Genomic DNA, 69,033 nt, shown 5'->3' on the forward strand with positions numbered 1-69,033 from the left:
TATGCATGTCACCATTAATCAATTAGTTTGCCCAAGATAAGGGAAACATGCCCCAAGATAACATGGAAAGAAAAAAGCACCAAGACCACAGGGCCATGTCAGGATGGGCAAACAAAGAGGGTGCCGGCCTGGGCAGAGGTAAGGGTGTCTGCCCTGCTCCCTGGCTTGACCTAGGTCCAGTGGTGGGATAAAATAGGCCACAGGCAGACACCATCAGAACTACACTGTTCTTAAATGCGTCTTCTTTGGGGCGCCTGGGTGGCTCAGTCAGTTAAACATCTGTCTTTGGCTCAGGTCATGATCCCAGGGTCCTGGGATCGAGCCCTGGCATTGGGCTCCCTGCTCCACAAGGAGCTTCCTTGGGCCTCCTTCTCCCTTTGCCTCTGCTGCTCCTTCTGCTTGTGTGCTCTCTTTCAAATAAATAAAATCTTTTTTTAAAAATGCCTCTTCTAGGGGCGCCTGTGTGGCTCAGTGGGTTAAAGCCTCTGCCTTCAGTTCGGGTCGTGATCCCCAGGGTCCTGGGATCGAGCCCCGCATCAGGCTCTCTGCTCAGCAGGGAGCCTGCTTCCCTCCTCTCTTCTCTGCCTGCCTCTGCCTGCTTGTGATCTCTGTCTGTCAAATAAATAAATAAAATCTTTAAAAATAAAAAATAAAAATGCTCTTCTTGGGTGCCAGGGTAGCTCAGTGGGCTAGCCTCTGCCTTCAGTTCAGGTCATGGTCTCAGGGTCTTGGGATAGAGCCCTGCATTGGGCTCTCTGCTCAGCGGGAGCCTGCTTCCCCTCTCTCTCTCTGCCTGCCTCTCTACCTGCTTGTGATCTCTCTTTCTCCGTGTCAATAAATAAATAAAATCTTTTTTAAAAAATGCCTCTTCTTTTTCCTTCTCTTATTAAAAATGTTTATTTATAGGGGAGCCTGGATGGCTTAGTCAGCAGAGCATGTAACTCTTGATTTCGGGATCATGAGTTCAAGCTCAATGTTGGATGTAGAGATTACTTTAAATTATTTTTTTAATTTTTTATTATAAAAGAAAAACATGTTCATTTAGAAATATTTCTAAGTTTTCTAAAACATTAAAAATTCCCCACAATCCCACCACATAAAAACCACCACTGCTAACTGACATTCTGGCAAATTTCCTTCAGTCTTTTTTCTATGCATATATAACATAGTTGAGAAAACACTAATACATAATATATAGTTATTACGGAAACTTTAAAAACCATTATTATTATTATTCAAGAAATAGTTTAAAGAAGATATGTTTGTTGTAGAAAATTTTAAAATATAGATTTAAAAAGAAAAATATAAATGGTATGTTTGGTGTATTTATTTTCCATTTTTCATAGAGCTTTGCTTGTTTTGAATTTTAATGAGGTTAGATTATTTTGTAACATATGCATGCTGTTTGACAATTTATCTTTTGCATACCTTTTGTACCACTAAGTAGTTTTGTACATAGCTTTTTTCTTCTCAAGATTTATTTATTTGAGAGAGAAAGAGTGCACATGTGTGCGTGCGAGCTGGGGGTGGGGTAGGCAAAGGGAGAGGGAGAGAATCTCAAGCAGACTCCCCACTGAGCATGGAGCCTGATGTGGGACTCAATCCTACCACATGAGATCACGACCTGAGCCAAAATCAAGAGTCCTATGCTTAAGGGAGTCAGCCGCCCAGGTGCCCCTATACGTATCTTTTTTTGACACTACAGAGCTTAAAAGTTTGGACCATGACTCAGAATAAGGAATTCATTTACTATCACAATGTACACATATACAAACATGAAACGGAAATTTCTTATGAAGCAAAACTTACCTTTCCTCTGATATTTTATTTTTGTTGTTTGTTTTGTTTTTCGTTTTTTTCCCTCTGATATTTTCAAATCAACTTCATTTTATTTTTTCAAATGCTGACAGCAAGTCAGTTTGTTTTTAGGATTCACTAATGGATTTCAACCTGTTCTATTAGCAGCAATTCCATGATATAGTTACTCAATCCCCTGTTATTAGATATATGGACTGCTACCAATTTTTTGCCATTATAAATAATAGTGTTCTTTTTTTTTTTTAAAGACTTTATTTATTTATTTGTCAGAGAGAGAGAGAGAGAGAGGGAGCGCGCACAGGCAGACAGAGTGGCAGAGGGAGAAGCAGGCTCCCTCTGGGAGCTGGGGGTGGGGTAGGCAAAGGGAGAGGGAGAGAATCTCAAGCAGACTCCCCACTGAGCAAGGAGCCCTATGTGGGACTCGATCCCAGGACGCCGGGATCATGACCTGAGCCAAAGGCAGCCGCCCAACCAACTGAGCCACCCAGGCGTCCCAAATAATACTGTTCTAAACATCCTTGTAACTATTCCTTTGTTAGAATTCCATGATTTTTCTTTTTCCTTAAGAGAAACTTCTAGAGGTAGAACGACAAGGACAAAGGATGTGTAAAATTTTAGGGGAGTTTAATATTTATGGTCATATTAGCTCCTTGGAAAGTTGTACCAAATAAACTGTTTATAGTTTGATATCCTAATTTTTTTAGTTAATGAATGTTAGTTATATATTGCTGCGTAACAAATTACCCCCAAATTTTGCAGCTTACAACAGTAAGTATTTACTCTATCACCGTTGTAACAGGTGGCTTAGCTGGCTTGCCTGGGTCAGGGATTCTCAGAAGGCTGCAAGTCAGCTGCTGGTCAGGGCTGTTGGTCGGAGACATTAGTTCCTTGCCATAAGAACCTCTCTAGAGAACTACTCGCCACATGACAACTAGCTTCCACTAGAGCCAGGGCACTGAGAGGAAAATGGCGGCAAGCAAGACAGAAGTCACAGTCTTTCTGCAGTCTAAACCAGGAAGTGACATCCCGAGACTTTTGCTGTATTCTACTCACCAGAAGCCAGTCACTAGCCCAGCCACACTCAAGGGGAGGGGGTTACATAAAGGCATGAATACTGTAGGTCTGGATGACTGCTGGCCATTTAGAGGCCCCCTATCACACTGGAATATTGTGGGAGCATTTCTGACACTAGTAGAATTCTTTAAAAATGCCCCTTTTAGGCATCATCTGAGAGAACCTGTCTCCTTTAAATAAAGACTGAACCAATGACAGTGGCCTCACCTTGAAAAGAATTACATTACTGGGGCTCCTGGGTTGCTCAGTGAGTTAAAGCCTCTGCCTTCAGCTTGGGTCATGATCTCAGGGTCCTAGGATCGAGCCCCACATTGGGCTCTTTGCTCAGCGGGGAGCCTGCTTCTTCCTCTCTCTCCCTCTCTCTGCCTGCCTCTCTGCCTATCTGTGATCTCTGTCTGTCAAATAAATAAATAAAATAAAAATCTTTTTTTTTTAAAGAATTACATTACTTTCCCCAAAATTCCTGATGAAAATCTGTTGGTTCTGCATTATCAAGAGAAGTCATAGGCTTTGACTTAGATCATTAAAACTGGAATTTTATTTAGGGGCACCTGAGTGGCTCAGGTGGTTAAGCATCTGACTCTTGGTTTCAGCTCAGGTTATGATCTCAGGGTCCTGGGATCCCGCCACACATCAGGCTCTGAGCTCCGTGGGGAGTCAGTCAGCTTAAAGAGTCTCTCTCTCCCTCAGCACCTCCCCCCTGCCCCACTCACAAAACGTCCTCTCTGTCTCTCTCAAATAAGTAAGTAAGTAAGTCTACAAACTGAAATTTACAAAATGTATTGCTTATGGGTCATTAATTAGAATGAAAATTTAGTCTACAAATGTATTACCCCTCTATTTCAATTATTATTGTCACATAAAGAACCACCCCAAAATGTAAAGGTGTAAAACAAACACAGCCTTTTAATTTACTTACCATTCTGCATCTTGGGCGGGGCTTGGCAGGTGCAGTCGGTCTCTGCCAGCCAGCTCAACTGGAGATGAGAGTGGAAGATGGCTTCACACAGCTACTCAGCAGGGACGGGGAGCTGGGAGATGGTTGCACTCCTAGTAGTGGAAAAGTGTAGTTTTTGATGTCAGAGAGACTTGGAATAAAATTCTGGCTCTCTTACTTTTTGCAGGTAATATTTACTGGGCATTCATGGTAGCAAATGTTTAATCTGTGTTAACTCATTTAAGTCTCATAATAACCTATGAAGCCCCACATTGTATGCAAGGAAACCAAAGCACAGAGAGGCTAACTAACTTACCAAAGGCCACACAGAGAATAAATGGCAGATGATAACTAAACCCAGGGGCCTGAGTCTAAAGCCCACCAACTCAACCCCTATCCAGCCTTGCCTCCCACTCTTTACTCTGTGACCTCAGTGGAGCTAGTGAACTTCTCTGCAAAGTGGAAACTGTTCTCCGAGTTCCTGTGAGCATTAGTAATCATCTCTGTCAAGTGTGCTGGTTAGTGTCTTACCTCAAGGTGATTTGCTCACCACTTGAAAATGAGTTTTTTGCTTCAGGCAAGTTAAATTCTGTGGTGAGGGCAGAAGGACCAGCTGAAGTCAAAGCTGCAAGTGCTATAAAGCCCAGGGTTTAGGCACTAAAGCAATGGAATTGGCTTACCTAGATGTCAATCCTCACTCTGCCACCTGCCACATTACCTGTCATAACCTGCCTGTTCATCTGTAGATTGGGGATAAAAATAATACCTGCTTTCTTGGTCTGAGTATATGGGGCAATGTTGGGAAGTGCTTAGGAACCTAAGGGTTTGGGCACTGTCAGTGCTTGATGAATATAGTTTTCTTAATGGTGTGGATGGATGTAATGATCAGTCTATGGTTATGTAATGTTACCATAGGTAATAGTCTCCTGTGTTAGGATTCTTGTGTGTATAGGGTACTGGGGAAGGTAAAAATCAACTCACAACAAAATCCTTTCTTCCCAGTAACTGCACAATCACTTGCTTCACTCCCAGCATAACATCCTTGCCCTATGTCCACTGTGCTGGGGGCAGTGGGAGAAAAGCAGAAAATCCAAAGAAGGGGGACAGACCCCAGATTTCCACCCCAACACCCAGAAGATAGGCAGCTGGGGGATGTTGCAGTTCAGCCAGAAAAATGATCAACAGGTTGGCTACAGGACAGTAGGTAAAGCTGCTCTACATGAGAAATTAGGAAGAATGTTCCACTGGGTGGGGTTTGTTAAGTCATTGTGAAAAGGTGTGGAATCTCTTTTTTGGGAGAGCATTAATAGGACCCGTCTTGCTCTGCAGGAATAGTCTTTAAGAGGAGTTCTTCACTCTCGGCTTCAAGGAGCTCAGGGTTCTGTGAAGGTCATTATCTCAACTACTCTGGTGAGCTGGATGAAATCTCTAGCTTTCAAGGATGGCATTCTGCTGGAAGAGAATGGCCAGCTCTTGACCAGGAACAGCTTCTTCCTGGGAGAGAAGAGGGAACCTGTGCTCCAGGGGACGAGGTAGCAGACCAGTGAGCTAACAGGGACTCAGCTCCGACGGACACCTGAACGTAAGCCTTGATACACGGTATGGAAGGGCCTCAAACGCAATGGAGCCACGGCAGGTCCCGCAGGGAAGCGTGGAAGAGGGAATTGCCTCAGTTGCTCACTCTGGCAGAAAGGAGGGCTTCCCGGAGCTGGCTAGGGCGGTGACGCTGGAACAGGCATCCCGGATTCCAGTTATCTAACGTGCAACCCCACAGCTTCGGGGGATCTCTTCCCGCCACGAGATGGAAATGATTTCCCGAGGGCTGACGACGCCCGCCAGATCTTCTGCATCGGGCTTTCCCCGGTTTCTCCTCCCCCAGTTCCTTCACCAGCACCTCAGACCCGACTGGGAATGCTGGCCCCGACCGGAAAGGGAGGCCGGAGGCAGCCGCCCCGGAGCGCCCGACCCGAGTGGACGACCTCGCTGCAGCGTCCGGGCAGCGTCTGGGCCTCCGGGGATCCCGCTGCACTTCTGGGGCGCGGGACCCCGCCGCGAGCCTGGACTGGGCGGAGCGGACGTAGAGCAGGCCGGAGGGGCGCCGCTCAGAGCCCCCGCGGGGAGCAGCCCGCGCGGGAGAGTCGGGGGCCGCGGGGCTGCGGTTCCGCGGGGCTCGGCGGGGCTGGGCAGGCTGCACCGGGCGTGGGCGGGGCCGGCGGAGCCGGGGTTAATGTCCGCCCCGCCCCGGCCGCACTGACTCAGTTTCACCAGAAACCTGAGGAGGAGGTGGCCGATCCCCAGCGCACCCGGCACCGGGGCGGAAGCGGCGGCCGGAGCCGCGCAGGAAGCCGGGACCGGAACCTCGGCAGGCCCGGCCCCACCCCACTCACCTGCGCAGGTAACCCGGGCCCCGGAGCGCGAGGCGGGGACGGAGCGGGCTCGGAGCATGTTCGGTCCTTTGTTCGGCGCTGCTGCGTGTGTCCGGGTACGTGGGCTCCTTAGCCGTCCATCTGACCGTCCGTCGGGCGGCGGGCTCGTCCGGAGTGTGCGTGACGTGGCCCGCGTCCCCTTCCTCACTCCCCCAGCGCGGGGTGCTCCCCAGCCCTCCGCCCGACTTAACTCCCGGGCGGCTCGCCTCCCTTGAGGCGTCGGGCTGATCCCGTGTGTCTCCTTCCCCGTCTCCTACCCTCTTTCAGATCGCTAGCACCCTCGGAGCCCAGAGGCCCGCGCAGTGAAGGTGACCCCCGTGGGGAGGAGGGCGACGGCCCCGGGGAGGATGATGGCCTGCGCCCGCCTCTCCCAGGCCCGCGTCCCAGCAGTCGCCGTGTGGCTCCTGTGCGCGCTGGATCTCCTGGGCACCGAGGCCGGGCCGCCGCCCGCGCCCCCCGGGCTGCCCCCGGGAGCCCCCTGCCTGGACCGCTTTACCGCCGGGGTGCCTGCCTTCGTGCTCGATACAGAGGCCTCGGTCAGCAACGGGGCCACCTTCCTGGGCTCCCCCGCCGTGCGCCGCGGCTGGGACTGCGTGCGTGCCTGCTGCACCACCCAGAACTGCAACCTGGCGCTGGTGGAGCTGCAGCCCGACGCCGGGGAGGACGCCATTGCAGCCTGCTTCCTAATGAACTGCCTCTACGAGCAGAACTTCGTGTGCAAGTTCGCGCCCAGGGAGGGCTTCATCAACTACCTCACGCGGGAGGTTTACCACTCCTACCGCGAGCTGCGGACCCAGGGTTTTGGCGGTAAGGACGAGGGAAACGGGTGGGATGGATTTGGGGGAAACTTAGAAAGGGGTCTGGTCACGGAGTCCTGGGGAAGGCGAGCATCAGAAAGCAGTAAGGAGGACGGTCTCTTTCTGCCCCCACTCCTCCTTAGAAGTAGGCAGTACAAGCAGTAAACAAAGGGCAGGCTACGTGAGTGGGGAGGGGAAACATTCTAGAGCCCAGACTCTGGATCGGGAATTCAGGATATTGAATGGGCTGGTGCTCCTGGATGTGTGTTTGGGAGAGAGGAGGCACCTCCTTGCCAGTCCTGGTTCCTGACGGTGATATGCGCAGTCAGGGAGTGGAGTGAGTTGCCTGGAGGCCGAAGGGTGACTAGGTAAGCACCCCCTGCCAAGCACTGTTCTAGGCACCTTGAGGCCCTGTCGAGTGAGCCTGGGGGAGGAAGTCTGCTCTGCTGCCGGGCAGGGACAGGTTAGCTTCTGTCTGCACCCCCCGTCCCCATCTGTTGGCCTTTTGGTGGTCTGGAGGAAAGGACCAGACCCCAGATGCTAAAAGACAAGCCTGGTCAGGGGTTGACCTAAAAGGGGAAGGGATGGTGTTGTGGGCACAGTACCCAAAGGCTCTGAGGTGGGGGTGACAAGGGTTGCCCTGTGAGTCAGCCCACTGGTATGTGTACCTGGTAGGGGAGGGATGTCAGCTGTCCAGGCAGGTGTGTGTGGACGCGGTGAGCCAGGCAGGGCTCTCTCCCAGCTGAGGATGTGGTAGCCTTGTTTACTTCCAGGGATAAGGGCAAGGTGGGGGCTCTTCCTTCCTCCTGGGACTGAGCAGTGCACTGGGATCAGGGCCCCTCCAGAGACCTTCGTTCCCCATTTCTTCTCCCGCTGCTCTGGCCAGGTGGGGCTCCAGGGCAGGGATGGGTCACAGCTGATAACCTCTGTTAGCACTTGATAGTTGACTGATGGCTGTACCACTCAGCCTCTGACTTTGGCCTCATGACAGCCACTTCTGAAAAGGGTGCTATTAGTAGTCAGCCCACTTTTTAGATTAGGAAACTGTCTCCCGTGTTAAATAATTAGCCCAGGATAACACTGCTTATGTATGGGAGACGTGGGACTCAACCCAGGCAGGATCTTCAAAAGTCCCGTGCTGTTTTTCCTGCATAAGACCACCTTTTCTGGTAAAAACCCAGCACTCTGACCCAGAATAGCTCAGGAGATAACAGAACCAGAGGATGGACAATTTGAGGGCCAGGACTGGGCTGGTGCTCAGTCTGGGGGTGGTCTCAGTTCTGGAAAGTGGAAAAGAGACTGTCTAGCTTTTTTCTGGGCCAGTGTCTGTCTCTCAGGTTAAGGACCTGCTCTTCTCCCTGTCCTTCCAGTAGCTCTCCTGGCTCTCTGAGAAACGGTGGGATGAGAATTCCGGGTGGGGGAGGTGGAGAGTGAGCACCATCTCTGGGCCAGGCTGGGCTACCTGAATCCCACTGGCCCAGGGCCTGAGCCTGTTCCACAAGGAAGTGGAACAGAGTGTAGGTGGTGATGACACTAATTGACCTGAGCTGCTTGTGCCTTCCTGCTCTGACAGAGGGTCCATGGGAGCCCCACTCCGGAACCCGAACCTAAAACTCTGAGTTCTGGTCAGGGAGATGAGCTGGTTGGGGCTCCCTGGTCTTGAGACCAGCCTTCCTCATTTGGAAACCCCCTCCCCCCCAGACTGGCCTGTTTGCACAACACAGGGTGGGGTGGGGATTTCCTGGGTCACTAAGGAAGCTGGGTAGGGTGTGAACAGAGTGTGAGTTCCAGGCCATTTTTAAGGGCACTGCAGTGCTCTGGGGGGTGGAGGGGAGCTATTTGGTATCAAGGAGTCCATTCTCAGATGAGCCTCGCTAGAGGTTGGAGGTGGGAAAAAGCTGGACAAAGCCATCCTGGAGGCTCAGATGGATCAAGACAGGCAAGGTGGACAGAGGCTCGGGGCATCTAAACCTTTGATTCTTGCACAGGGTAGAGAAATCCTCGACAGGGTGGGTTAGCTTGTTCCCCTTTCCCTGTCTGTGGCCAGGCCAGTCCAGTCCAGATTCCTTTGGCCTCCTGAGCACCCTGGTCCTTCCTTCACTCCCCTCACTTGCCCTCCCCCTCTTTCTGTTGGAGGAGTGGTTTAGGAGGAGGAGTCTGTTTCCTGGAGACGTCCTGAGGCCTGGCAGCAGGGGGAGGGGCTGGCTTTATGGCCACTCTGGCCCTTTGCCCTCTTGAGGGGGTAGGAAGTAGGGAGTGGAAGGGTGGAACATCTGCCCCTTGCTCCTAGGGCCTGGGGCTGGGTGGATGTGGCTGGTTTGGCCCAAGGCCTGGCGCATCCTTCCACTGTCCACTGGGGCTAGCCTGTCTGTCTGCTAGAGAGACTGGCGGGTGTCTTGTCTTCAGCTTTCTGAAAAATGTAACAAGGGAGGCACCCCCGTGGCCTTGTCTCTCAGAGGTCACCCCAGACCCTGTCCCTCTTGGACCCTTTACTGATTGCCAGCCAGGCCCCCAGAGTGTGGGTTCGGTCCAGACAGGGGCTTTTCTTTACTGCTCTTCTTCTGTTGCCCCACATCCCCCGGGAAGCCAGGGCCTCCTTTTCTCATTCTTCTAGGCCTCCACACCTGCGTCTGACATGCTTTTCTGTGGAAGCTCTCTCCTCCCATCCCTTCACTGGCCTGTGTGTCCTGGTCTTCCCCCTTGGGTCCACCCTGTGTGAGTCTGTCTCATCAAAGAGGAATCTCTGCGACTCAGCCTCCCACTCGCGTTCTTATCTCTTACCTTCTCTTCTTCCTTTCAATTCACTCTCAACACTTGACATAACTCTCTGTAGAGCCTTACTAGAGGGCAGTTCAACAATATCCATCCAAACTGTAAAAGGGGGTGCCTGGCTGACTCCGTTGGAACATCGTGCGACTCTTGATCTCGGGATGGTGAGTTCAGGCCCCACGTTGGGTGTGAAGATTACTAAATGAATAAGTAAATGAAAACTTTTTAAAAACCCGGTAAATAGGGGCACCTGGGTGGCTCAGTGGGTTAAGCCTCTGCCTTTGGCTCAGGTCATGATCTTAGGGTCCTGGGGTGGAGCCCCACATCCAGCTCTCTGCTCAGCAGGGAGCCTGCTTCCCTTCCACTCTCTCTGCCTGCCTCTCTGCCTCCTTGTGATCTCTCTGTCAAATAAAAAAAAAAAAAAAAAAAAAAAATCCAACCCCAGTAAATGCACATAGCCCCCAACACAGTTCCACTTGCAGGAATTCATCCTACGGCCATACTTAACATGTGTGTAAACCAACTTACCAGCCAGTTACTCACTGTACCATTGTTTATAACAGTGAAGAATTGGAAACCATCTAAATGTCCGTCAACACAGCCTATAATTGGATATGGTAATGCTGTTTTAATAATAATAATAAACCTGAGGCAGTATGGTTTAGTTCTTAGTAGGGAAGGGAGAGGAGAAGAAAGAAAAAAAGAAAGAATCTAAATCAAGAGGAGACCGGTATACTTGTTAATTAAGTTGTAAGTTATGGTGCATTCATATACTGAGTACTGTGCAGCCAGAAATAAAAGGAAATTGTTTCCATGTTGCTATGGAATGATTTCCAAAACATACTGTGGGAAAACCATGAAAGAGATCTCACATGCTTCTGAATTCAGTACTATCTCTCTTGATACTCACAAACACACAAAATAGTATGAATGGATCTCCCACACCCCCTGCTTGTGTTCCCTCTTGGGCTATCTCTCTCTGTCAAATAAATAAAATCTTTAAAAAAAATAAGATTTTATTTATCTGAGAGAGTATGAGCAGGAGGGGAGGGGCAGAGGGATAAGCCGACTCTGCTTTGAGCAGGGAGCTGGGTGCGGGGCTCCATCCCAGGACCCTGAGATCATGACCTGAGCCAAAGGCAGATGCTTAACCCACTGAGCCACCCAGGTGCCCCGCTTTTGTACTTTTTGAATTTTTTATCCTATATATGTACTGTCTAAGTTAAAAACAACCCTGAGATTATAAAAAGTCACAATCACACTTCTAAGTAGATGGGTGACTTACAGCATGGTGTCTTAGAAAGAGCTATGGAGTCAGATAGACCAGGGTCCAGATCCCACCTCTGCTGTTCAAAAACTGAGTGATCCCGGGCAAGTCATTGAACCTCTCTGGTGTCAGTTTTCTGATCTGGAAAGGGGCAAGAATGCAGTTGTGGCATGATGGTTAAGAACGTAGGTGACTTAGATCAAGGGTCAGCAAGCTTCCTGTTAAGGTTCAAATAGGAATTATGTTACGCTTTGTGGCCCATATAATCTTTGTTCCAGCCACTCCACTCTCTTGTAACATGAAAGCAGCCGTTGACGATATGTAACCAAACAGGTGAAGCTGTATTCCAATTCATGGACGCACATTTGAAATTTAGGTGCTTTCCCGTGTCACAAAATACTAATCTTCTGATTTTTTTCAACCATCTAAAAGTATAATGGGTAGTGGGCCAGATTTGGCCTGCAGGCCAGAGTTTGTCAGCTCCTACTGTAGATGATACGGTCGCCAGCAGACGTTAAACTCTTGGAAGCTTTGTCAGTAAACCCAGCTCCATATCTCTCTCCATCTCTGGCCTCTCCGGAGCTCGCCTGCACACTTCTGCTGCCCGCTGGTCACTCCTCTCAGTGGTCTTCCCTCCCTCAAGTTCAGCTTCTCTGATTGAACCCCACAGGTTCCCTCTAGATTGGGTTTCCTTTCTGTCTGTGTCCTGACTTCTTTTCCACCTGCCAGTGCCTGTCAGATAATGGAAGCGTCTGTCCAACATTCTTATCACATCCTCCTTTCCATTCCCTCTAATTCCGAGTACTCCCTTCGCACGTGCCCTGAACTGCCTCGCTGGTCCCCTCACTGGCCTCCTCACTTCAGAGAAGTAATTCAAGATGGGGCACCTGGGTGGCTCAGTCAGTCGGGCATCTGCCTTCAGCTCAGGTCACGATCCCAGGGTCCTAGGATCGATTCCCGCATTGGGCTCCCTGCTCAGTGGGGGGCCTGCTTCTCCCTCTGCCGCTCCCCCGGGTGTGCTCCTTCTCTCTGACAAATAAATAAAATCTTTAAAGAGGAGGGAAGCACCTGCGTGGCTCAGTCATTTAAGTTGTTTAAGTGTCTGCTGCCTTCGGCTCAGGTCATGATCCCAGGGTCCTGGGATCGAGCCCCACATTGGGCTCCCAGCTTAGTGGGGATCCTGATTCTCCCTCTCCCTCTATCTCCCTGCTTGTACTCTCACTCTCATTTAAAAGATTTTTTTAAAATCTTTTTTAAAAAAAGCGGGGGCGAGTAATTCAGGACAGAGGGATCACTTGCTGTATCCTGGAGCTCAGGAGGGCCCCTCCCTTCAGACTCCTGGACCTCGATCATGCATCTAGGAAGTCCGTGTCTGGTGCAGCCCTGGCCTCCAGGACTCTGCCACTGTTCATGGCCATGGCTGTTCTCTTCCTGTAGCGCCAGTTCTTAAATGTTTGAATATCATTTCTGCTGTGTCCGCGTGCTCTGGCTCCGCATTGAGAGCCCTTGAGGTATGTCTCACCACGCTGGCCTCTTTCTTGTCCTCCAGACCTGCTTTGCAAAACCCCACCTTTTTTTGGCTCACGTTTTCTGCTGTTATCAATAGCACAGCACATTCTTCCCACAACCAAACCAAAAAAAAAAGAGACAAACATTAAAGAATTAGAAACTCATTACTCCGCTGTCCAGTGGGGCTCTGACTTCCTGTGGCCTCTCCCTGCTCGGCGTGTCCGCTTCCTTGTCTGGGACACGCAGCACGCATTGCTTCATCTTGACTGGTCTTTTCTCCCATGTTGCTTCCTGGTGCTCAGTGTCATCTGCCCAGCAGGACTGGAGTCCCCTCAAAGGCAGCGTCTCCCTTCCTGTAGCTGCTGAAACAAAGTACTACAAACCGGGTGACTTCAAACCACAGAATTTTATTGTCATACAGTTCGGGAGGCCAGCAGTCCTGAATCCAGGTGTTGGCAGGGCCCAGGTCTCCCTGAAGAGTCAGGGAGGAGCCTTCCTGGCCTCTTCCAGCTCCTGGCGGCTCCAGGTGTTCCTTGGCTGCAGCTGCATCACTCTCGTCTCTATCTCTGTCTTCACACGGCTTCCCTTCACTCTGTTTTCTCCTCTTCTGTCTTCTATAAAGCTGTGTCATTGGATCGGACTCGCCAGCTAACCCCAAATGATCTCATATGGAGATGCTTAACTTTGTTGCTTCTGCCAAGACCCTTCTTCCAGAGAAGGTCACATTGACAAGTTCTGGAGTTAGACATAGATATTTGTTTGGGTCCCAGCATTCATCCTAGTACAGGCAGGAATCCTGCTTTGGTCTTGTTTCTCCCAAGCCCCTAACTTGAGACTGGGGGAAGCCGCAGGCACAGGCATTGTCAGACTGAGGGAGGGTGTGACTCCCTGGAGACCCCTCATAAGGGGAGGCAGAGTCCGTCTGCAGTGCCAGAGGCAGGCCTCTCCTCCAATGGCTGCGAGCTCTGGGACACCAAGGCTTGCCATGTTGCTGCCCAAGGACTCTGTGCTTCAGACCTCTACCAGGCTGGCCTTCCCAGCCAGCAATCTAGACCAGCAGAATGAGGGGTAATAGTGTTAATTACATATTTACTTACTTGGCTTTTCAAAAAATATTGTTACTTTAACTTTTTTTTTTTTTAAGATTTTTATTTATTTATTTAACAGACAGAGATCACAAGCAGGCAGAGAGGCAGGCAGAGAGAGAGGAGGAAGCAGGCTCCCTGCTGAGCAGAGAGCTCGATGCCGGGCTCGATCCCAGAATCCTGGGATCATGACCTGAGCCGAAGGCAGAGGCTTTAACCCACTGAGCCACCCAGGCGCCCCTTACTTTAACTTTTTAAAACAGTTAGCACAAGTACCTGGTTGTTACAGAAAATGGGAATAAGCTCCTCTCTCGTGTATATTTTTTCCTTATTTGGGATCAGATGGCACATGCTGTTCCGTATTTTGCTTCCAGAAGCAGGTTTTACATTAAAAATGCCTTCAGGGGGTGCCTGGGTGGCTCAGTCGGTTAAGCATTTGCCTTGAGCTCAGGTCATGATCCCGGGGTCCTGGGATTGAGCCCCATGTTGGATTCCTTGCTCAGCAGGGAGCCTGCTTCTCCTCTCCCTCTGCCCCTTCTCCCCTGCTCATACTCTCTCTCTCAGTGTCTCAAATAAGTAAATAAAATCCTTAAAAAAAAAAAAAAGATGCCTTCAGTATACCAAAGACACATCTAAATAGAGGGCAGGATGCTGATTTAGTTGTGAGCCCCTGCCTGGGCCCTATGCATGCTGCTGAGCCCCTGTGTGGCCCCGTATTGTTCCCCCACTTCAGAAGAGCTCTAGTCCATTCTGTGAGAGTTGACCTGACCTTACCTTCCTCCTCAGCGTCCCGGATCCCCAAGGTCCGGGCAGGCATAGACTTGAAGGTGCAGCCCCAGGAACCCTTGGTGCTGAAGGACATGGAGAACACAGATTGGTACCTACTACAGGGTGACACGGATGTCAGAGTAGAGGTGAGACACTGGACTGGCTCCCTGACTCCCACTTCAGCTCTCCAGGGCCCCCTTTCCAGGGCCACAGGCCAATCTGAGGTTCCAGATGGGTGGGGTGGATAGAAGCCAAGGATCCCTTTAATACCAAGCCCCTGTGCCCTCCCTGTGGGGGTGGCTGTGTGGCAGGGAGGACCTGGGGCAGCCCAAGGGCATCCGGGGTCCCAGCCTCATGGCTCTTCCTGTGTGTAGAAGAATGAGCCGGACCAGGTGAAGCTGTGGGGACTCAAGGAAGGCACCTACGTGTTCCAGCTGACAGCGGCCCATTCAAACCAGCCAGAAAGCATGACCAATGTCACAGTTACTGTGCTATCCCCCAAGCAGACAGAAGGTGAGGGAGGGGGTAGGGAGGCCGTTCGTGGAGCCAGCCCTCTCTGTTGATGGGGCCCCTCACAAGCTTTCCCTTCCCCCCAGAATATTGCCTTGCGTCCAGCAAGGTGGGCCGCTGCCGCGGTTCCTTCCCCCGCTGGTACTACGACCCCAAAGAACAGATTTGCAAGAGTTTCGTTTACGGAGGTTGCTTGGGCAATAAGAACAACTATCTTCGGGAAGAGGAGTGCAAGCTAGCCTGCAGGGATGTGCAAGGTGGGCCTTTATGGGGTAGCTTTGGGGCTCAGGTGACTTTCCCCATGGGTGGTCTCTCCGACGGTCAGGGCAGTGGGCGGGGGAGTCCTCCATTTCCAGGTGCCCCTGTCAGTTCATCCCTGCCGGGACCTGGCACTGACTCCTCTCACTCATCTGTTTTCTTTCTTCTAGGCCCCTCACTGGAAAGGCACGGTCCGGGTGAGCTTTGCTCCTTTCCCTATTCCCCTCACCTCAGCCAGGTCATGGCTTTGTCGCCGCCCTAGCTCCCTTTGCTCAGCCCATTCCTGCCCTCATAGGATGTGGAAGGACCACAAGTGTCCCACCCCTTGCTGCCCAGCACCCTGTCAGGATCTGCCCAGTTTGTGTGCGGGAGGGCTTGCGGGGGCCGGGGGTGCCGGTCGGGGAGTAGGGGACATGTCATAATGCCGTGTTGGGGTAGAGGAGGCCAGGTCGATGATGGACTCTTGGTACCTGGTGACCTGTGCTTGAGCCTGACCTCACCCTTAATGCCATCCTGCCCCACCCAGTGTGCTCTGGCACCTGTCACCCCGCCGAGTTCCGCTGCCACAACGGCTGTTGCATCGACAGCTTCCTGGAGTGTGACGACACTCCCGACTGCCCCGATGCCTCCGACGAGGCCACCTGTGAGAAATGTGAGGCCTAGGAGAGGGAGGGGCGGTGGGCCAGGGTGGGGGAGGCCTGCACTGTGCACCCTGCACCCCGGGGGAGACCCCTGTGGGGCCTGGGCCTCTGACCTTTCACCTTTGCAGACACCAGTGGCTTCGAGGAGCTCCAGAACATCCACTTCCGCAGTGACAAAGGTGAGATTCTCCCCTGTGCCCAGGGTCGGGACAGAGGCGGCACTGCTGTCTTCCCTCACTGCTCCAGGGTGCCTGAGGGGCCTGCTAGGTGTGTCCCCTGCAGGTAGAAAGCTGGTGGGCAACTAGGCTCTCTTCATTTCCATGTTTCCCAAGCATGGGTCCTCCTCGTAACACCTTCAGAGATTGAACCATGCCTGCATATCACCGAGACGTGATTTACTTACCATTTTTCTTATAAATCAAGTACTTTGTTTTTTTAAGAGTTAGTTTATTTGAGAGAAAGAGAGAGAGAATGAGCAGGAAGGAGGGGCAGAGAGAGCGAGAGAGAGAAAAGCAGATTTCCTACCGAGCAAGCAGGAATCCTAGAATCCTGGGCTCAATCCCAGGACCCCGAGATCATGACCTCAGCCGAAGGCAGACGCTTAACCAACTGAGTCACCAGGTGCCCAAAGTCAAATACTTTTTAAACTTAATGTACTATAAATAAACAAACAATGTATTAAAGGAAATGTCATCTCACTCGCATACATGGAAAGCCACTTTTACATGCTGCAGATCGAGATGAACTATTAAAATAACCATAATAAAACAATGTTAATAGGGGTGCCTAGGTCACTTAGTGAGTTAAAGCCTCTGCCTTCAGCTCAGGTCATGATCCCAGGGTCCTGGGATCGAGCCTCGAATCCGGCTCTCTGCTTGGCAGGGAGCCTGCTTCCCATCCTCTCTCTCTGCCTGCCTCTCTGCCTACTTGTGATCTCTGTCTGTCAAATAAATAAAGAAAAAAGTTAATAAATTTTAGCCCTAGCCCCGCTAGGGCTCAGACCCTGAGCCTTCTTTGTTAAAAGATAGACCATCCAGTGTTGGATAGAAAAACCGAGACCTTGACACAATTGGAAAAGCTGAAAGAAAATGAAAATAAATAAATAACAATAAAAAACAGTTACACAAGTCAATGGAGGGTATTTCTGGGCCTAAAATTGTTGTCCAGAATCTGTCTTCTTTGCTTCTGGCAAAACTGCCAGAAGGGCCAGCTGTTTCTGGGGCCCCCTGAAGCCCTCCCTGCGTCTCAGCACGAGGCAGAAAGCAGTGACCCTGTGGAGCCTGGTGAATGGCAGGAAGGAGGCCTCCCATGGACCCGCTCACCCCTTGGCCTGCTCTGTACCCCCCCCCAGGGCACTGTGTGGACCTGCCAGACACAGGCCTCTGCCAGGAGAACATTCCACGCTGGTACTACAACCCCTTCAGTGAACGCTGTGCCCGCTTTACCTATGGTGGCTGTTATGGCAACAAGAACAACTTTGAGGAGGAGCAGCAGTGTCTTGCATCCTGTCGCGGTGTCTCCAGTGAGCTGGGCAGTGGGGCTCAGGAGGCAGGGTGGGAAAGGGCTCAGCTAGAGCACTGTGCTCTGTCTCCAGGCCTGGGCCAATCTTGGCTCATCATCAGAGTACCCGGAATGGGGGTGGCGGAGGGTGGCAGTGGGTGGTCTGGGGCACTGAGGAGCAGCTGAGTCTCAGAGCCTTGAGCATTGACTTGTTTCTCTCCTCATCCTTTTGTAGAGAAGGATGTTTTTGGGCTCCGGCGGGAAAGCCCCATTCCTAACATAGGTGAGCCCTGGTCTGCCCTCTCACGGACGGGTTGGGTGTCCTCCCAAGGATTAGCTCCGTGTGATCAGTGCTGACTGCCGAAACCTGTGTTGAGAAGGATCCTGAGGTTCGCTAAAGGGACAGAGTGCCCATAGCCACAATCAGAGGAAGGAAGCATGGGAAAGTGCATGTCATACGTTTGCCGTCAGAGTTCCAGGCCTTTCCTTGAGCTCCTGATGGAACCCAGCTGCTCATTCGCTGGAGGTCGTTCCACACCTGGCATCCGTCTGACTTGGTCCTTCTGCACAGAGTGGGGGTGGGCATCAGAGCTGGGCAGGCCCTGGGAGCTAGCCTCCATTATGCCCCTTCTTCCCCCAGGTTCCGTGGAGGTGGCCATTGCAGTCCTCCTGGTCACCTGCATCGTGGTGGTGATAGCCCTGTTGGGTTACTGCTTCTTCAAGAACCAGAGGAAGGGCCTCCACAGATACCGCCACCGCCACCAACACGACCACCCTCAGCCCCCTACCCCTGCCAACTCTACGGTCTCCACCACAGAGGACACAGAGCACCTGGTTTATAACCACACGACCCGGCCCCTCTGAGCCTGGGGCTCTCACAGCCTCTTTCCAGCTCTTGCCTGGCCCTGCTTCCTCCTCGCCAAGATGGAAGCCTGGGCCAGGGAAAACTGCGGGACTAGACTCCTACAGCCTGTTTCCCAGGCCCACTCTGCTTCTGAGGCAGGGCTCTAGCCCCTCTGGGAGATGTCTCAATGAAGCTTAGGCCTCCCATTCCTGACAAAGCTCCAGGGTCTAGGAGGAGCCGAAAACCTTTGAGCCGAGTCCCACACACAGATGGACCTGTTTGCCTAAGATTTCAGAAGAAGTTGGAGTTTTGTTTCTTGGTCACAGTGGACTGTCCCCACCCTGTGGCATTGGGAAGGGGCCTGTGGTAATGTCAGAAACTGGAGGCCCCCCAAGCCCTCCCCTTCCCACTCTGCACAGACCAGGGCTAGGGGCAAGGACGTCCCTGTATATTTCGTGCTGTAAAGTTGCTTTTTTGTTTATTTAATGTCATGGGGATGGGTAAGAGGAGTGGAAAGAGGCTGCCTCTTCCCTTCCTCCAAGAATGAGGCCTGGCCCAGCCAGCCAGCCCCTGCTGTGTCCTCCCCACATGCCCCAGGGCTCTCAGGCATCACACCCCCACCCGCTCCCCTGCCTTCCACAGGCCCCAGTCCACCCACAGGGTAATAAAATGGTTGGTTCTGTGAGGCTGCTGCCTCTGTTCTGTGGGGCAGGAGAGGGACAGGGCTGCTGGGGAAGGGGGAGGCGGTGGAATAGGACCGCCCTGTACAACCGGTTCCGTGGTTCCCGGGTTCCCGCTTTGGCCACCCTGCTTAGCAGGTTTTCCCACCCTTCCCGAAACTGCCCGCAGCCCCTGAGGGTGGAAAGAATAGCCGAGTTTGACCACCAGAGGGGAGGGGTGAGAGGGCCATGGAAGAAGGGGGCCCAGGGAGGCTGCTGTGCTGCCTGGTAGCATTATGTCTTCCTGCTTCGAGCCCTGTCAACAAGCCTGCTTGGTTGCTGGGGCAGATCCCGAGTGCTGTGTGTAGTGGAGAACTCAGGGGCAGGGAGGGAGCATGACGGTGAGCTCTGGGTCTTCACTCCTATTGGTGTGGGGGCCTAGGTCACCACTGTCTCCCCCTGCACCCCCCCCCCCACCAAAGAAGTTTTGGCCTCTTCACAGGAGTGTAACTGCTCCCCAGGCTCTGAGCTCCTGCCCAGGGGCCTTTAACCGAGGTACTCCACCCCACACCCTGCTGTGTTTCGGCCAGTTTTTGTTTGGTATAAAAAACAAAAAACCATCCTTTCATTCATTTCTTCAACAAATTATATATTGAACTTCTATGTGCCCTATACCTCCAATCAGATATTGTCAAAATAAGCATGCAGGAAGCGTTGCGTAAGTGCTTTATGTATTTTAAGTTCTTGCCTGGCACCCAGCCCTGTGATGAGGGAAGGTACTATTATTATCCCCCATTTTCCAGGACGCTGACTCAGCAAAGCTGAGTTCCCAGGGTCCTAGAGGTACTGAGGACTGGGTTCAAATCCTAACATGGCTCCTAGTCTTACCAAAGAGATACTTTTGGACTATAATAATTGCTGTACAGAAAAATAACACAGAGGAGCACCTGAGGGGCACAGTCAGTTGGGCTCTTGGTTTCAGCTCTAGTCATGATCTCAGGGTCATGGGATTGAGCCCAGCATCAGGCTCCAAGCTTGGAATGGAGTCTGCTTGGGTTTCTCTCTTACTCTCCCCCTGCCCCTCCTGCCCATGCTCTCTCTAAATAAATCTTAAAGCAAACAAAACATGAATATGTGAAAGGTTGGGGGCTACAAATGATTGCAGATAAGGGTACATATTTGACTCCCAGAAGTGTACAGCTCCATGAAATTTCCATAACCACATGCACCCAGGAGGCAAGCACCCGGATCAAGAAGCAGAACCTTGGGTGCCTGGCTGACTTGGTTAAGTGACTACCTTCAGCTCAGGTCATGATCCTGGAGTCCCAGGGTGGAGTCCTGCATCGAGCTTCCTGCTCAGCCTGGAGTCTGCTTCTCCCTTTGACCCTCCCCCCTCATGCTCGCTTGCTTGCTTGCTCGCTTTCTCAAATAAATAAAATCTTTTTAAAAAGCAGAACCTTTCTAGCACCCCAGGATGAGCCTCCTTTCAATCGCTAACACACTACTGTGTTCTTGTAACTGTCACGCACTCAGCCTTGACCACATCTTCCTTTCTCATCTTTTGGCCTAATTGTTCTTCCCCAAAGGCTCCCACACTCGCTCAGGTGGGAAACACGCCCTGAGCAGAGAGTGCTCCCTTCTATCTCCTTATCTGTCTTCCCTCTAGGTTGTGAACTCCTGGAGACAACAGATGGTATCTTTGTAGTCTCGGGTCTCCATCACCCCACATCCCCTCCATGACCTCAGTAAATGGTAGTAGACGGCAGGGGCAAGTCTTGTTACTCTGGTCCCCCCCATTTCAGAGGACATTGAGTTTTGGCTTCCTACTCTGCCAGCCATTCATCCATCCTTCAAGACTCAAAATGGTTTTGGTTCCTCTAGTGCCCCTAGCTCTGGGGACAACCCCCATTATCCCTTGGATCTCTGCAGCACCTCCAAGGCTGAGGTGATGAATGACTCATGAAATTCTGTAGCCCAATGCCTCCAAAAGGGATCAACGAAAAATAAATGCTTAATTAAGTGTTTGTTGGACAGAAAGGAACATCCTCCTCTTAGGGAGGGGTGGAGATGAGGTGAGACGATGCCAGACAAAGTGCCATCCCCAGTAAGATAAGGGGTGCAGGGAGGACTCTGCCCGGTCAGCTAGGACAACGGGAAGAAGGAGCGCACAGGGGCCGCTAGGGGGCATTCTCACCACTACTAGGTGCTGTGTTTTCACAGAAAGCGTTTGAGCAAGGGTACACAGTCCCAGGCAGGCAGCAGGTGTGGAACCACAAAAGCTGAGACACAGCCTCCACTCTTCTAGAACTGACACTGTGGAGCACTAGCAAAAGGAATGCAAATACTGTCAGAAACAGATAGGTTGGGGCGCCCGGGTGGGTCAGTGGGTTAAAGCCTCTGCCTTCGGCTCAGGTCAGGATCCTAGAGTCCTGGAATCGAGCCCCGCATCCGGCTCTCTGCTCTGGGGAGAGCCTGCTTCCTCCTCTCTCTCCCTGCCTGCTTCTCTGCCTACTTGTGATCTCTGTCTTTCAAATAAATAAATAAAATCTTAAAAAAGAAAGAAAGAAAGAAAGAAACAGATTGGTTCCCAAATTGCTTGTTTCGGTGACTTTCCCAGCCATCCTCTTTTCCATCTCCCACCCTTTCTCAGAACTTTCACATCTCCATTCCTTTGCACAGGCTGTTGCCCCTACCTCAAATGCCTTTCCCCCAGAAAGCCTCTACTTACCTCGTGATGAAGCTCAAAAAGTGTTTGCTGTTTCTCCAGCCAAAGCCCACTGCTGCCCTCTCCACTGTCCTCGGCTGTGTACAGCTCTGGGGCACACGTGGCCCGTGGTAGTGTAGGTCTGCCCTCATCTGGACGAGGCTCCTCCGGCAGCGCTGGGGATGGGTTTTGGTTTGTTTTTGTTTTTTTCTTAATGGTAAGTTCATTTATTTACTTGATCTCTATACGCAATATGGGGCTCGAGCTCACGACCATGAGATCAAGGGTCACGTGCTCCTCTGAACGAGCCAAGTGCCCCAGGGATGGAGTCTTATTTACCTCAGTGTCCCCCATGCCAGGCCCTGCTTGGGGATACAAAGTGTCTAACAAAAGGCTGTTGAATAAAATGGAGGCTGGTCGAGCCATGGAAATTAAGAGGGAGGTTGAGAAATGGCTTCATGGAGGAGTTATAAAAAGAGATGAGCAGGTGGGTGTGGGTGTTTCAGGCACAACAAATCATAGCGAGCAAAAGCCAGGCAGTGAAGATCATGGGTCTCGTGTTGACCAACGAGCTGCTCAATTTGACTCAAACCCTGAGAGGGAAAGCCAGGAGCTTGGTGGGTAGAGGCAATATTGGTGAATATGTTGGTGAAGACAGATTTGAGCTGGGGAAGGAATGATTCAAACTCAGCTTTAAGGAGTGGTTAGGTAAGCAGGTCATATCACTAGAGGTCACACAATGGGAGAGGGAAAGAGGGAGAAAAGCCACAAGTAAATGAGGGTAACCTGTGTAAAGTATATTAGATGTGAAGGAAAGCTAATCGAAAAGTTCCATGCTGGCAGCCAATCATGCTTTGATGCAAACAGCGGTTTAGCTTCTTTGATTAGTTACTAACATTTAAAGATTCAGAAAAATTCATTTTCTAAAAATCTGCTTTTCTAGCTTTTTGTGAAAACTTGGGAGACTGGCAATCTGGGGCCCACATTCCTACAGCAATCCAGGCACTGAGTTTGGGTCCTCCTGAGACGGACAGACACTGAGCCATCCATAGCCTCCACCCAGCCCACCACTCCTGGCATTCATTCAACTTTGGGACCCGCATCATCTTATCCCCTCTAATGCAACCTATCTTCCAATATTGCGGAGTTTTCTCTAAAATTTATTGGTCCCAACAGTTCCAATAAACACCGACAAAACTGAGTTGTTTCTCCCGAAATCATCCCTGCCCACTTAAAAAAACAACCCTGAATCAGGAGTGGTATGCCCTATTGTACAAGACCCCTCCCTTCCCTACCCAGCTGCTAGACTACAGCCTGGGAAGGCACTTTCCAGTTCCCCTTGGGAGTGGGTGCTGACAATAGCCCTATCTGATTGTCCCAACCCTAGAAGGCCAGGTTGGGGGGAAGGAGGGGAGGAGGGTAGGGTCCAGACTCTCCCACAGGGTCCCCCAGAGCATCTGCCTTTTCTAACCCCCAACTGCAGGGTCATCTGGGGGTTCCATCAGTGGATCCTGGAACAAAGATGACCAAGAAAATAAAGCAAGAAATAAATTGAGAGGCTCCCTGTGGCAGAGTTTTAAAAAGGGGGGCGGCTATATGTTTAGAACAACAAAACTAAAAAAGGGTATTTAGCCAAATGTTCCCTCTCATTGATAAAATTACAGGTGTTTTCTGTTTCCTTTTGGTCAGCCTGAATTTTCTACAAGAAATGTCTATTGCTTTTGTAATAAAAAGTTACTGGTTTGGGAAAGTATTCACGTATATTCCAGTAAGAAACAAACCTTCAGACCATGCCGCTCTGTGATGGGATGGAGACAGTGGGGAAGGAAAAGAGGAGAGAGCTTCTGAGATCTAGGGAAGGGAGAGGCTGCAAGACTTGGAGGCTGGAGTATGAAAAGGGAGAAACTGAGTCAGTAGAGTCTGCAGGTTTTCTGTCCTGGGAGCCTGGGTGGGTGACAGTGCTGCCCACAGAAACGGGGCTGTGTGGGCAGGGCAGTCTCGAGAGAACCATAGAGAAGATGAGGGGCCCCCAGGTACCACAAAGAGAATGGTTTTATTGATTTTACTGTTAGTTACTTAGTTTTTGTTTGCTTATGCCTTGCCTTCCTGAGGAAGGATTTAAAAGCATTTAATTAATTAAATTAATTAATTTAAATTATAAATTAATTTATAAATTAATTATTAATTTTTATTAATTTATTAATTTATTTTAATAATTAATTAAAATTAAAATTTTAAATTTTAAAATTTAAATTTTAAAATTTAAAAATTAAAAATTTAAAAAATTAAAATAATTAATTAAAATTAAATAAATAATTAATTAAAGGTTAAATTAAATAGAATTAATTTAATAATTAATTAATAAAATTTATTAATTAGTTATTGATTAATAATTAATTAATTTATAAATTAATAAATTAAATTTATAAATTAAAAAAATAAATTAATTAAAAAGGATTTAAAGTATGAAATAACATGAGTACAAAGTAGGAGGAAGACAAAAAAGAGCAAGAAGGTACATTTAAAAAGACCAGGAATAGGGGGCCTGGGTGGCCCAGTCGGTTACACGTGTGCCTTCGGCTTAGGTCATGATCTCAGGGTCCTGGGATCCAGCACCGCATCAGGCTCCCTGTTCAGTGGGGAGCCTGCTTCTACCCTTCCCTCTGTCTACCCCTCTGCCTACTTGTGCTCTTTCTCCGTCAAATGAATAAAAAGGCCAGGAACAAGGCAAAAACATACAAGTTTTGTAGTCTCTGGGCCACAGGGTCAGCTCTGCAAGTTCCAAGCTGTAGGTGTGTCCGGGCAAGGGCCAAGCACTCCAGTTGGGAGGGTTGGTCTCGGAGCAGAAGGCTGAGCTCCTGGATTTGGGAGTAGGCTGGGGAGAGGGACATGGAAGGGTGGGAGACTTCTGGGGGAGAAAAACATTATGAACCCCGAGACAGAGCCTTTGCTTAGAGGGAGAGGACCCAGAGGAGTAGTGGTTAGAGGGGTGGCTGGAGTTGGGGGGCGGGAGACCCAGAAGAGAGCGGTTCAAAGGTGAGGAGTTTCAAAGCCCACCAGGGTTGGGAAGGAGTTAAAAGAGGAGAGGAGCCAGGTGGAAACCTGAGGAAGGCAGGGAGTGGAGGCGAGGGCAGGGGCGGGGGCAGTTGCAGGTGTAGTGAGGACTGGGGGCAAGAGCCACTTTCCACAGGCAGCTGTGGGAGGAAGAGAGGGCTGTGCCAGGTTTTAAACATGGAGGGAGAGGCCAAAGGTACAGGGCGAATCAAATACTGCAGGCATGCAACAGATTCTACTGCTGACTCACTAACTCACTTGGGGTTGTCTTCCTAGCGGATTTTCTCTGACCCCCTTCCCTTCTCCCATATAATCCCTTTTGCAACCAGTGTAGGACTTGAATTCATCAAACTGACCAGGATCAGTCTGTGACCCTCAAAGAGAAGTCCATCATAGTCTACGGAAAGTAAAGGACAAGACGACAAGGTCCTTTCTATCCCCCAAACCATGATGCCGGCCTCTGATGATAGACTTGGGATCCCTGAGTGCAGAGTGGAGGGAGGCTGTCAGAGCCAAGTTATTGAGGCCCAGAGAGGGGCAGTGACTGGCGCAAGGTCACGCAGCCAGTGGTGGAGGACAGAGCGAAGCCAGTATTTCTGAGCCCCAAACTTTTTGCTCTGACATCATCTTCTCCAGATGATGAGACTCCCGGCTTCAGTTTTTGTCCTTTTTCTGGAAGTGGGACAAAGGAGCCAGGAGCCAGGCCAAGAAGCTGTCAGGGCTGGTCCTAGGCCCCAGGATGCTGGGAACCCAAGGTCCACACCCATGTAAACACGGGCCAGCACTGATACCTCTTGCTTGGTTCTCAATAGCTTCCTCCAAATCAGCTCCCCACTATTATCTTGATTATCCCCACAGGTCCCCTGGGAGCCAGGGAGGGGCAGAAAGTATTAGCCCCACTTCACAACAAAGAGAAACTCAGACAAGGAGGAAGGCAGTAATTTGCCCAAAGTCGCCCAGCAAGTCAGGGATGGGGCTGAGACAGGAGTGCGCATGGGAGATGGGGTCGTCAGCAGAGCATATGGCCCATTGGGCAGGGATGGGGTGATGCCCCAGGAACCGAGGGCCCCCTGTCTCACCGGCACAGTGGTCTCTCTGCTTGCTCCCCAACTGCCTCAGAGTACTGGAGAGGGGAAGCAGATGGGCAGAAGCCGCAGAGCATGGCCACAGTTCGGAGGGAGGAAGCCATCGTGGGTCAGGCGTCCTTGGGTGGGGTCTGTGCTGGCTGATTTTCCACCAGCTTCAAGGGGACCAGGGAACTTCTATGCCCCCACTGGGCCCAAGGGCCCCCCTGACATCCCTCATTGCCAAGGGGCCAGGGAGTCATCTGCACACCTGGGGAGAGAGGCAGACTGGTGCAGGTGAGGGTCGAGGAGGCCCTCTTTGCTGATGACAATCACTGGCTCTGCCTTCCAAAAGGATCACAAGTCGGGTGACCATAAGGACAGGTGACTAATAGAGCTCCCTTCAATCTCAAAAATATCCTGAACCTGACAATGAATTTCATGGTCATTCCAGTTATGGAACAAATCCTCTGTTCAATGGAGAAAGCCTTGAAAATATTATACAAGGAGAGCAGGCCTGGTTCAGTGCTGACATCTTTCCCCCACATCCCACCTCCAGCCCTGTCTCCCTCTGCCCCACTCCGCAGCCCAGGACAACCGAGTCTGTCCCAGAAACCACAACTCCCAGCTCTGCCCTCTAAGAGAATCATTTCTAGAGCTAACGGGGCAGAAACCTAGAGCCCTAGGTGGCTCCCTAGAAAGAGGCCTGGACCCAGGGTTAGGAAACCCAGGTCCAAGGCCCAACTTGGGCTTCACCTTAATCAGGGGGCTCTGTGCTTCGGTCTTTTTATCTGAAAATTGGAGCTAAGGAGTAGTTCAATTGTAAGAACGGCAGGTGATGCCGGAGGAGATAAGGCCACCTGGGCATTGCAGCAATGTGAGGCAGAAAGCCGTGATTCCCGGGGACAGTCAGCGCTGCCCAGGAAGTCACTCCCTGCTGTTGCCACAGGGTGACTCATGGGGCCCCTTGGCAGGGTGAGTCGTGCTCACTATGGTGGATCTGGCCCAGGCCCAAGGAGGGCGCTGACAGTGCGGCCCTGCTGGGAGCCCGGTCTCCTGGCAGCCACATACGGTGGGCAGGTCTGACCTGGGAGAGCCGCGGTTACCAACTGCCTGGGGCCTGGGCTGGTTGCAAAAGGGGCTGGTGTTCCTGACGCAGTCTGCTTTCGGTCTCACTCACTCTCCCAAGCCGGTTCCCAGGAGAACAGGGGAGCTCGGGGAGGGTGCGTCACCCCCGCCCTGGGCACCTCTCAGCTCCCAGGGGGAAAGCAAGCCAGGCACACCTCCTTTCGCGTGCACACACACTCACAGGACAGCCCAGTCCCAGTATGCTCGCCAGGCACAAGGAAGCACACGGAGAGAGACCCCCTCACAGATCCACACAGCATGCACAGACATGTAGACACACGGCCCCCCAGGAACTTGGCCTAACCTACACATGCACACCCAGATACACACGCAGATTTGTGTACAATACACACTCGTAAGGCCAGATACCATGTGGGTACATGGACATGCACATCCAGAGCTGTACACATCTTGCATAAAGAAAGACGCCCACATGGACAGACACAGACACACAGACTTGCGCATATATGGAATTATTCAGAGCTTTGCCCAAAGACAATACCCACTTTCAATATGCAAGAGCAAAAACAGGGACGAACGCAGGGAAATGCGCGTGACCACAAATACACAACATACATACACCTTGTCATCACTTAGTATTTATTGCGTACCCGCAATCTGCTGGTCATCCTCCCACAGAAAGATGTCCTCCCCCCACACACGAGTCAGACAGACACAGAAACCCAAGCCCTTTCTGAAAAGCCACTTGGAATTCTACGGGGTCCAATCTCCAAACCAAAGAGCAACTGTTTTTCTGTAGAGGGCCAACCCATGGTGGAAAAAAAAAATAATCAAATGTCAACGTAGTATCATTTATAATAGAAGGAAAAAAAAGTTAGAGGAAAACAACCTCAATGCTCCCAATTTGGGATCTGGTTGAGAAATTATGGTCAGGGTGAAATAGTAGAAATAGTAAGCAAATATACACATACAGTTACATCCCCTCTATGCCCTGCGTGGGGCCCACAATCCGGAGATCAAGGGCTGCATGCTCTACCAACTGAGGCAGCCAGGCACCCCTGTTAAAATTTTAAATGGAGGAAAAAAAAACCCAAAATACAAATTTTATATACAGCATGATAACAAAAACAATTCAAATATATGCATAGAAGAACAGGCTGGAGGGAAGTACATCAAAAATGCTACTATTGGGGCGCCCTGGTGGCTCAGTCGTTAAGTGTCTGCCTTTGGCTCAGGTCATGATCCCGGGGTCCTGGGATTGAGATCACATTGGGCTCCCTGCTCAGTGGGGAGCCTGCTTCTCCCTCTCTCATTTCCTCTGTTGCTGTGTCTTGCTGTGTCTCTCTCTCTGTCAAATAAATAAATGAAAAATCTTCTAATTTTCCTATGAGTAGCTATTATGGGAAAAAAGAAACATTTTAAAAGTCAGCTAAGGTTTGGTTACACAGACATTAAAAACAATTTACATCCGTCAGGCCATGTAAGATGTAAGAAACATACAATTTTATCTGATTAACATAATCAATATCCTTTTAAACTTAGAATCAAGAATGGAGAGGTGGCAGGGTGCCTGGGTGGCTCAGGTTATGATCTCAGGGTCCTGGGATCATGCCCCGCATGGGACTCTCTGCTCATCGGGGAGCCTGCTCCCCTCTCTCCCTCTGCCTGCTTCTCTGCCTACTTGTGATCTCTGTCAAATAAATAAATAAAATCTTTAAAAAAAGAGAGAGAGAGAGAATGGAGAGGTGGGAAAAAAGGCAAAGGCAAGAAAGAGGTAGATTATTATAGACAGAAAACAGAAGCAGAGCAAATCAGTGGGTTTGGAACCAGAAGTAAATCCCACCTGTCCTGCATGGGCTTAGGCTTGGTCTCTCCAAGGGCCTTTCCAGCAAGCCATTGCTCTCAGGCTTATCTCCAGGCTTCAGTGGCACATATCTGGAGCTGAACTTGAGCCTCAGGATCCCCTCCAGGGCTCACTGGTTGGCTTTTTATCTGAAGCCCTTAAGGGCCAACAGCAAACATTGCCGGAGCCCAAGCCCCGTTGGGAGCACAAGGGCATGAAGAGGACTTTCTACTTCACTGGGGAGATGTGATCTGAGTAAGTGACCAAATTCAGAGTGCCTCCAAGTACCAAGAGAGCAATGTAGACACTAATACAAGTAAGAGACCCTTTCTGGAAAAGGGGAGTATGGAAAGATGCTTAGAAGAGAAACAGGACATGGGTGGCACTTTGCAAACTAGAGCACTTGGCAAAGCAAAGACTTGGGAGTCAGAAGTCAAAAAATAATCGGGGATCAGGGAGTGGGATCACTGGAATCAGCTGGCCTGGTCCAGGTTGGTGTGGGATTTGAGAAGTCCTAGAATTCTAAAATGAGGGCCTGGGAGTTCACTGCTGGCCCCTGAGAGCTGGTAATAGTCCTGAGTCAGAGAGGCACCAGAGGGAAGGCAGCAGGGGCAGGGATGAGGAGGGCAAGGCTGACAAAGGCTCGGGCCAGGCTTGGTGACCTAGCAAAAGAGGAGACATAGTGGCATGGATGTGTTGAGACCATCAGAGAATCAGGGAAGAAGCCAGAGCGGGGGGAGCCTCAGAGATGGCTTTTAGACTTCCGCCCCCTATTCGCGGCACCTCTAAAACCCCCAGAAGAAGTCTGACAACCTCTCATCCAGAATCCTGAGTCCTGTTTTGCAAATGAGGAAACTGAGGCACACGGAAGGGAAATGATTTGCCTAAGGCTATGGTTGATGGCAGAGTTTGAAGGTGGGGGGGTAGTGTGATGGGCTGGGTTGGGGTAAAAGAAGCTGTGGAGCTGAGGTGTGAGACACACCCCATCCCCCACCCCTCCCACCCCCCCAATCCCCACCTGCCCTGGCGCAGCTCCAGCACCCCCCTGGGGGGCAAGGGGACAAAGGGAGACAAGATGGCTGGAGCTCTGGGGGATGGGTACTGGTGGGACAGGCGCTGGACAGTCTTGGCTAAAATCTAAATTTGGGGATTATCTCGGGTTTCACTTGGCTAGGATTTCTGTCCCTCAGCCCTGCTCTTTCTCATACCCCAGCAGCTGTTACTTCCTGCAGAGGCTGCTGGGCTGGGACAGTGCTCGCACTCACCCGGCCTGACAATTGCCTAGCAGGTGTCCCAGGTGTGCCTTAGAAATAGCTCTCTAAAAGAATAACATTTACCCATGGACATACAGAACTCTAGATTTCCCAGAGTACTCTTACAGCTGCTTGGTAGTAATATCTCACTTGAGATGTTACCTTTTTTCTCTGGGGCTCCCTTTCCTTATGGGTAAAATAAAGTGTGTTTTTTTCCTCCAAGCTGCCCTTTAAAGTTCCTTCCAGCTTCAATTCCAAGGAATGTTCTCTGGATCCCTGCTCCTGTCCAAGTTGTCACCCAACAAACCCTCACTCCACAGGATTTCTGGGACCAAATTTGTACTTAAATTATTTTTTTAAGGAAGATTTTATATATTTGACAGAGAGAGAGAGAGATCACAAGTAGGCAGAGAGGCAGGCAGAGAGAGGGGGAAGCAGGCTCCCCACTGAGCAGAGAGCCCGATGCGGGGCTCGATCCTAGGACCCTGAGATCATGACCCCAGCCGAAAGCAGAGGCTTAACCCACTGAGCCACCCAGGCACCCCTCTATTTAAATGATTGACAACTGGCACCTTGGTCCTTCTGCGGACTGAGTGCCAAGATCGGAGACTAGGTCCAATCAACTTGACCCAGAGTTGACCAGTGGTTGAGCTTTAGGCTGTAAAGAGTCCCTTCATGCTCAGGCTCTGAAGCAGGTGGTCCCCCACCCCGAGACCCTGTGGACAGTTGGAAGGATCAGAGCAGGAAGGTTGAGAGGGCCCAGCATTGCCCGAGAGCCCCAGCGCTGAGGGAGGTGCTCTAGAAAGGAGGGGCAGAGGGGCGGGGCAACACCCGCCTGGTGAGGTCATGGGAAAGCAGCTCTGGCGCTGACACCTGGGGAAACCCGTTCCTAGGCTGCTTCCCACGCTAGCTCTCCTGGGAACCAGCTAAGCCCCAAGCGGGGAGCCCCAGACGTGCCCCCCCCCCAGTCCAGTTCCCATCACACTGTCTCATCTAGTCCAGCCCCCACCTGTCAGTTTGGCCTCAGACCTTCAGTGTCCAACCTGTCTATCCTGGCTGCTGGGCCTTGAAGAGAGCTCTGAGAGGGCAATGGGCAGACAGCTCCAGGAAATGACACAGAGACAGCAGCTTCAGAAACCTAAGACTTTATTTGTAGACTCTGTACCGTCCTACCTTCTAGGCTGTGGCCTTAGAGAAAAGTGACCCCAGCCCCTTCCTCCTCTAGGCTCTAGGTCGCAGCTCCTCCCCCTCCTCCTGCCGGGCCCTGCCTCTCACTTCCTGCCCTGCTCCTGGCCCAGCCAGTTTGGGCAGTGCCTAGGGAGCCCTGAGTCCCAGTTCTTCCCAGGGACCAGCCCTGCCCTCCCGGGCCCTGGGGGCAGAGGGCAGCCCAGGTGTCAGCCTTACTCTTCAGCTGCCCCACTTTTCTGCTCTCCTTGCTCTTCCCTCTTCCAAACCTAGCCCTCTGACCTGCCTCCTCACCATACTGCCTCCTGTCCCAAGGCTCCAAGACCTCACTTTCTGCTCCCCTCTCTGTCTCTCCTTGACCTCTTACCCAGTCCATCCCGAACTTCTCTCCAAATCAGGGCTGGACACCCTCCTGCCCTCCAAAATGCCTGGCTCTTCCTCTCCCGCTGTGCCAAGGTGGGGACCACCATAGGGGGTCCTAATTCAGCCAGGCTGACCTGAGGGCTCATGATAAGAAACTGGGAATTGGATCCCAAAATGCTTGGAGGTGAGGTGGCTGGCACTGTTAGGACCAGCCCATGAAAATGAAAGTGCTGGGATTTGATTTCTCTGTGACCCTGACCACAGAAATCCAAATCAGAGCCCCTCACCTATTAGAGCGGGCAGTTGGAGGCCTGTGTCCCCACAGTGTTCAGATGGAACTGAGTCCCATAGGGTGGCCTGGCCCTGCCAGCATCCCCCTCAAAGGCCCCCGTTTCCAGAAGTCTGTGGGCTTATGCCTACTAGTCCCTAGCCACCGAGGCTCTTCAAACAAAGCAAAAGAACTTCTTCCAGCGGCAGCGGGAGAGGGTACGCACACCTTTGGCGTTCAGTTTCTTCTCCAGCCGGGCTTTATGTTCAATGGCACTGAGAATAGCCGAGTCAAACACCTCTTTCAAGTTCTTCTGCGTCAAAGCGGAGCACTCAAGGTAGCAGGAGGCACGGATTTTCTCCGCTAGACCCTGAGCCTGGGGTTGGGGCACGGGGCCCTCCCGGCCCCCCTGGTCCAACTGAATCAGTACATTGACATCGTCCCTCAGGTCGGCCTGCGTACCCACCAGCAGCACGGGTGCCTGGGGGTTGTGAGTGCGGATCTCCGGCAGCCATTTCTCTGTGATGTTCTGGAAAGAGCTGGGCTGCACCACGCTGAAGCAGGCCAAGAAGACATCGGTATCCGGGTAGCAGAGAGAGCGAAGGCGGTCAAAGTCTTCCTAGGATGGGAAGGCCTGATCGTTAGCAGGATTATTCCCTGCCACAGGTAATGGGAATCTGATTGTCACCTGGGGTTGCAGACCTGAGAGTCAGAAGGGCCCAAGACTTTCTCCATTCCTTATCCATCTAGGGTCCTCCCAGGCTCCAGCCCACCTTCTCCCAGTCCATTAGGGGTCGCCCCAGCTTCTCACCTGTCCCGCTGTGTCCCAGAGCTCAATGCGCACCGGCGCTCCATCCACCAGAACTTGCACTATAGGGTCAGGGCGGGGTGGGGGTGGGGGGGACGGCGAGTTACGAAGAGCGTCCAGGGCCGCACCAGACCTCACCAGCGCCACCTCTGGGCCTGCTCCCGCCTCCCTCCCGGGGGGCTCCCTTGCCCTCCCGCCCCCGCGCCGGCCCCGGCCGACGAGTGCACAACCCTACCCCCAACCACGCGGCCGCCGGGGCCGTTGAACGTACCGGAGAAGGTGTCCAGCGCTGTGGGCCGGTAGCGCGCGGGGTATCCATTGCAGGTGTAGCTGACGATGAGGCTGCTCTTGCCCACGGCGCCGTCGCCCACCAGCACACACTTGATGCCCAGCTCCGGGGGCGCGCTGCCCCGCCGCGGGGGAGGGGTCGAGGCCCGGAGCGGGGACGACTCGGACTCGCTCAGCTCCCGCGGGGGCATGGCCCGCTCCGGGGGCAGCCCGGGACCAGGCTCCGCTGCGCTCCGGAAAGCAGGTGCCGCAGGCCACCTCCGACTGAGTCCGCCAAGGCCCGGCGCGCTGGCCCGCCGCTAACCCCGGGTATATGTGGGGCCCCGCCCACCTCATCTGCATGTCCCGAGCGGCCTCGAACCCCGCCCACCCGCCGGGCCTCCAGCTGCGCCTCGCGCCGCAGTGCACCCCATGAGGCCAGGCAATCACAAACGCCGGGAGGAAGGGAGGCAGGACGAAAACTGGAGCTCAGGGAATCACGCAGGTGCAAGGACAAAGAATCAACAAAATGGGGCAGATCGAGGTATCTTGGCGGAGAAAGCTATCCAGGATTTATCGTTAAGAGGAAGAAGCAAGTTGTAGCACACACAATACAGCCTGTTCAAATCAAACCTTTGTTGAAAATAAACTAGATATATGTTTGCACGAGTATGAAAGTCTGGATAGGGCGCCTGGATGGCTCAGTGGGTTAAAGCCTCTGCCCTCGGTTCAGGTCATGATCCCAGGGTCCCGGGATCGAGCCTCGCTTTGGGCTCTCTGCTCGGCAGGGAGCCTGCTTCCCCCTCTCCCTCTCTGCCTACTTGTAATATCTCTCTCTGTCAAATAAATAAAAAAATAAAAAAAGATCTTTAAAAAAAAAAAGAAAGTCTGGGTAATAATTTTCTTAATTAACGAATGATTTTTAAAAAATATATACATCATGGCGGCACCTGGCTGGTTCAGTCCTTAGAGCATTCAACTTGATCTCAGGAATGTAAGTTCAAGCCCCATTCTGGGTCACTTACAGATTATTTCAAAATAAAATCTTTAAAAAAAAAATACAGATCATAAAGAGAAGATAAACTCAAGCATGAACACATCAAGCAGGAATTTACTGTAGTCCCAGGGAACAGCTCCCTCTAGGTTAGGCCTGGAGGCAGGTCTTAAACACCTTCACTATATTCTGCTAAAGGAATTCGGGGTGCTGGAGAATCTAGCTGGAGAGGATCTCCAAGGACAATTCTCCATTTGAGTATTTTCTAAATCCCCAAAGTCCCTAATACTATCTTCATCATCGTCATCACAAGCACATAGTAATTACTCTTTGTTGATGCTGTTCTGGGCCACCCACTGTCCTTGTTCCAGAAGGGGTTTACAGACTGAGACAATATATGCCAGGTAGCTCTAGGAAGGTCACCCAAGAGAGCTAATTTCATTTCTTTTTTGCAGCCGTACCAAGTGACATCAGGCCCAGAATCCTTTCTCTGAATTCCAAGATAGTCTTTCATCTCAGCCTGTACAAAGATCATTAAAAACACCTCGTTCTTGAGTTGTTGCAGGGAGAATGTTGGGAGGGGAGGAGGCAATGAACATTAAAGAAAAGAGATAATCCCCCCCCAAAAAAAGAAAAGCAAAGAGATAATCCTATTTCTTAAACTATTGGTAGTATAAAAATCCATAAATCCAAGTCTCAAAATCTCGTGGAAAAAGTGTCAGGATCCCTGATTTTTATTTTTTTCTTCCTTCCTTCCTTCCTTGTCAAGAATTGAGGACAACACCTAGAAAGTTGCTAATTTAACCATTAAAATCTTGACTATGGGAAATGGTAGGATCCTCTCCAATATCCACTTCTATATCCCAATGTCTACCTCCTACATTCCCTCCATCCAAATATCTGGGGATCCTAATAATCCCTGATTATAGGCCCAAAGACTTCTCAGACATATCCACCTATATTTATTCATCTAGCAGATGAAAGAGGCCCCAAAGTGTTGTCTTACCACTGTATCCCCCAGGAGGTCCAAAAGCTGTTCCTTTTGCTCTCCAGGAAAAGGAGGCAAGAATGCGGATTTGAAAAGACAGGTATGGAAACCTGGGTGGCTCAGTGGGTTAAGCCTCTGCCTTCGGCTCAGGTCATGATCCCAGGGTCCTGGGATTGAGCCCCGCAGACCCAGGGTCCTGGGATTGAGCCCCGCATCGCATCGGGCTCTCTGCTCAGCAGGGAGCCTGCTTCCCCCTCTTTCTCTGCCTGCCTCTCTGCGTACTTGTGATCTCTCTCTCTCTGTCAAATAAATAAATAAAATCTTTAAAAAAAAAAAAAAGAAGAAGAAAAGAAAAGACAGGTATATCAGGAGACCCATCCTAGTATTCCTAGTTCTTCCACTCATTAGCTTTTTGACTTCTGAGAAATTCCTTGATCTGGCTTAGCATTATAAAATGACAGGTGAAAAATAAAATAAAATAAAATAAAATAAATGACAGGTGAAGCCTGTTTATTTTTGAAAACCCTTCTAGTGCTAGCAATCTGTGATTCAGGGAACCAGGTGTCGGGGACAAAATTACTACACACACACACACGTGGGGGCTCTTCTTCACAGAACTCTAGTCCTTTTGCCCAAGTTTTAATAATAGTTTAATTGTAGCTATAAATTTGAGGGTAATCTTGTTTAATCCTTTCTGCAGGAATGAAGGGTATATAAAAATAATACACAAATGGGGGGAGGTGTCTGCTGGCGTGAAAGCCCTGACTGAGCCTGTGATAGGCCCCATGGGTGGGGACACTTTCTGACCTAGGTCCCTCTGTCTGAGCTGGTTTAAGGACAGTCTTGCCAGCAAGAAGGGGAGGGTGGAGACAACCCTGGGAGCTGGTGAGTCACCTGTTTCTCAGCTAAGGACTTGCCATTGTAGCTGCTACAGCTGGGAAAGTCCCCTCCTTTTTTTTTTTTTTTTAAGGATTTTATTTCTTTATTTGACAGACAGAGATCACAAGTAGGCAGAGAGGCAGGTAGAGAGGGAGAGGGGAAAGCAGGCTCCCTGCCGAACAGAGAGCCCAATGCGGGGCTCGATCCCAGGACGCCGAGATCATGACCTGAGCCAAAGGCAGAGGCTTAACCCACTGAGCCACCCAGGCGCCCCTGGAAAGTCCCCTCCTAATGGTGGGTTGAGTCTTATTCTGGCCCCCCCCCCCGCCCCCGAACAGATCGTCTATCCTAACTTCCAGGCAGACACATGTTTGCTAAGATTGAAACTTGGCCCTAACATTCTCTCTAGAGAAATGCTTGATTCAAGGGCTGGGGCAGGAAATATACAAGATGAGCCTGGAACATTCTGTGGTACAGAGAGTAAGGACACCCTAAACAAAAGAAAGGGAAGATGGTGGCACATCAAACAGACACCAAGTCAACTAACTGAAAGAGTTTCCAAAGGCCGAATCTGGAACAAGTTGAGCAACAAAATTAAGACATATTGGATTATAACCCAAAGAATAACATAAATATCCACAAGGCTATTCTGATATAAATAAATGATTGAGTACCTAAATCAATAGGCCATCATAGGCAAATCTCCCATGGAGAATTCCAAATAATATGTGTAGAACCAGGAAGAGGAACATAACCCCCAACTCCTTGAGAGTGGGGCTGTGCGTAGTGACTTCCTTCCAAGGAGGACGGTATGAAAAAAGTGGAGGGGGAACGAATAACTTCACAGTGGAGAATCCTGACGAACTCTCCCTCAACCCAGTGATCAAGATGAAGATCAACATTGATAAGTCAAGTTGATAGTTATGTACGCTTGGTATGATGTAATGAGAATGGCATTTTTCCTCTGTCTAATCATGAGAACGATGTCAGAAAAGTTCCATTTGAGGGGCACCTGGGTGGTTTAGTTGGTTAAGCGTCTACCTTCAGCTCAGGTCATGATCCCAGGGTCCTGGGATTGAGTCCCGAAACAGGTTCCATGCTCAGCAAAGAGCCTGCTTCTCCCTCTCCCTCTCCCTGCCACTCTGCCTACTTGTGCTCTCTCTCTCTCTGTCAAGTAAATTTAAAAAAAAAAAAATCTTTAAAAAAAAAATAAAAAGAAAGAAAAGTTTCATCTGATAGACATTCTATGAATTGCCTGCCCAGTACTCCTCCAAACTGTCAAGGTCATAAGAAGCAAGGAAAGTCTGAAAAACTGCCGAGAGTTGAGGGGAGCCTGAGGAGAATGGCTACTGAATATAAGTAATATGGTCTGTGGACCGATTCTGGAGCTGAAGGAGGATCTTAGGGGAAAACTGAGCAATTCCAAACAAAATTTGAATTTAGGTAACAATAATGTATCCATGCTGGTTCGTTAATCATGACAAATATAACCACATAATGTAAGATGTTCATCACAGGGGAACCTGGGTTGGATGTATATGGAAATTATCTTCTCAACTTTTCCTGTAAATGTGAACAGTTTATTTAGAAAGAAAGAAAGAAAGAAGAGAAAACACTCAAAAAACCAAAACATGGCCCTGACGTTGAATCATGGCAGTAATAACCTTTAGTTTCCAAAATGTCTGACACAGGTGTATGGGACTTAGAAATTAGTGCTTTAATTTCCCTGTCTTATGGGAAGCAAAGCGAGACGGCTGGGGGAGAGGGTGAGTATACTAGGGAGAGGAGCTAGGGGACTTGCCCAATATTAAAGAGGCTAGTAAGTGCTGGACACTTCACAGGTTCACCCTCAGGTGTGGCCAAGTTCTTGAGCATTTCTCTTGTTCCCTTATCTTATTTAAAATTACTGTTTATTGGGGCGCCTGGGTGGCTCAGTCATTAGGTGTCTGGCTTGGCTCAGGTCATGATCCCAGAGTCCTGGGATCGAGCCCTCCATTGGGCTCCCTGTTTGGCGGGGAAGCCTGCTTCTCCCTCTCCCTCTCCCCCTGTTTGTGTTCCCTCTCTCACTGTGTGACTCTGTCAAATAAACAAATAAAATCTTAAAAAATAAAATAAAATAAAATTACTGCCTACATTAGGATACCTAGGTAAAACCTCAATGAGAGTAAACCAAACCGATCTCAAACAAGCAAGCAAACAAACCGATCTATCCCTACCCCACCATCGTGCTTTTCCTACAGCTGAAACGGTGTTAACAAAAAAAAAAAAAAAAAAAAAAAAGCTGGTAGTGGGGTAGCTTGGACTTAGCAAGGTCAATGCGCAGACTCTTTGTAAGAGAAACACGCCCGGAGCAGTCTTTCTCCAGTTCCTGGGGAACACTCTGCTCCAAGCCTCCCAAGTCAGGCCTGCTGCTCAGGAGGGGCCCCAAGAAAGAACTGCACATTTAGCACTTCATTTGGCAGTCATACCTCAGTAAAACTGGGAAAAAAAAAAAACACCTCTTATTTACCATACTACTGCTACTACTGCCGTACAATAGACTGCACAGTTAATAGTTTTTGGTTTTTTTTTTTTTTTAACGATTATTTATTTATTTGACAGACAGAGATCACAAGTAGGCAGAGAGGCAGGCGGGGACGGGGTTGGAGGGTGTTGAGCAGGCTCCCTGCTGAGCAGAGAGCCCGATGCTGGGCTCGATCCCAGGACCCTGAGATCATGACCTGAGCCGAAGGCAGAGGCTTTAACCCACTGAGCCACCCAGGCACCCCTAACTGGGTTTTTCTTTTTAATTTGGTTTTTATTAATATCTAATGTATTATTTGTTTCAGGGGTACAGGTCTGGGATTGATCAGTCTTATGCAATTCACAGCGCTCACCATAGCACATACCCTCCCCAATGTCCATCACCCGGCCACCCGATCCCTCTCTACTTGGTGTGCTTGTGTCCTGGGAGGGAGTTGGTGGCAAACTCAGCTGTCTGGGCTGAGCTGGCCTCATGGTGTCCCCTCCCAACTCCCCCCACAGGATCCTGCTAGCCAACCCTTCAGCCCAACCCCATCTGAGCCGTCCATGTCCTCCGGCTCCCATGGCTCAGTCTTCCACCTTGCCCTGCATCTCCCCTCTAATTCCGCTTTAGCCTCTGCTTTTACCTCTTTCTCACCACCTCCCCTACATCTAGCTAATCCCAACTGCTACTGCCCGCCACGCCCCCAGTCCCTTTTTCCTGCCCAGACCTCACACTCAAGCCCTGGCCAATATTTTTTAAAGGCCTGTGGAAGTTGAAACCTAAAAAAATTCATCTATAAAGGACTCCTGGAACCCCTGGGTGGCTATCAGTTGAGGGTCTGCTTTTCTTTGAAATACAAGACTCTCCTCTTCCTTTTCGCATCCTTTGCCACAGTAATCACCTCCTACTGGCCTCCCATCTTTGCTTTGTACATTTCTGGTGCACCCAAGCTTTCTAAGTCAAAACACTTATTCTGTCACTCTCTCACTCAAAGCCTATAACGAATTCCTGTTTAGCCATTGGATAGTGTCTGAGTCTCTACCTGACATCCCACATCCTTCAGTTAGAGTACACCTCCAGCCCTGCAAACAATCCTTACGAGAATTTTCAATGAGGAAATGCGGAAAGATAATATTAAATGGTACAGAATTATAAAGACAGTTTGAGCCCAAGTATTTTAAAAAAGTGTACAGTTAGAATAAAAGAGAATCCTATATGAAGAGTGTATATTAAAATGTGGAATCAGTGGCGCCTGGTTGGCCCAGTTGGTTAAGCACCTGCCTTCAGCTCAGGTCATGATCCCAGAATCCTGGGACAGAGTTCCCCATTGGGCTCCCTGCTCAGCGGGAAGCTTGCTTCTCCCTATCCCTATGCTCGCCTTACTTGTGCGTGCATGCTCTTTCTCTCTATGACAAATAAATTAAATAAAATCTTAAAAAAAAAAAATACTGGTTGGCAGCCCACGATCCTTCCCTGAGGCTGCAGCACCTGCCCAAATGGCTGGGTCTCAGGTCCAGCCAAATCCTTAGTTGCTTCGTCCCAAGGACTGACTCCACTGCCCAAAGCTTCTTCTGGAACAGGAGCTGAGGCCTGATCCACTGAGGTCCATTCATGTCGCTGTGGGTAACCCTAGAGCACATATTATCCTTTGATGCTGATGAGGATAATGATGAACATCAGCAGCTTTGCAAAAAGAGAGCCCAGTAAACAAACATTCAATGAATAATACTATCGCTCCAAACTCTCTTCTAGGCATTGTTTATATAAACTAGCATTTTACACACTTGTAAATAGGGCTATCTAAATTCTTTAGCAACTGGTATAGCCTCAGAAAGAGATAGTCCCTGTGCTGTAGCAGGTTTTTAGAAGACTGGGTTATGCCCAACGTTAACCCCTTAGTGGCTGGATTCTGGGCAGGAGTGACAGGGTGGGGCACACTCAGGGAGGTGGGTACTTTAACAACTGGTGTGGTCATACTGGTGTGTGCCTGTCGAACTTATCAGTCTGTTTGGATTTGAAAGGAGTATAAACCAAGCAAAAAGGGCTTGGAAACAGGGCACCTGGGTGGCTCAGTCGGTTAAGCCTCTGCCTTTGGCACAGATCATGATATCTGGGTCCTGGGAGAGAGAGCCCCAGCGCTCCTTGCTCAGTGGGGAGTTGGCTTCTCCCTCTGCCCGTTCCCACCCCCCTCAACTTGTGTTCTCTCTCTCTCTTTTTTAAAAGATTTTATTTATTTACTTATTTGTCTGAGAGAGAGAGAGAGCGAGAGTGAGAGCACAAGCAGGCAGAGAGGCAGGCAGAGGCGAAGAGAGAAGCAGGCTCCCTGGCCAGCAAGGAGCCCGATGCAGGACTCCATCCCAGGACCCTAGGATCATGACCAGAGCCGAAGGCAGAGGCTTAACCGATTGAGCCACCCAGGCATCCCTCTCTTTCTCTTTTTTAAAAAGATTTTATTTATTTATTTGACAGAGAGAGAGAGACTGTGTGAGAGAGAACACAAGCAGAGGGCGTGGGAGAGGGAGAAGCAGGCTCCCTGCTGAGCAAAGAGCCCAATGCAGGGCTGGATTCCAGGACTCTGGGACCACGATCCAAGTGGAAGGAAGATGCTTAAGGGCTGAACCACCCAGGTTCAGTCATTTACTCTACTAAATGGAGGGAAAAAAAGGGGGGGGGGCTTGGGAACAGCCTTAAAGAAACAGCAGGAATCAAGCCCAGGGGAGAAAGAATGGGGTCCATTTGGAACTAAAGCTAGCTTAGCCTGGCTGAGGAAGAGACAGATAAGCAACAAGCTGGCAAGGGAAGCGGGAGCCCGATCAGGTCACATCAGAGCTGCTCTTGTCCTTTGGAGTTATTTCACAGGAGAACTGCTAGGCCTAGAGTGAACAGGACTAAGGGTTGTCTTGAGATGCCAAAATTTCAGTGCTAAAATTGGGAGGGCTGGGGGGCACTGGGTGGCTCAGTCAGCTAAGCATCTCAATCTCTGTTTCAGCTCAGATCATGATCTCAGGGTCATGATCTCAAGATCTTAAGATCAAGCTCCGCATCAGGCTCCACCCTGAGCATGGAGCCTGCTTGAGATTCTCTCTCTCCCTCTGCCTCTCCCCCTGCTCACATGCACTCTCTCTCTCTAAAAAAATAAAAATAAAATAAAATAAAATAGGAGGGCTGGCCACCCCAACTAGATCTCTTTTTCACTCCTGTTAGCAGTTCCCGTGTGCTCTTCAGAAAGACCACAGCAACTGAACTAGAAACAGAGCAGGATTTTCCAGACCAATGTGAAATCCGCATTTGCTATTTTGTGAAAGGTACTGGGTTTTGTTCACATTTAAATTCATATAAAACAATTATTTCCAAATCAAATTCCTTTCGCCTCTTTTATCTCAAATACAATTTCATTGACAAGAGACAAATTTGCTTGATGGTCAAGAGCATGGGCTTTCGTCCCTAGCACCTGGATTAGTAACCAGATTGTCTTATTTACTAGCTGTTGTCTTCTCAGTCTCCTTGTCTATAAAATGGGGTTAGAATAGTACCTATCTCACAGAATGTTGTGGGAATTAAATGAATTATGGAGAATGCTTAGCATAGTGCCCATAGAGAGAGCTCTGCAAGGGGGCTCTATAATAATTATCTTCTCTCTGGGTCGGGGCAATTTTTTTGGATGGTCATGGGCCTGCCTGAAAATAAACAATATAGATTTGTCAGGGAAGGTAAGGTTCAGAATTTTGTTTCCTGTGACCCAGAGAGGGAACACGAAAGGAACTGAGCTTTTTTTTTTTTAAGATTTTATTTATTCATTTGACAGACAGAGATCACAAGTAGCCAGAGGCAGGCAGAGAGAGAGAGGGAAGCAGGCTCCCCGCTGAGCAGAGAGTCCGATGTGGGGCTCGATCCCAGGACTCCGGGATCATGACCTGAGCCGAAGGCAGAGGCTTTAACCCACTGAGCCACCCAGGCACCCCAAGAACTGAGCTTTTATTGAAGTTGCCACCCTACTATCCTGGCATTGTTATTACCTTAATTTTACAGATGAGGAAACAGAGTCTTCTTAGAGGGGAAGTGACTTGCCCAAGGCCTCAAGGCTAAGAGAGAGCCAGGACTGTGGACCCCAGGTCTGCGCTCCAACACCACCCTCTTCTCAGGCCTCCCCTTAAGGATTATGGGCTACAAAGCAAGTTATCTATTGTTTTGTTATCTTTTGCCATATAAGTACTGATTACACTCTAACATTTGGGCAGAGATCTTCTTAAAATTTTGTATTGTGATCAACTTCATTTAGATATTATGGAGGAGATGTATACATTGTGGGGCACCTGGGCGGCTCAGTCAGTTGAGCATCTGCCTCCTGCTCAGGTCATGATCCCAGGGTCCTGGGATAGAGCCCCGCATCGGGCTCCCTTTCTCCCTTTCCCTCTGCCTCTCCCTGCAGTTTGTGCTCTTTCTTGGTTACTCTCTCTCAAATAAATAAAATGTTTTTTTTTAAAAGATGCACCCTTTTTAAGTAAATGGTTCCATGAGTTTTGACCAATGTGTCCTCCTCTAGCATCATCACTACCAGCACAATCAAGATATGAAATATCTCCATCTCCCCTAAAAAGTTCCTTCTTATTCCTTTCTAGTCAATCCTCCACCCACTAGAGTAAGTCCTGGGCAAACACTGATCAGCTTTTCTGTTGCTAAAGCTTAAGTTTTGCCTGTTTTAGAATTTCAAGTAAATATCCCTGCTTGGTGGTGGGAAGCCTGCTTCTCCCTCTCCCACTCCCCCTGCTTGTGTTCCCTCTCTCGCTGTGTCTCTCTCTGTCAAGAAAAGAAATAGAATTTCAAATAAATAGAAGCATACTCTGTGTACTCTTTTACGTCTGGCTTCCTTTGCTCAACCTGTTTTCGAGATTCGTTGCGTGTCAGGGTAATTTGTTCTTTTTTATTGCTGAATAGTATTCTATTGTACAGATGTACCACTATTTGTTTATTCTTTTGTCAGTAGACACTGAGCTGTGTCCAGTTTATGAATAAAGCTGCTATAAATACTTGTGTGTAAATCTTTGTCTGGCCAGATGTTTTCTTTCTCTTGGGTAAGTACCCAGGCCCAGAACTGCTGGTTCAGGTGCTGGGGCAGGTGCTGGGGCAGGCCCAGGTGCTGGGGCACCTGGCTGGCTCAGTTGTTAAGTGCCTGTCTTCAGCTCAGGTCATGATCCCAGGGTCCTGGAATCGAGCCCCATATCGGGCTCTCTGCTCAGCCAGGATCTGCTTCTCCCTCACCTCTTCCTGCTCTTTCTCTCTCTCACTTGCTCACTCTCTCTCACTCAAATAAATAAATAAAATCTTAAAAAAAAAAAAAAGCAGAAATCATTTGATGCACAAAGGATTTGTTACCTGTTTGGTTTTTTTTTTAAAGATTTTTTTTATTTATTTGACAGAGATCACAAGTAGGCAGAGAGGCAGACCGAGAGAGAGAGAGAGAGAGAGAGAGAGAGAGAAGCAGGCTCCCCGCTGAGCAGAAGAGGCCGATGCGGGACTCGATCCCAGGACCCTGAGATCATGACCTGAGCCGAAGGCAGCGGCTTAACCCACTGAGCCACCCAGTTGTTACCTGTTTTTGTAGGAATACCAACAATAATTCCAGAGGTCTCTTTGCTGGGCTCCCTGCATATTTTTATGCCCTGAAGGAACCACCATAGTGTGGAGGGGGCTTGGTTTTACCATCCCAGTAGGTGAGTGGTGTGTTTTTCCTTGAAAAGTAGGAGCAGGGGAGGTGGAAGAGATCCTGCCTCTTCCTCCCAGGTACCTTCTGCTTGTCACTTTCAGGAAACAGATGCGGGAAGCTGAGGACACTGGTTTTCTTGGTGCCCTGGGCCTCTTGGGGAAAGCTTTTCATCCCCCTAAGGACATGTGAACCCCAGTTTGAGAACCAATGACCTGAGGATGCTTTCTTTTCATTTTTAAAGATTTATTTGTTTATTTTGGGAGGAAGGGCAGAGGGAGAGTCTTTTATAAGTTTTTTTTTTTTTTTAAGATTTTACTTATTTGAGAGAGAGAACAAGCAGGGGGAGCCGCAGGCAGAGGGAGAAGCAGGCTCCCCACTGAGCAAGGAGCCTGATGTGGGACTTGATCCCAGGACCCTAGGATTATGACCTCTACCAAAGGCAGGCACAGGCTGAGCCACCCAGGCATGGTTTGAAGGATGCTTTCATTTCCCACATAGTCAAGTGAAAAAAGTGTCTCTATTCCCTCACCTGCAGTGTCTTCTCTGGGTCCACTGGAGCAATAATCCTAAAAGGTGGCAGGAAGAAAGAAAGAAGGTAGGTTGGATCCACACATGACTTGGGTGAGGTTTTGACAGGCACTCAGTGAAATAAGGGATGACAGTAACAAGTAGGGGAGAAGGCTTTCTGAAAACTGGGGCCGTTCAGATAGGTTTAGGAACATCAGGAAAATACCAAATAGGAAAATAAGAGATTTATAATCTCTTGGAAAGGGTTGAGAAGAGGTGTTCTTCATTACTTAGGGCTTTTTTTCCCATCAGTATAGTTTAACAATGTGCCAAGCCCTCTCCTAGGAGAGGGTGTGCCCGCATACCTGTCCCTGCCCTCAGGGGGCTTATACAGAGTCACCTCAGGGAGAGGGAGGGAAAGGCAGGGGAAGAGGAGGGACAGGAGGAAGGAGAGAGAGAGGGAGGGTAGGGAGTAGAAAGGGAAGGGGTAGGGGGGTGAAGGGGTAGAAAAGTAGAAAGAGGGAGAGGGGGAGAGAGAGAGAGAGAGACTGACTACCAGACAATTGTACTGCAGGCTGATCATAACATGGTGATCAGTCCAGGAGCTGGTGGAGCCCCTAGGAGGGTCCTGATCCTGGCAAGGGGAGGAATATCAGCAAAGTATTTCCAGAGGGATCAGACCCCTAAGACCAAATACTCAAATATCTGCAGAGGTGTGGTACCTTCTGGGAACAACCTTAGATCAGGATGTCTGGAGCACTGAGAGATGAGTACAGACTGGTCAGAAGGAGTTTAAGTGGAGGTGAGGAAAAGGACTGATGGGTTTCCTTAATAAGTCTTATGGCCCTGTTTTAAAATTTATACATATGTTACAATGATTAAAATAAAAATGAAATTTAAAAACAAATTCCTAGGGCGCCTGGGTGGCTCAGTCCTTGAGCGTCTGCCTTTGGCTCAGGTCATGATCCCAGGGTCCTAGGATCAAGCCCTGCATCAGGCTCCCAGCTCAGCAGGAAGCCTGCTTCTCTCTCTCTCTGCTCCCCCTGCTTGTGTTCCCTCTCTCTATGTCTCTGTCAAATAAATAAGTAAGTTCTCAAAAAAACAAAAACAAAACAACAGGAAAACCCCACAAATTCCTAAATCTCCCATGCAGAATTCCAAATGATTTAGACATCACCCTCAAAGAAGGGTAAATCCCCACTCTTAACTGTGGGCTGTGTGTAGAGACTTCCTTCCAAAAGAAGAAGTATTGAAAGGTGGGGAGGAGGGGACGCCTGGGTGGCTCAGTTACTTAAGCGGCTGCCTTCAGCTCAGGTCATGATCCCTGGAGTCTCATGATTGTGATCCAGCTCCGCTTGGGGGCATGGGGCTCCCTGCTCATTGGGGGAATCTGCTTCTCCCTCTCCCTTTGCCGCCAGCCCCCCCCCCCGCCCCCATGCTCTCTCTCATTGGTTCACTCTCTCAAATAAATAAACAAAATCTTTAAAAGGAAAAAAAGGTTGGGAGGAAGAGTAACCTTACAGTGGAGAATCTGACAAGTGCTACCAAGGTCAACATCAACAGTGATGAGTCATGTTGATGGTACATAGCCTTGATATGATGTGATGATAATGGTACTTCACCTCCCCCAAACCCATAACCCCAATCTAATTATGAAAAAGAGATACCAGACAAATTCCAATAGAGAGCATCCTGCAAAATATTTGCTCAATACTCCTCAAAATTGTTAAGGTCATCAAAAACAGAGAAAGTCTGAAAAACTGCCAGAGTCAAGAGGAGTCCAAGGAGACATGACAGCTAAATATAAGGTGATATCCTGGATTGAATCCTGGAGCAGCCAGAGGACGTAGGTAGAACCTGAGGAAATCTGAATAAAGCATGGACTTTAGTTAACAATAAGGTATCAATATTGATTTGCTAATTTTAACAAATGTGCCATATGAATGTAAGATGTTCGTAGTAAGAGAAACTGGATGTGAGGTACATGGAAACCCTCCACTATCTTCTCACTTTTTCCATAAATCTAAAACTTCTTAGAAAGAATGCATAATAAAAAAAAAAAAAAACATCTAATTTAGAGTGCCTGGCTGGCTCAGTTAGGAGAGCATGTGACACTTGATCTCAGGGTTATGAGTTCAAGCCCCATGTTGGGTGTAGAAATCACTAAATAAAGAAATAAACTTAAAAAGAAAACAACAAATTACATAAGTCAATTAAATCACTCCTTTTGGTCTGGATCTTCATCCAGTTGACAATTACTGCTAATAGTTAACTGTTTTTTTTTTTTTTTAAGATTTTATTTATTTGAGAGAGAGAGAGAGAGACAAATAGTATGAGAGCAGGGAGGAGAGGGAGAAGCAGGCTCCCTGCTGGGCAGGGAGCCCAACACGGCACTTGATCCCAGGACCCCAGGATCATGACCTGAACTGAAGGCAGAAGCTTAACCGACTGAGCCACCCAGGCGCCCCTATTTAACCTGTACTGAGCATCTTCTAGGTATAGGCATTGTGCTGAGTGATTTGCATAATATCCTCTAATATTCACAACGCTACAGGCATATTTTTCTCATTTTACAAATGCAGAAACTGAAGCATGAGAAAGGTCATTCATGCAATTGTTTAATAAACTTTTATTAGTAAGTTATGACTGCCCCATGATGCTGGATCTCTCAGAGTAAATGCCCGGCAGGAGCCTCAGGAGCCACCGCTAGAGTGTGCTCAATCATGTGACCTCTGCCCCACCCCCATCCAGCTCTTCCTTCTCCTGAACAGTGGTGACACTGCCCCATCTGCCACGTCTCCTCAGGAGTCGTCCTGAACCCTTCCTTCGTCCCCATATCTAACCTGTCAATAAGTCCAGTGGGCTCTTCCTTGGAAATGTCTCCCTAGAGTTTTCCCAGTCTACTCTCCAGGCTGGGCCCTTTACCACTTCTCTGCTTCTGCCTCAGGTCTCCTACTCTCTGATGTGGACTCCACCCAAGCCACCACCCATTTTTTCTAGAACCCACATCAGATGATCTCACCCCCAGCCAAAGTCTTCTGATGGCCCATCGAATTGATTTCATAATCTGGCCACAACTGGTCCCATTTCCTACACTGCCTTCCTCCCTGATGCTCCAGCTCCCCAGCCCCTTAACTGGCACTGCTTACAGGCTATTCTCTTGGTTTTCTTGACGCCTGCCTAATGCCTTCTCTCTCTTTTTTTTTGGGGGGGGGGGCCTTGGAAATCATGCATGCACTTCAAGTCTTAGGTCAAGTTCACCTCCTTGGTGAACACTATTCCTCTTTCTCCCCGGTCCAGCAATCAGCCCTTGCCTATCTTGTGGCAATAACCACACTGACTGTGAGAGGTAGGAGCTGGTAGATCTGTATCCCCAGCTCTGAGTTCCCTGAGACACTTCAGTATTCCTGTGCTCAGGTTTGTCTGGGATGTTCTCCACAATCCGCCTCTGTTATATCAACGAAAAATGTCCATGCTTCTTAATTAAGGGTCAGCAAATGGCCGGGATAAGAAAAGCTGTAGCAGCTCTGATGGGGAAGTTGTGGGTGGAGGCTCCATGGAGGAGGTGGACTTGGGAGTGACAGTCAGATTAAAGCCACATTTTGAGTTTCCTGTGCTTATGCTCTGTGTTGGACATTATGCTATAGCAATGAGCCTTCACCTAGATCACCTCATTTACTTTTCCACAAAAACCTACTATGTATTACTGTATCTACAGTATTTCTGTAGATGAGGAAATCGAAGTTGACAGCATCACATGTGCACAGTGTCCAACTAGAGAGTGATTGGGCAGGGATGAGAATGCTAGTCTTGTTCCTACTGCAAAGTCCAACATACGGATGGGAGAATGAGTATGCGGAGGAATCCTGCAGTAATCAGCTCAGCAGGGAGTGTGTATGAAGTCAGTGGTAAGCAAGGCCCAGGTAGGCCCCACCCTCTACATCCCAGAGAGCAGCGAAACCCAGGACTGAGGTTTTGGGGACAGGTAGGAGGTAGCTGGAAGGACTCTGTGTCCCTGAGACACCCCTCCTATGCTGTCTGGCTCCCCACAAGGGGGGCACTTCTCTGCATGGTCCAGACCTGTGGAATCAGCTGTACCCTCTTCTCTTCGTCTTGCATTGAGAAATGGGGTGTGGTGGTTAACTCTTGGCATCTGCTTGTATTTTGAATGCTGCCTCCTGGTTTCCCCATTTCCTGGCCATGGGACCCTGGGGACAAACTGCTTCTCCCTTCGGAATGTCAGTTTCCAATTTCCTGGTACGGGGAAAAGAGCAGTATCTGCTCCAGAGCATTAGGGTAAGGGTAAAATGAAATAACAATGACTATTATAAACTTGGTGTGGTGCTTGGCACATTGTTGATACTCAGTAAATGTACCTTTTATTATTATCTGACCTTAGCCTGGGCCTATTTGTATTTCCCTGATGCACCCAGCAGGGGATCTGGGGTGGAGCCTCCCGCTCTGAGAGGGGCAGCTCCCTAGCTGGGATCACTTTTCCCAGGGTGGAAACCTCTTGTCTGCGGCTCACCCCTGGCAACTTCCCTTCTGGGATCTAGCCTGCCAAACCGCACCCTTGGTTGGGAGAGCGGCTTTGCTTCTGCAGGTTCTGGACGGGAGAAGTGGGACCCGGGAGCCACAGAAAGTTATTGTGTTCGGCCTAACTTGTGTCCCCGTCCCAGGCCAGGGCCAGTCCAGGTCCAGAAAGCCCTCGGTGTAGGCTGGTGAGGGTTCAGTCCTCTGTGCCTGGCAGGTTAGTTCGGCAAGAGTAGCGGGACCACACGATATGTGGCACAAACCTGGACGCTTCTGAGAGTAAAGGAGGCGCTTTTAGTTGTTATGCCCAGGCTACCTGTTAAAGCCAGGATGGCAGTGACCGTGGCCCATAGCCCTATTTAAACAAGGTAGAGTCTGCAGGTCCCCGAAGAGAACAGGCTCCGTCTGGGTGGCCTAGGAGGGTGCAAGAGGGAAACCAAAATGGAGTCGCACTTCGTGAGCTTTGGACTCCCCACGGGCCTTCAAGGTAGGTCACTTGTCCTTCGTTCCTGCCAGGCTCTGCAGGTATTTGCCCCTCTGTGCTCCCACAGCGCTATGGACATGTCCCTGGGTTAGCCTCACAAGGGCTGAGACTTTCGTCCGTTTTGTTCTCTGACCTGCCGCCTCCAGAGCCTGGAATAGTGCCTGGCAGAGTGTGTGCTCACTTTGGAACGAGTGAGGTTCTGAACAAATCCATCCACCGCTTTTCTAGCATTAATGATCTGTTTACTGGTCCATTGTCCCTGCTGGTTTATGACCTTCAAGGATGATATTGTACTTATCTCTGTGATTCCAGCACCCAGCCTAAGGCTAGGCAGGCAAAGATTAAGGACGCTTTTTTGAACGAGTGAATGGAAGCAGTCCTGCAGCCCTTAGCTGTGCTCGGTCTTTTCTGCCGCCCATTCTGTCTCTCCCCACACCGAGGAGCCATTACACAGCCGGTTCGAGGCAGGTTAGGTAGCTCTTGGCTTCCGTTGGCCAGGTCACCAGCTCTGTCACTTCCTGAGAGCTGATGGGCCCCTAAATGTGGGAGAAGAGAGGCCAGAACTGCTTGCCTTGGCCTTGTGAAGATAGGATCAAGACAGCGACTAGACCGAGGAACGAGAGGTTCTCCTGAGGACCTAGGGCAGCGGCCTGTTTGGAGAGGTTGGAGCGGGAACTGGACACGGAGGCTGAGCGGTCGTCTAAGGGAGGGAAGCCTGGGCACGAAAGGAGTCGGGGACTGGCTTCGAGGCTGGGGCTGAACTCCGCGGCACGGTGGGGAAGGACCTAAAAGAGCCAGGACTGCCCCCTGGCGTCAAAGCTCGGAACTGCACCCTGGAAGGAAGGGCCTGTATTCGGAAGAAGTCCAGCGCTCCGCCTCCAGCCGAGAACTCCCGGAGAACTTCCGGCTCCCTCCCTCAAGAACCGCCCGGCCCAGGCCCTGGCCCGCCCCCTGCCTTCGCCCCGCCTCCGCCCCGCCTCCTCCTCCGTGGCCCTTGCCGCGCCCCCGAGTGGCCGGCCGGGTTATGTTCCTGCGCGAGTAAACGCGGGCCTCCGAGAACCCGGAAGTTACGTTATAGGCCCGCGTCCCGGGGGCGGGAGTCAGCTGAGCTGCCGGGGCGAGGTTGGGATCTTCTCGAATCGGCTAAGGGGAGCCAGCGATCTTTTGGGGTGCGGGAGCAGAGTGCAGGACTGCGCCAGATTCAAGGGGGAGGGCTCCCCAGTCTTCTCGCTTTATAAGGCGAGAGCGAGAAAATCCTCAGGATTTTAAAGAGGAGCAGTGGGCGGCGGATTGCTAAAATCTGTCACCAGATTCTTGTCGAGGCTGAGGAGACGCAGTTTCCAGTCCAGGGCGACGGGGATCCCTGGGGGGAACCCTGTTGTAATCCCTGGGCCCGGGAGGGAGGGCCCAGAGGCCGGGCACCATGGCGTCCATCTTGGATGAATACGAGGACTCCCTGTCCCGCTCAGCCGTCTTGCAGCCTGGCTGCCCCAGCGTGGGCATCCCCCACTCCGGTAAGGGAGGGGAGGGCGCCGCTCACCTGGCACCTGCTGGGGAGGATCGGGGAAGTAGCTCCAGGAGGTCCGGTTCACCGCCTAGAGGTGCAGTCCAGATCTAGGCCCCTGAATCTCCGCAGGCTCTCTTGGCCCCCAGCTGGAGGATGGTCGAAGTTTGAAAGAGCAGCCTCGTGATCTAGGCCCTGCCACTAGGGTCCTAAAAGGAAACGGACCCAGATAAGGAAGTGGCTTGTCTACAGGGCCACAGTTGAGAGAACTGAGAATAAGCTCCAAGGCTTCAGCCAGAGCCTATGCTTTTCCTACCAGGCCCCTTCTGGAGGCGGGAAGAAGAGAGTGGTCCAAGAAAATGGTTGAAGGGGAGTGTTGTAGGGGAAGGAAGACTGGTCCTAGAGGGATCTTTGTCACTGGACAGGGGGAAATGCGGTTATTTTAGGCCTTTACTAGATCTGGGTGCAGCCTGGTGTTGAGGGGAAATTTTTTAGAAAGTGAACAGGGTTGGCAGAGGGTTCTGAAGTGCTGGGCTATTTTGTGCAATGGTAAAGACATCAGAGCAAAGGTGAGAGAGAAAGAAGCTTCAGTTTGATTGGCACTGTTCCCCGGGGCTCGCTCTGCCTACATTCTTCTGGAAACTCAGAGCATTACTGCATGGGCAGGGGGGAGGAGAGGGGGTGATCTAGAATACTGTAGTTGAGCTGGGATTGCTGGGCCCAGGACTGATAAGGGAGAATATCCAACCCTTTCCCCACATTACCATTGGTAGTGGGTACATGGCAGTGCAGCAGCAATCCATGGGTTCAAAGAATCCACCCTTTATGGCTGTCAGAGGCGTGAAAAGAGCCCAGGACCCTAATGTAGAGGTGATTAGCAAACTACCTGATACATTGATATTAAGCTTTTAACCAAAGGCTTGGGGTAGGGGTATGTTGGGAAGGTGAAGAGGAAACATTTTTTGTTGCCTCTCCTTGTCCTTCCTCCTCCACATTTTCCATACCTAACGTTTAATTCCCTCCTTCCCTGTAGGGTATGTGAATGCCCAGCTAGAGAAGGAAGTGCCCATTTTCACGAAGCAGCGCATTGACTTTACCCCTTCTGAGCGAATTACCAGTCTTGTTGTCTCCTGCAATCAGCTCTGCATGAGCCTGGGCAAGGATACACTACTCCGGTGAGTGAGGGCCCAAAAGGTTTAGGAGTAGGGACTGGATTAGTGGTATCTGGGGCCTAATTAGTGACTAGGGCCTTTCTTTCACTCTGGATAGGTGAAACAGTAGATTTGGAATTTTCCAAGAATATCCATTCCCAAAGAGAACTAATGCAGTGTAGTAGTTAAAATCAGGCAGACCCGGATCAGATCCCAGCTCTCCCACTTACCAGCTAGGGAATATTGAGCAAGTCACCCAGTCCCTCTGAATGTGTCCCTTCATCTGTTAGAGATAGTACCAGCCCACACACTGGTCATATTGATCAGGGGAACTGTCTAGAGTCCTAAAATAAATCCACTGTAAATGGAAATAATATATCAATAAAACTGGAAATACATACATACATACAAACATAAGTGGAAATAACATATAACAAAAATATCAGCAGAGTTGTTTATCCAGAATAATTATCTGAGATAAAACAGACCTAAGCCTCTATATCACAAAAATAAATTCGAAGTGGAATAAGTATATAAATATTAAAAGTAAATCGGATATTGGGGAACCTGGGTGGCTCAATTGGTTAAACGTGTGCCTTCGGCTCGGGTCATGACCTCAGGGTCCTAGGATTAGGCCCCGTGTCAGGCTCCCTGCTCAGCGGGAAGCCTGCTTCTCCCTTTCTGCTCCTTCCCCCGTCACTCTCCCCCCAAATAAATAAATAAAATCTTTAAAAATACAAAAATAAACGATATCAAAAGAATATTTAATGGGGGTGCCTGAGTGGCTTAGTGAGTAAAGTGTCTGACTCTTGATTTGGGCTCAGGTCATGATGTTGGGGTTGTAAAATTGAGCCCCATGTCAGGCTCTGTGCTGGGCATGGAGCCTGCTTCAGCTTCTCTTTCCCTCCGCTGCCTCTCCTCCCTCCCTCTTTAAAAAAATAAGTTAATTAAGATAAAAAAATAAAATAATACCTAATAAATGTCTTTGTTCTTGGGCTGAAGGGAGATCTTCTTACTCAAGCTAGAAAATCCTCTAGGAAGAAGATAGATATATTTGACTACACAGCAATTGCTGTTATGGAGAAAAAAAAAAAAAACTTTTGAGAGGCACCTGGCTGGCTCAGTAGGAAGAACATGGAACTCTTGATTCTGGGGTCCTGAGTTCGAGCCCTATATTGGGTGTAGAGTTTACTTTAAAAAAATAATAATAATACAGGGTGCTTGAGTGACTCAGTCAGTTAGGTATCTTTCTTGATTTCAGCTCAGGTCATGATCTCAGGGTTGTGAGATCAAGTCGTGCATTGGACTGGGAATGGAACCTGCCTAAGATTCTCTCACTCCTGGGGTGTTTTGGTGGCTCAAAGTGTCTGCTTTCCGCTCGGGTCATGATCCCAGGATCCTGGGATTGAGCCCTGCATTGGGCTCCCTGCTCAGCAGGCAGTGTACCACTCCCTTACCCTCTGCTGCTCCCCCTGCTTGTGCTCTCTCTCTCTCTCTCTTTCCAAAAAAAAAGAAAAAAAAAAAAAGATTATCTTTCTCCTCTCCCTCTGTCCTTCCCTCCTGCTGATCATACACTCTCTTGTCTCTCAAAATAAATGAATAAAATAATAATTAACTTTAAAAAAAGCATTTGAATCAGGTCACGATAAAAAATGGTGGGAAAATGATGTTTTTCCATGTAAGGCTGTAGATTTTTTTAATCCTATTCCTTAAAAAGTCCTTAAAAACTAGTAAGAAAAATACACTTCAGTAGAAAGGGGAGGGCAAAGAGTATAAACCAGTAGTTTACAGAAGAGGAAGTCTACATTTCTAGTAAACATCTAAATATATTTTCAACCTTTGGGAAATAACAACAAGGTACCATGCTTTTAACCTATCAGATTGACAAAAATTAGAAACAGTAACCTATGGGGCTGGTGAAGAGACACAGGAATGGACGTTGACACACTGCTGGTGAGAGCACAAATTGTCACCATCTTTTGGAAGAGTAATCTGGAAGCATTATTTGTGGTAGGAAAAACTGGACACACACTGAATGCCCATCAACAGGAAAATGATAATAAAATTATGGTTGCGCCATAAAGAGACAAATTAGGCAGTTCTTGAAACTGTGAGAGCTGTATCAGTTGACACGGTGGAACGTTCAGGAAATATCATTAAGTGAGAAAAGCAAGCTATTAATATGCATATACACACGTATACATGACATGAAAAGATTTTTGTCAAAACATAAAAATAGTGACAAAACAACTCTGTTGTAAGCATGGAGAAAGACATTAAAATCAGTTTTGTCTGGAGAATGACAGGTTTGAGAAGAAAATCATTAACTATACATCTTTACTTTGATTCTTTGGTTAGAATGAGGGTATAATTCGAAAAGAATTTAATAAGGGAAATATAAACAGGAGCTTTCCTCAAGGTTATCCTGAAGACTCATTGAGCTCTAGTAGGTGAAGCTTGTGGCACGGTGCTAGGTATACAGAAAGTGCTCAGTAACCATTAGCTACTGTTTGTTCGTTTTTACCCCAGCAGTCTGGGATACCCCTGCCAGTCTTCCCAGAAGCATTGCACCGCTACTGAGCAGAGGAAAAGACTTTGTTCAGTGACTTCTCAAAATGAGGTGGGGGAATTCTCAGAGCAGAGGGTTCTTAAGGAGGCCCTGTATGTATGTCAGAGTTCCCTTGGGATCATATGCCGAATTTTATGTGTGTATACAGATTTCAGGGCAGAGAGCCTGTGGCTTTCATCAGATTATAAAGAGGTCTACTGCTCGCGATCTCCCTTCCAAAAAAGGGTCTGCCTTCTCTGGAGTGATTCTGTGACTCTTATCTTGACAGCATTGACCTGGGAAAGGCCAATGAACCCAACCATGTGGAGCTGGGGCGCAAGGATGATGCCAAGGTTCACAAGATGTTTCTGGACCACACTGGTGAGTGGGGGGTGGAGGGGTTGTCTGAGGTTGGACGGGTTGTTGAGAGGAGTGCAAGTCACCGCCCTGGAGCGTGGAATCAGAGAATGGTGGGGGCAGGGAGGAGGCTGCCAGTGGGAATGGCTGCCTTCTGTAGGGTGCCATGCTCTCCCCCTTTCCAGGCTCTCACCTGCTAATTGCTCTGAGCAGCACTGAGGTCCTCTATGTGAACCGTAATGGGCAGAAGGTACGACCACTGGCACGCTGGAAGGGGCAGCTGGTGGAGAGTGTGGGCTGGAACAAGGCACTGGGCACCGAGAGCAGCACGGGTCCCATCCTGGTCGGCACCGCCCAAGGCCAGATCTTTGAAGCGGAGCTCTCAGCCAGCGAGGGTGGGCTTTTCGGCCCTGCGCCAGACCTCTACTTCCGCCCGTTGTACGTACTCAACGAAGAAGGGGGTCCAGCCCCTGTGTGTGCCCTCGAGGCCGAGCGAGGCCCTGATGGGCGTGGCTTTGTCATTGCCACCACCCGGCAGCGCCTCTTCCAGTTTATAGGGCGAGCGTCAGAGGGGGCCGAGGTTCAGGGCTTCTCTGGGCTCTTTGCTGCCTATGCGGACCACCCACCCCCGTTCCGTGAGTTCCCCAGCAGTCTGGGCTACAGTGAGTTGGCTTTCTACACCCCCAAGTTGCGCTCCGCACCGCGGGCCTTTGCCTGGATGATGGGGGATGGCGTGTTGTACGGAGCCCTGGACTGCGGGCGCCCCGATTCCCTGCTGAGCGAGGAGCGAGTCTGGGAGTACCCAGAGGGGGTCGGTCCGGGAGCCAGCCCGCCCCTGGCTATCGTCCTGACCCAGTTCCACTTCCTGCTGCTGCTGGCGGACCGCGTGGAGGCCGTGTGCACACTGACGGGGCAGGTGGTGCTGCGGGATCACTTCCTGGAGAAGTTTGGGCCCCTGAGGCACATGGTGAAGGACTCCTCCACAGGCCACCTGTGGGCCTACACCGAACGGGCCGTCTTCCGCTACCACGTGCAGCGGGAGGCCCGGGACGTCTGGCGCACCTACCTGGACATGAACCGCTTCGACTTGGCCAAAGAGTACTGTCGAGAGCGGCCTGACTGCCTGGACACTGTCCTGGCCCGCGAGGCCGAGTTCTGCTTTCGCCAGCGTCGTTACCTGGAGAGCGCCCGCTGCTACGCCCTGACCCAGAGCTACTTTGAGGAGATTGCCCTCAAGTTCCTGGAGGCCCGCCAGGAAGAGGCCCTGGCTGAGTTCCTGCAGCGAAAACTGGCCGGTCTGAAGCCAGCTGAGCGCACCCAGGCCACGCTGCTTACCACCTGGCTCACGGAGCTTTATCTGAGCCGGCTCGGGGCGCTGCAGGGTGATCCCGAGGCCCTGAGCTTATACCGGGAGACCCGGGAGCGCTTCCGGTCCTTCCTCAGCAGCCCCCGCCACAAAGAGTGGCTCTTTGCCAGCCGGGCCTCCATCCACGAGCTGCTGGCCAGCCACGGGGACACGGAGCACATGGTGTACTTCGCTGTAATCATGCAGGACTATGAGCGCGTGGTGGCATACCACTGCCAGCACGAGGCCTATGAGGAGGCCTTGGCTGTGCTTGCTCGCCACCGTGACCCCCAGCTCTTCTACAAGTTCTCGCCCATCCTCATCCGTCACATCCCTCGCCAGCTGGTGGACGCTTGGATTGAGATGGGCAGCCGGCTGGATGCCCGGCAGCTCATCCCTGCGCTGGTGAACTACAGCCAAGGTGGCGAGGCCCAGCAGGTGAGCCAGGCCACCCGATACATGGAGTTCTGTGTCAATGTGCTCGGCGAGACGGAGCAGGCGATTCACAATTACCTGCTGTCGCTGTATGCCCGCAGCCAGCCGACCTCACTGCTGGCATACCTGGAGCAGGCAGGCGCCAGCCCACACCGAGTGCATTACGACCTCAAGTACGCGCTGCGGCTCTGTGCAGAGCACGGCCACCACCGTGCCTGCGTTCACGTCTACAAGGTCCTGGAGCTGTACGAGGAGGCTGTGGACCTGGCCCTGCAGGTGAGATGATGAGTTTCGACCCCATCCACGATGGGGTCCTGGAGAGCCCTGGTGTCAGATGTTGAGGGTTTAGAGTGGGGCGGCCTGTGACTAGAGGGTGCTGGCTTCTGTGGAGAGGAGCTGTGGTGCAGAGGTTAGAAACAGGGATCCAAGGTCAGGGTTTGGAATCTGGTTCTGCCGCTTGCTGGGCTGTGTGACCTCAGGCTGATTTCTGACCCTCCCTTTGCCCCAGATCGTTGGGCCGCAAATGGCATAATGTTCTAGTTACTTCCCTCCTAAGGTGGATGAGAGTAGCATATAGGAAAGGGGCTCAGAACGGCGCCAAACATACTGCTAGTGATTGCGTTACAGTCACCATGGCTGGAGGGGAGAGGGCTGAGTTGTGTTTCTTAATCACGAGTTACCACTTGCAGAGGATCACAGGAAGTGCTGTTTAAAATGTGAATCCCTGGGTCTGGACCCAGGACTTAACTGAATCAAAGTCTGAGAGCAGGGCCCAAAAACCTGTATTTCGAATATGCTCCCCAGGTGATTTTTAACATTTGTCAACATCAGTGCCCCCCTCAACCGAAAGTAGCTTTTACAAAGCAATGCCGGGGACAGACGCATCACTGAGACAGGTTCCTCTTGGGGCTTCTCCCAGGGCCCAGGTTCACCCTGGGCATCTGTGTCTCCCCCAGTCTGTCCCAGTCTCTACCCTCGACCCCTACTGCTCGCGATCTCCCTGTAGGTGGACGTGGACCTGGCCAAGCAGTGTGCCGACTTGCCAGAGGACGACGAGGAGCTGCGTAAGAAGCTGTGGCTGAAGATCGCTCGGCACGTGGTGCAGGAGGAGGAGGACGTGCAGACGGCCATGGCCTGCCTGGCCAGCTGCCCCCTGCTCAAGATCGAGGACGTGCTGCCCTTCTTTCCGGACTTCGTCACCATCGACCACTTCAAGGAGGCCATCTGCAGCTCTCTCAAGGCCTACAACCACCACATCCAGGAGCTGCAGCGGGAGATGGAAGAGGCCACAGCCAGCGCCCAGCGTATCCGGCGAGACCTGCAGGAGCTGCGGGGCCGCTACGGCACGGTGGAGCCCCAGGACAAGTGCGCCACCTGCGACTTCCCGCTGCTCAACCGCCCTTTTTACCTTTTCCTCTGCGGCCACATGTTCCATGCTGACTGCTTGCTGCAGGCCGTGCGGCCTGGCCTGCCGGCCTACAAGCAGGCCCGGCTCGAGGAGTTGCAGCGGAAGTTGGGAGCTGCTCCAGCCCCTGCCAAGGGCTCCACCCGCACCAAGGAAGCCGAGGCGGGGGCTGCCACGGCAGGGCCTAGTCGGGAACAGCTCAAGGCTGACCTCGATGAACTGGTGGCCGCCGAGTGCGTGTACTGTGGGGAGCTGATGATCCGCTCCATTGACCGGCCCTTCATTGACCCCCAGCGCTATGAGGAGGAGCACCTCAGCTGGCTGTAGGAAGGAGGGTGTCACCCCGCTGGATGGGCAGGTGGTCTGGGGCACAGCTGCCCCTTCTTGGGAAGGCCACATCATGGTACACGCTAAGTCGTCTGGAGACCACTGGGCCATGACGGTGTTGTGGAGAGTGGAATCAGAGCTGTCGCTTGCGAGGTGTCATTTGTGAGCACGTTCTGCCGCTGTCCGTGCTCTTCTTGAGAGCTGCTCTTAAACCCGGCCATCTGCCTGCCTCCCAAGAGAGGGCCTCAGCCTGGAGGAGTCAGAATTCTGACCCTGTCGCCATCCGCCCTCCATCTAACAGCCCTGTTTTCCTCTCCACAGCCCACAGACATCCTGTTCACCTTCTAGAGTGAGAGTACCATTCTTCTTTTTCCCTCTGTGACCCTTCTTCCTCAGAGGACAGCCTCTCCTGTGTCTGCCCATCGGTCCCAGAGTGAAAAGGCAGCCCCTCCCCGTCTTGGGCACGGAGGGTGGGGAAGGAGGTGCTGGTGTACACCTTCTGGGGCTCTGGGTGAGGGTACCCTGGGGCAAAGGGCCTCCTGGGGTGGGGGTGGGGGTGATGGGGGTGGGGCGCATTAAACAGCCTGCGCTGCACTGGGGGCTCTCGAGTTGATGGCTTTGTGTCCATGCTGGCCTGAGGGGCGTGTGGGTTTTCTCCAGGGGTGCTACGGTGCCACGGGGTGGCTGCCAAAAGCCTGAACACTTTCCAGCCTTGGCCCTCACTCCTTTGTCTGGAGGTGTGACCAGTTTTGTCATTGTTGTGATTTTTCTCACTTCCTTGTCCCGAGACTCCATCGTCTCTGGCTCCAGGCTTCAGCTGGGCCTGATGATGGCCCACTGTCCTCTCAGACCAAGAACTATTTTTCCCTTTGGCCAGCAGGTGGTGCTGCTCCCCACAGACTCCTCCGCACTGGGCCAACTGGGGGGCACTGATTTCTTGTCACTTTCTCCTTGGTCTGTTCCTCCCTAGTGTGTTCTGGGAAACTGCACTGCCCAACCATGAATCTAAGCCCTCATCCTTCCTCCCTCCACTAGCCTGTATGCGTGTTAGATTTTGCTCCTCATCTAACTCCCATGACCAACCCCCCCAATCCACATTATACCTTTTTAGCTGTGGCTACCCTAGAGAGCCCTGCATTGGGGCCTTCCTGTGACATCAGAGAGCAGCACCCTTTGCTCCGTGGACTGGGGTTCACAGTCCACTGCTGGGCTCTATAGGTGTGGTCTATCAGCTGCCCAGAATGAAACAAAATAACAAGTGCATGTTCCTGGAATCAGGCTGAACACCCCCCCCCCACCCCCACGCTGGTGTGGCTGGTGACTACAGGCTTTTCTCTCCCTTGCAGAGTAGCCCTCTTCCGAGATTTTTAGCTCCTGCAGTCCTGGTAGAGTCTTGCCCTGCCGAGTTCCTTAATCACTAGAACAGGTGTCTCTTGGTGGCTTCTGCCAATGGTCAGGCTAGAAACTGACGGTCTTTGATGAGCCTCAGACTTTCCATCTTCCCCAGAAGCAAGAGGGAGCAAATGTGGAAGGGGCTGGTAATCTCTGGGTGGGTTGAGAGCATCCTAACCCTGTTCCTTCTGTTCTAAGATTTGGAGGGCTCTTGTTCCCCTTCCTCTTCCCATGTGGCCTAAGGCTCCCCTCATACCTAGACATGCCCAGTAGAGAGCTAAGGGGTACTGTCCCCCACTGTCAGTATCAGTCTAAACTTTGACCTGCCACTTGCACGGTCACTTGCTTAGAACAGCTTGGGTTGTCTGTTGTGCCTAATACATGTTAGTTAAACAAACACTGCCCTGTTGCTCCCTCCTCCCAGAGGACTTGGCTAAGACAGCCTGGGATGCCCCTGTCCCCTTCTGTCCTCTTCCCAGCCTGCCCATCTGGTCCTAGGCTGCTTCCTCTTTCCTAGAAAAAAAGCCCCAGGCTTCCTTGGCACTGACAGAATGGGGTTCCGTCGAGTCAGGGGAACGGGAAGCTACAGCTCTTAGATCCCTGGAAACCACGCAAGGCCTGGAATGGAGGGGATAGAGAAGGCCCTCAGGGCCTTGGCCCTAAGCCTGGGGAGGGCCAGAAGGGGGTGTGGCGGGGGAGCAGCTGTGTGGGCAGAGACCAAGATGAATGAGCTGCTCCTGGAGCTGTCACTGGAAATAGGAGGAGTGGCCACAGGCAGTGACGCTGAGAACAGGGCAGGAGGCCTGTAAACAAGGAAGCCACCTGGGGGAGACTCAGTGCCGTCACTGGTCCTGGGGAGCAGGTGCTTCCTGAGGCGCGCCCTTGAGAGGGCTCTGGGGGGCTGCCTGGCCAAGTCGTCAGCGGGCACGAGGGGGCGCTGTCGGCCGGCTTCCCGAAACCACTGGCTCCCTTCCACAGCTGCACGGGGAGTGGCCATCGGAGGGTGTGCCGGCCCAGTGACTGAGGCCTGGCTTTCCCGCGGGGCGGCCCTCCCTTCGGTCCCTAAGGCAGACAGGTCAAGGGCACTAGCCCTGGCAGGGAGGGCATGGGGCTCCAAGCCTGGCCAGTGTGGTTGTGAGCTCATTTCTCCTGGGACCAATTCCCCTCCCCTGCTTCCCCCATCCCAGGGCTCAGGTTGCCTGCTGGGCCCTCATCAACCCCATTGGTTGGGAGGGGGCTCTGAGGCCACTAGGCTCCAGCCTGCCCTTGGCTCTGACCACCCCCCCTCCGCCCGCGCCAGGGAAACAAAAGGTTGGGGGCCCAGGGGGAGTTATCTGGCCCCACTACCACCAAGGGAGGGGTGAGGGGGCCAAGAAGGGCACACCTCCTCCCCACTCCCCCAGCTCCACAGATTCTTCGAGACACTTTCACAGGCGGAAATTCCCAGAGGTCAGAGGAGGGAAACGGTTAATTCCTTTTATTCAATGGGTCCCCCCTACATGCCTCCCCCCAGCTTCCTCCCTCCACTTCCCGCCCCCCCCTGTGTGAACAGGAAGTGGAGAGGAAAAGGCTCAGAGCAGAGCAGCTGGGAGCAGGAGGCAGGGAGTGGGCGGCAGGCTTGGTGCCAGCCCTGCCCCTCATGGCTGCTCGCTGGAGGACCAGACCCTCTGTGGCCTGGGAAAGAACCTGAAAGCAGGCGGGCGAGCAGCGGCGGAGCCGGGTGACGGCCTCCCTTTGGAGTCCTCTCTGTCAACCTTCTAGGTCGAAGGCTGCTACCAGGAGGGCATGAGGCATGCTCTGTCCAAGCCCCAGCGGCCCCAGCCACTGAGGCCCCACCCCCACTGCAGACTGGGCATCTTGAGGCTGGCAGGCATCTCTTCAGGCAGCCGCCCGGTCCTGGCACTGGCTCCAGCCACTCAGCCCCTTGGCCCTGCCAGTTCTTTGAAGCTCATGCAGTGCTTCCTGTTTGGGGCAGGCGATGCCAGAGCCCCTCCCCCCACCATTGTTCTGCAGAGACCATAGGTCCATCTGTTGCCCCATGGTGGGGCCCCTAGGCAGTGCCACACGGGAGCAGCACCACAAAGGACCCTGCTGGCAGCTTTGATTATGTGGCGAGAGGCTGGGCCCCCGAAGCAGGTTGAGGGTGAATGGTGGTCAGAGGCAGGCCCAGCGTGGGCTATGGGACAGAGGGAGGATGCTAGGTAGTTTCAGTGACAGGGGCAGCCAGAGCCCACAGCTTCCTCCACCACCTGGAGCATGATGATGATGCTTTTCCGGGACCTATACCTGCTGAAGTCACCAGGAGAGGGACACCATTCCATGCCCAGTTTCTGAAAGGGAAAACTGAGGCAGACGGGCAAACTTGGGTCTAGGATGGCTGACAAAGGGGGCACAAAGTAGGGTTCTTCTCTCCAGGGGATCAGTCCTTCTCGCCGAATGCCTTTGGATTTGCGGCTTTCCTCTCCCTGAGCTGCTTTGCTGTTTCTTGGCATTCACCTTGAAGTAGCTCTTGAGCTGAGAAGTCAGGAACCACGGGGTCACTGGGAGGTAAGGGTGGCCCTACGTTGGTGACCAGCAACCAGTGTCCACTGAGAACAAGCCCAGGCAGGCCCAGCAGGAAAAGAGAAAGGGGCATGGGTCTGGCCCCAGGAAAATGGGTGCTGCTCTTGGTTCCCAGTCTGGCTGTAGCCAAAAGTCTGTTTGTGTTTCTCAGGTGTGTGTGTGGGGAGGTGCAGCTCACCTCCTCTGCCGAATCTCGAAGCTCTGGCTCCAACCTGCTTCCTTCCACAGGGCTAGAAGCGCAGATGTGGTCTACCCCACTTCCCTTACCAGGTCCTCTGGCTTCTCCCCAGCCCAGTACCTGAACTACCTAGACCATGCCTTCCGCAGGTCAGCACGGCAGACACCTGAGCTGCTCTTGTTCTAAGAAAAGCCTTCAAGGATGCTCACAGCCCAAAATGGATTTGCTCTGCCTCCCTGTGGGAGCTGGGCTGGGAGGCCCCCACCCCTATTTACTGTCTTTCCTCCCCCACCCCAGTCTCTCTGGGATGTCAGGATGCTGAGCAACCCAGCTGGAAAACCATTGCGGCCAGTCCCTGGTCCTCATCTTCCAGATGCTGAATCTCAGAGGAGAAGTTGGTGGCTGACACAAGGCTCGAGCCAGGATCCTGTCCCTTCTCCATGAAATTCACCATTGGTCAGCAGTGACCCCGTGCCCATCGGGAGGCAAACACGGCTATAGGCTTCACCGTGCTTGCTGCTCTCCCTCTCCAGCTGAAGTGCTTTGAGCTGACGGGTGGGAAGGTGACTGGAAAGAACAGGTGTAAGTCTCTGCCATTTACCGGCTGTCAGTTTAATCATCCCCTCAGAACGTCAATTTCTTTGCTCGAAAATGCGAATAAATATAACAGAACTTGGAGGCTCAGGTGTAGCTTAGACCAGAACGGTATGGCACGTCTGTGTTGGGCCCCTGAGCGATTCCTTTTGGGGTGTTTCTCTTCCGCTGTCATTCTGTGCCTCATTCCTCTGGGGCTGGGACCCTGTAAGCCCCGTCGTGGCTCTTCCAGCACAAACCCCTCTGTTCTCCTCTTTGGAGAGGAGAGCTGCCCTGGGGGATGGGGTCCCAGTTTTCTGGAGGTGAGAGGACACTACTCTTGCCTTGCTCCAGGGGACAGATAGGATAGGCTGAGGGGGCTGGGCCAGCCGTGGCTCCACTGCCAGCCTGCCCTCCTGGTCCAGCCCCGAGAGCTTGCACAACAGCCTGGCTGGCTGGCTGGCACTCCCCTGGGAGTCTCAGGAAGTCCCCCTTGTCCCCCCTTGACCTTTGATCTCTTGGGCCCACTGCAGGCCAGAATTCCAGGCAGCTGTCCTCTCTTTTACCTTCTGTTCCTGGCCATTTCCCTTTAAGGCTGGAACTTAGAGATACCCCAAACCCCCACCTTACAGCTCATCCTTTCACATGCTCTCTGGTACCGACCAGCTGCAGTCTTCGCTGGGGCGCTCCCTATGTGAGCAGCAGAGACCCTGGGCCATAAGCCAGCAGGAAAGACCCTTGGAGTCTAGCTACCTGAAGGGTCCAAGCCGTATAGGAGAGTGCCCCCAACAAGTACTCCTCAACTCCAGATACCCTCCCAGCTGTCTTGCTTGACTTCATCTCTGTCCCAGAACTCAGTGGCCCAAGCCAAGAGCACAGACAGAGCCTCCTCTCCGTCCAGCCTCTGCAAAGTCAAAGTTGAAAGGACCCTTGATACTGTTCCACATTAACCCATGCTGCACCTCACGGCAACTCAGTTTCACAATCAAATAATTCCCTTTGGTTTTCTAGCGGAATTTTTGCTTTTATTTTTTAGGGTTTCTTGGCCTTTTTTTTTTTTTTTTTTAAGCAATCTGTCTAAATTTGTCATCACACATCCCCCATTTCCGCCCCTAAGGGCCTCCTTTTCATCCCCTGGAATCTGGAAACCATATGTGTGGGCAGAAACCCCCCAGCATCCCCCACGGCACCCTGGCCCAGCCTGGCCTCCACAGGGGCAGCCTGTTCGCTAGGGAAGAGTCTACACTCCAGGCTGGGGCTGGAAAGGGAGTTTCTCTTTGGACCTTCCCAGCTCAAGCCATGGAGAAGCCGTGTGGTCTAGTGGTTAGGGTTGGAGCACATGGGTTCTGTCCCCAGCAATCTCTTTGACTAACGCCAGAAGCCTGGGAAAGTCCCCTTGGTAGCCAAGGGACTCAGTTTCCCCATCGGCTGCAGGACTCAGAGCGTTACCAGCCAGCTCATCTCCTACCTGCCTCGGTAAAGAGAGTTTTTGATCCAAAATTTTTGCTCTGTCACTTGCAAGCCCTGTGACCTTGACGAATGGCTTAATCTTTCTAAACTTCAATTTCCTCAATTAGAGACTATGGTACCTACGTCCTGATTGTTGCTAGGGTTAGGAAAACCTATTCTCAAGGGCCTAACGTCAATAAACATTAGTTGTTAATAATAAGTAGAAATAGATAATAAGGTGGCAGTGTGTTCTCAGCGGGCCCAGCTCTGAGGCCCAGACTGCCTGCTCCTGCCTCTCCCGCTCAGCTTGCCCTGTCCCGACCTTTTTTGGGCCTCCTCTGGCTCTAGAAAGGGAAGGGATGCATTAGTGGGGCGAGTGGATCAGGCCTGAGGCCCTGCCGCTCTGTCCCTGTCTCCATGGCGACCCCAGCCCCTCCCCTTCTTCCTTCCTCAGGAGCTTTCTGTTTACTGTAAACAGCAGCCCTAGCTCAGCCCTAGCTGATCCCGCCCAGGGACAGCCAGACCCTCTCTGAACTGGGGACAGACAGGCTAGATGTGAAGGTCCGGCCACCGGATCCTGGGCTCCAAGTGGCCTTGAACAGGCTCTGTTTTGCCACCTGGACTGGAGGGGAGGAAAGAAGGGGGAACACAAAGGCCTGTTACTTCAGACCTAGGGCAGCCAGGGTCTCAGAGACAAGGATCACTGGAGTGTAATTAAGGGAGACCGTGCCCAGAGAGCCCGGTAGAGATATCTCTGGCGTGGCCTTAGACTGACCTGGGTTCAAATCCTGCCCTGGACGTCTGGATGTGCTCATTGTATGACCTAAGTCTGGTCATTTCACTTCTCTAAGCCCTGCTCCATTTGTTGATTTGTAAAATAGAGGTGATAACACAGTCCTCGTCCTCAGAAGACCAGTTGCTGGGTAGATTGGCGATAACTCCCGCACACACGTTAGTTGCTAGCCTGCATTGGTGGTGGCTGGATTTTTTTTTTTAAGATTTTATTTATTTATTTGACAGAGATCACAAGTAGGTAGAGCAGCAGGCAGAGAGAGAGAGGGGAAGCAGACTCCCTGCTGAGCCAGGACCCTGAGATCATGACCTGAGCCGAAGGCAGAGTCTTAACCCACTGAGCCACCCAGGTGCCCCAGTGGTGGCTGGATTTATGATTTCTCCCCTCAGATACTCTCCTGCTCAGGGACTTTGCACGAGTCCCAGCCTATTCCTCCACCTGGCGCACATCAATCACACAAGCTACAAGCAAGTGTGTGTGTGCACAAAGCACAGACACCTGGGAACACAGCAAATACATACAAGCCAAGTAATGAAACGAAACTCACAAGCATCTGAGGCACAGGAGAATCTCTATGAAGGTGGAGTTAGAGTCCAGTTGTTTCATTTTTTCTTTTTTTAAAAGATTTTATTTAAAAAAAAAAAGATTTTATTTATTTTTAAGTAATCTCTACACCCAAATGTGGGGCTTGAACTCATAACCCCCGAGATCAAGAGTTGCACGCTCCACCGACCGAGCCCACCAGGCACCCCGAGTCTAGTTTCTTAAGCCCATATCTGAGCCTGAGTAGAACCATACTAGAGGGGGGACATTGTCCCACCATTGCCAGGTCATTCCAGGTGCCTACTCTCCCTCCACGCAGCCCCCCAGGATTGCACCCATGCTCCCTGCTCACCTGACCACTGTACAGGAATACAGGGAATGCTGTTAGGATACGGCTTCCCATTCCTAGAGGTCAGGCTTTCAGGCCAGGATGTCTGAAATGTGAGGTCTCTGGTCCCCACCTGAGGAGCTCACAAGTGACTTCTTTGACTCCAGCATCCTTGCAAGTACAGGCCAGTTAGGGGAGCCTTCAAGGGTGAGATGGAGAGCTGTCATTCCCCTTACCACCAGCACCAGGGGCAGCTGGGGTTAGGCAGGGGCATTCATAAATTTGAGTCATTCCCCACAGACCCATGAGTAAGCGTGGCTCTGGATTTCCAGCACCCCCTCCCCACCAAGATGCCTGTCGGGGTCTTCCAGGGCTGGGTTCCAGTTGGTCCCAGGTGTAGCCCTGGGGTTGCCTCCTGGGCTCAGCTCCCTCCGAGGCAGGGAGCAGCGTGGGGAGGCTCGTAGGCTTTGCTGCCCTCACGTTGAACTGCTGATAAGCAGGCCTAACCCCAGAGTTTCTGTCCTCACCCTGGTCTAGGCTGCATGAGCAAGGAGAGGAGCCCCCAGTACTAAAGTCAGGCCCGTGGACAGGGCTGGAAATCCCCCACTTCTTACCTTGGCTGGTTGAGGAAACAGCCTCCCGGCAGAAGGCCGCCTCCCGCCAGGGACTTTTCTCCTGGGGGTGACACAACATACAGGGCAGTGACAGGGACCCCAGCCTGCCTCCCTTCAGCCAGCCCCAGGGGTCAGGGGAACATCACACACGGGACCACTCTCTCCCTTGCAGGAAGCATGGCAGTCAAAGGTTCTAGAGCCCTCCGGCGGCTTGAGCAGGCCTGAAAGGCTGGGCAGGGAGAAGGGAGGCCATGGGGTGGCCAGGAAGGTCCACAAGGCTGGTGGCATCCGGGAATCTGACAGGGCCCATTCTGGACCAGGAGCTCCCCAGCCCCTCCTCCACAGCTCCCTGCCCTCACCCTGCACAGATCTGAGCCGGGCTTCTGATAGGATATAAAGTCTTCACGGGGGCTCTGGTCTCCCAGGGTTGTGGTTTCCAGTTTTGATTGTGAACATTTATGTATCAGTGACACACTAGACTCAAAGCCCATACGAACTATTATTAAAGCTCGATATTTTTAGATAAAGAATAAGTGTAAATGGAAATTTTCCTATTTCCTCCCACCTCTTGCCAGATGGCCTTGCTCCCTCCTGCTCTCAGCCCACCGAGGAGCCCACCGCACTGATAGATGAAGGCAGCACAGCCTGGCTCAGAGCGGCCCATCCCACCATGCAGGAGGGTACAAGGCGTGGGGCGTGGGGCGTGGGGCGCAGCTCGTTTTCTTAATGCTTTGCACACCACCACCAAAGGAGTAACCCAGGTCTGAAACTCTTTTGTTCATTGTCATTAACCTGGAAAGAAACTCAGTCGTGTTCAGTAAGGCTCTTTTGCTGCAGGGGTGGTTATGCTACTACCCCATAAGGCCCCACGGCCTGTCCCTAGAGCCCCAAAACCCCCATGCAGAAAGGGAGCGTTTCTCAAGGAAGAATGCATGGGCCTGTGTATGTGTGTGTTTCACGATTACACGCATGTGTGCACCTGCACACCCGGGTGTGCTGATCAGACAAAGCCTGCTTAGGGACAGCCTCTGTTTTCAGGTCCTGCCGGCCACTGGGGCCACATGCAGGTCACACAGGTACTGAGACACCTGCCATTAACCCTTCTGACCTGAGTCAGAAGAACCTCTGACACTGACTCATATTCTTTATCTCACCGGCATTGTCACAACAGAACCCTTTAGATAGGTGAGGCTGCTGTCAATGCGTAGCTGTCCCCTGGTGGAGGGGAGGAGCCCGAGACACAGGGAGGAGAGGGAATGGCCCAAAGTCACATGGTTCCACAGAGCGGGGGTGGGGGTGGGGGGTGGGGTGGGGGCGTGGGGGGGTGTCTCCTGTGTGCGCCCCCTCCTCCCAGGTCCTACCTTTTCTGTCCCCCAGAGAGAAGGCAAGCTCAGGACCCTCTCTCTGTCCTTGGAAATGGGACCTAGTCATGGGTCAGCCCACTTAGCCGGGAAGCAGGGGCCCCACGGGCAGAGGGCAGGGATCTGACTCTTCTGCCAAGGCCAGGACCCGAGTTGCCCCCAGCTCCAACTGGCCCAGGGGGCTGTGGGGCCAGGACTTCCTGCTTCATTCAAAAGCTCAGCCCTGTAAGGGTGGCAGAAGGGGAGGGTGAAGGGAGGGCTCAACCTCCAGCCCCCTCCCCCCCCTCACTGACAGCTGTAATCTGCTTGGGAAAATCTCTCCCTTTTTTTTTCCGCACAGGAAAAAATATTAGTTGTCCCGATAACAAGGAAAACAAAATCCAGCGCAGGGCATCAGAGACTTCCTGAGGCGGGAAACAATGTCCAGGGAGTTCAGTGGAGAAGCCCGAGCTGGGAGGCTGAGGGGGAGCTGAGAGAGGACACTGGTCCAGGCCTATCCGGCCGGCGGGGGAGGGGATGACAGATCGAGGAACTTGGAAAAAAGATTTCCCCCCCAAAACCTTGAAGTCTGGGCCGTTGAGCTATATCCGGGAAATGATTCAGGAGCGTGCACGTCCCAAACGGGATCAGGCCCCATCAGCTCAGGTGCTTTAAGTCTACTTCTCTTCCCTCCCAGTCCCCAGCCTGTTCTCTTGGGGGCCGCTGTCCCTGGAACCTAGAGCGTTAGGCGGCAGGGTCCCTGCTAGGGGGCCTGGAGAGGCCAAGGGTACACCAGGGACACCCCTCCCCCTAGGCTTCTCACCTTGTCTGCCC

The 69,033-nt window shown here is 51.3% G+C and overlaps 3 protein-coding genes across 3 annotated transcripts; 2 read left to right on the plus strand and 1 right to left on the minus strand.

Annotated features, from left to right (window-relative positions):
- Positions 1-6,081: 6,081 nt before the first annotated feature.
- On the plus strand, positions 6,082-18,889 carry SPINT1 (serine peptidase inhibitor, Kunitz type 1). The gene is made up of 11 exons (XM_080809234.1): positions 6,082-6,311; positions 6,523-7,062; positions 14,469-14,596; positions 14,825-14,963; positions 15,047-15,217; positions 15,389-15,415; positions 15,745-15,870; positions 15,988-16,038; positions 17,211-17,381; positions 17,595-17,642; positions 18,000-18,889. Exons 2-11 carry the CDS (start codon positions 6,603-6,605, stop codon positions 18,221-18,223), a joined length of 1,545 nt encoding a protein of 514 aa, XP_080665360.1. The 5' UTR covers positions 6,082-6,311; positions 6,523-6,602; the 3' UTR covers positions 18,224-18,889.
- Positions 18,890-31,000: 12,111 nt separating this feature from the next.
- Positions 31,001-33,062, minus strand: RHOV (ras homolog family member V). The gene is made up of 3 exons (XM_080809494.1): positions 32,765-33,062; positions 32,497-32,555; positions 31,001-32,304 (listed from the first exon to the last, which is right to left on the minus strand). The coding sequence occupies exons 1-3, from the start codon at positions 32,970-32,972 to the stop codon at positions 31,861-31,863; spliced, it is 711 nt and encodes a 236-aa protein (XP_080665620.1). The 5' UTR covers positions 32,973-33,062; the 3' UTR covers positions 31,001-31,860.
- A 17,413-nt stretch (positions 33,063-50,475) lies between these two features.
- Positions 50,476-59,051, plus strand: VPS18 (VPS18 core subunit of CORVET and HOPS complexes). The gene is made up of 5 exons (XM_080808444.1): positions 50,476-50,869; positions 51,893-52,034; positions 54,848-54,939; positions 55,101-56,971; positions 57,702-59,051. The coding sequence occupies exons 1-5, from the start codon at positions 50,779-50,781 to the stop codon at positions 58,425-58,427; spliced, it is 2,922 nt and encodes a 973-aa protein (XP_080664570.1). The 5' UTR covers positions 50,476-50,778; the 3' UTR covers positions 58,428-59,051.
- The last annotated feature ends 9,982 nt before the right edge of the window (positions 59,052-69,033 follow it).

Source organism: Martes martes (genome assembly GCF_963455335.1).
Source record: "Martes martes genome assembly, chromosome: 7".
Taxonomy (NCBI): Eukaryota; Metazoa; Chordata; class Mammalia; order Carnivora; family Mustelidae; genus Martes; species Martes martes.

What these genes read in the sequence shown, in the direction of transcription:
- SPINT1 (XM_080809234.1), top strand. Translation starts at nt 6,603, where the DNA reads ATGATGGCCTGCGCCCGCCTCTCCCAGGCCCGCGTCCCAGCAGTCGCC. An exon ending in CCACTTCCGCAGTGACAAAG is followed by an intron (nt 16,039 to 17,210) that starts GTGAGATTCTCC and finishes ACCCCCCCCCAG; the next exon opens with GGCACTGTGTGGACCTGCCA. An exon ending in AAGCCCCATTCCTAACATAG is followed by an intron (nt 17,643 to 17,999) that starts GTGAGCCCTGGT and finishes TTCTTCCCCCAG; the next exon opens with GTTCCGTGGAGGTGGCCATT.
- RHOV (XM_080809494.1), bottom strand. Translation starts at nt 32,972, where the DNA reads ATGCCCCCGCGGGAGCTGAGCGAGTCCGAGTCGTCCCCGCTCCGGGCC. An exon ending in AGCGCTGGACACCTTCTCCG is followed by an intron (nt 32,556 to 32,764) that starts GTACGTTCAACG and finishes CTGACCCTATAG; the next exon opens with TGCAAGTTCTGGTGGATGGA. An exon ending in TCTGGGACACAGCGGGACAG is followed by an intron (nt 32,305 to 32,496) that starts GTGAGAAGCTGG and finishes TTCCCATCCTAG; the next exon opens with GAAGACTTTGACCGCCTTCG.
- VPS18 (XM_080808444.1), top strand. Translation starts at nt 50,779, where the DNA reads ATGGCGTCCATCTTGGATGAATACGAGGACTCCCTGTCCCGCTCAGCC. An exon ending in CGTGGGCATCCCCCACTCCG is followed by an intron (nt 50,870 to 51,892) that starts GTAAGGGAGGGG and finishes CCTTCCCTGTAG; the next exon opens with GGTATGTGAATGCCCAGCTA. An exon ending in GGCAAGGATACACTACTCCG is followed by an intron (nt 52,035 to 54,847) that starts GTGAGTGAGGGC and finishes TTATCTTGACAG; the next exon opens with CATTGACCTGGGAAAGGCCA.